General features: G+C 35.3%; 4 protein-coding genes across 4 annotated transcripts in view; 3 read left to right on the top strand and 1 right to left on the bottom strand.

Annotated features, from left to right (window-relative positions):
• The first annotated feature begins 26772 nt into the window (after positions 1-26772).
• LOC110456789 (alpha-(1,3)-fucosyltransferase C-like) lies at positions 26773-33353 on the top strand. The gene is made up of 3 exons (XM_021507752.1): positions 26773-26802; positions 26998-27125; positions 30912-33353. The coding sequence occupies exons 2-3, from the start codon at positions 27070-27072 to the stop codon at positions 31996-31998; spliced, it is 1143 nt and encodes a 380-aa protein (XP_021363427.1). The 5' UTR covers positions 26773-26802; positions 26998-27069; the 3' UTR covers positions 31999-33353.
• A 3631-nt stretch (positions 33354-36984) lies between these two features.
• Positions 36985-40745, top strand: LOC110456787 (ankyrin repeat domain-containing protein 40-like). Its single transcript, XM_021507749.1, has 4 exons — positions 36985-37134; positions 38417-38565; positions 38881-39063; positions 39690-40745. Exons 1-4 carry the CDS (start codon positions 37007-37009, stop codon positions 40010-40012), a joined length of 783 nt encoding a protein of 260 aa, XP_021363424.1. The 5' UTR covers positions 36985-37006; the 3' UTR covers positions 40013-40745.
• Positions 40746-44849: 4104 nt separating this feature from the next.
• Positions 44850-55002, bottom strand: LOC110456779 (histone acetyltransferase KAT8-like). The gene is made up of 10 exons (XM_021507736.1): positions 54771-55002; positions 53434-53511; positions 52251-52435; positions 51243-51296; positions 50807-50971; positions 50223-50312; positions 47922-48062; positions 47027-47120; positions 46399-46549; positions 44850-45632 (listed from the first exon to the last, which is right to left on the bottom strand). The coding sequence occupies exons 1-10, from the start codon at positions 54970-54972 to the stop codon at positions 45416-45418; spliced, it is 1377 nt and encodes a 458-aa protein (XP_021363411.1). The 5' UTR covers positions 54973-55002; the 3' UTR covers positions 44850-45415.
• A 14303-nt stretch (positions 55003-69305) lies between these two features.
• The window catches only part of LOC110456780 (bile salt sulfotransferase-like), an 8844-nt gene continuing 6060 nt past the window's right edge, over positions 69306-72089 (top strand). Inside the window, exon 1 of the mRNA XM_021507737.1 lies at positions 69306-69322. The gene's annotated coding sequence lies outside the window, so the exon portion shown is untranslated. The remainder of the gene's footprint in view (positions 69323-72089) is intronic.

Below are 72089 nucleotides of genomic sequence, written 5' to 3'. Positions count from 1 at the left end.
TTCTCTGTTAATTTCAATGCAATACTAGTATCTTTTTAGAAGTGTATATGCGAAGTTTTGTGCTGTTAATGACGCAAAACGTGTTTATTTTCATTAACTACATGTGTCTGTATATACAAATGAAATACAAAGACAAGATACTGGTTCTTATTTAATTAGACGAATGAGACAGCTGCCTCGACACCGTCTATTATTGGTAATAGGATACCGATAACTAACGCTATGCGCGTTGACACGGATAACGCCTTCAGCGTCTTTACAAATAAATGCGAACCGGCAGGGATTTGTGATACGGTCGGTAATCAGTCTAATAACCCTGACAACATTATTTGGTTTCATATCCTTTAATCAAAGTAACATTAATAACCATACAAATACCTTTGGGATCGAATTATCTCTACATAATTACTGGCGGGGTTTTGCGTTAAGTTGTTATTCGTTATTGACTAGGTAACCAATACATAGATGTGTATCCATACGCAAGAAACACATTGAGAATAGCCTTTCCGCATACATAGAACTATATATGGCAGGTAATAACGGTCTTAATTAATAGAAGTGGCATTTAAAGAAATATTAGGAGTGATATATAAGGGAATGTTCAAACGTACATTTGAAGACAGACAGTGATTAAATTGTATATTCAGGTTATTATCTAAGATAGGTAAGATATTTAATAAAATCATTAGATATATATGAACTGAATAAAATAGACCAATTTATTTCTTGATGTCGTTTTATGCCACCAAATTTTCAATTTCAATAATGTTTTTAGATGGTTTTTCGGGATTTAATGAAAATAAGAATAATTCGAGGTTCTTATACACCGCTTTATCACAACCTATGTCCTAGGTCGTCTCAAAGCGGTTCACAAATTATTATCCGTGGTTATAGGGCCTTTGCAACCAGCCTATATCTTTCCAAACTCCCTGAGGAGCATACAGCCCGTGCTGCCATTTCAGCGCTCATAGCTAGCATTCAACAATTCCAGCAATGCCCAAACACGTACTCATTTACAGCTGAGTAGACTGGAACTAGCGGAGTAAAATATCTTGTTCAAGAATACAAACACAGTGCTGTGACGTGACATGAGTATGGATGTTTCACTTCCTTTTTGAATATGTTGTCAGCTCGTCAGTACATCGTACAAAGCATTCCTTAGGAATATAACACAGTAATGTTGATAACAATATCTACTGTTGCCTGTTACCTTTGTCTGACAGATGATTTTTAATATTGTATCGATGCTGTTCTTTTTGGTTTGCGTTTAATCCTCGTCCGCATTATTCTCAAATTACTAATATCTTCAAAAGTTTTAAATTTAACACAAAATGACTGAAATTGTGAACGTATAAAGCAAAACGTTTGTGCTATTCAATAGTAGTGGTATTTCACATTTTGGCCATGTCAAATAAATGATTGAATGAATGAATGAATGAGTTTTGTTAGGATTGAACCAGGGATGAAGATAAACTCTCATGCCATAAATATTTAAAATGTGACATGATTATTAAAGTGACTTAAATAAAAAGAAAATAATATGTTTATGGTTGTTGTATATTGTGAATAATAGATGAAGCATGTAAATATATCTACCGATATGAATTTTCATGATGCCATTCACACTTTTCCCCACGATAAGTGCTCCTGCGTTAGAGGGGGAAAATGACACTGAATACTTCAAACATGTGTAAGTCAGGATCAATTGTACATTTCTTACGCCTTATATAAAATATATTCCACCATTAAGTGCTTTCCCTAGCAGCAAAGGTAAAATCGTTATCCAATGGGAACGGATACCTCGGGGGTCCTGAAGTTTACAATTTAAATAAAGCCCCTGATGATCTTTCCATCCATGCAGAGAAAATGACTGTAATACCTCTGAGTCTGGAGAAGAAGATTTTTGAAATATTGATTAATTTTCCCTTTTGGGCCCCGCCCTGGCCCCTAAGGTTGGGGTAGGAATTCCAATTTTACAATTTAAAACCATCTTCCTTCAAGGATAATTCTCACAAAGTAAGAATAATTTCCAACAGAAAATTGTCAAAATATACCCAAAATTGTTGTTTCCCTATATAAACTATAGTAAACTTTACCCCCTCCCCAAGGGAGAACGGATAGCTCGGGGGTCCTGAAATTTACAATTTAAAGAAAGCCCCTGATGATCTTTCCATCCATGCAGAGAAAATGACTGTAATACCTCTGAGTCTGGAGAAGAAGATTTTTGAAATATTGGTTAATTTTCCCTTTTGGGCCCCGCTCTGGCCCCTAGGGTTAAGGTAGGAATCCCAATTTTACAATTTGGTAGCCTCATCTTCCAAGGATGCTTCTGACCAAGTTTGAAAAAAATCCATCCACCGGTTCTTGAGAAGAAGTTGATAATGTAAAAAGTTAACGCACGACGGACGACGGACGACGACGGACGGAAAGTGATTGGAATAGGTCACTTGAGCAAAGCTCAGAAGACCTAACAAATAATACGTATCGAAAATGCTCTCGGATTTTGCATGGATTTATTAATTTTATATGATCAATAAAGATTTTGATAAAAAGATTTGAAGGATTTTTTTACACTTAAACTGATATGATTATTATACTGAAAATACAACGTCTTTTAAGTTAAAAATAACACACAAACGCCAATTTAAATGCACTTGCATCTCTTCATGTAGAAGTACTGCATTTCCCGCAAAATGATTCCTCCATAGGTGGTTGATGGTGTCGCCAAGTTTTACCTTAACGGACCGACCGCACTATTATACTTCTGTTGTGAAATTTGTATGGTGATTGTAACAGGTTTCTATATCCTTAATCCGTTTTCCCATGTCCAATTGTATACTTTTTACCGATAACAGCCAATAGGTAAGTTAAAAAATTATGCAAAGCTGGTTTTGTTGAAATAATATATACCATCGCTTCACTTTTGAGTCGGACAAACATCGACTCTAAATGTGATATTCTCTCGCTTAACCCTTTCACCACTGTAGACCATCATGGACTCGTCCATATCAATGCATGGTAGAGTCTACTAAAGTTACATAGGGGTGAAAAGGTTAACAGCCGAGTGACCCCACTGCACTACGAAACGTTATCTGCTTATGATCAGATTAATCGTTAATGATGTCCTGCGTATTAGCGCATTAAGTTCAGTATTTATTAGCAGTCATAGTGATTAATGTAACGCTACTACAGAGGCGAAAGACATTTACGCCATGGCCGTAGATTTTAGGATACTTTTAGTATGATGCTAATGAGTCATTAGCCACCAATTGGCATAATAATAATTATGGATGTTAATTAAATATGAAATGTTGACTGCATTAAGACAACTCTGTTTTCCCTGATATTTATCAAGGTAAGCTTAGCACAGTCAACAAAGTGAAATTCAGAGGGTTTTTTTTATCATTTCGTGTGATATAAAGACTCAAGTACATTTTAATTAATTAATAAAACAAAGCATAATGGGAGATCACTATTTTCCATTTCGTTGATTACGTGGGTATTCTTCATTGACGAAATCATATGTCCACGAAATAATTACAGGTTTCACAGAAATGCATTTTCCGTATGCGTGATATGCTGCCAGCATTATGTTTAAACAATACAACAAAAAATTGCTTTATTATTAAGTAAAAAAAAACTAATATTAAATCACATTAACCCCCCCCCCACACACACACACACNCACACACACACACACACACCTTTTAGGGAGATATATATATATATTCCAATCACATCATTTTTATTTGTATAAAAATGAATCGATACCATGTACCAACTTAAAATGCATCTAGCCAAAAACATGTGATCAGAAAGAAAACAGTTTCAGGTAATTGCTCATGTATGATAAATGTCTTTATAGATATATTGTAGCATTGGTTCAGCTTCAGCTTGCTCCTTTGAATAAAGTTCACATCAGAAACCAGACACACATACATAGTGTCATATCAGACCCTGTTGATCATGACCGTCTCCTTTGGGCTTCCTAAATGTGCAATACATTCTTAGGTCTTGTGTTAGGCTACCCACTGGCCTAGGGGATGAGTCATTGCATGTTGTCATTCTTGTTTTTATCGCCTTATAAAATTTCATATTGACTTTCATGTATTCATGGAATTTTGATTTGTCCAGTTTCACTTGATCTTTCAGGCTTTTGACTGTGAATGATGTGAAATTTAGGAAAAGCCATAGACAGACAGTTGAAAATGGAGAAAGCAGTGTTTCTGTAGGTGTTACATGCCAAAGCTGTAACAAATCACCACCCTGCAGCAAAATGTCATTTACCGGATCGTACAGGAAAATAGAGGCATGTTCAGCAGTACAACCAATTGTAGGAATAAACAGATCATTAAATGAATTGTTCATATTAACCTGTGCAAACGCATTTGATACTGCTTCTGACACTATCTGGTCCAAGGTGTGTAAACTCGAAGAACACCTGTATCACTCCGTACCTCCTTTCACCTCCACACATATTTCAGATTTTGCATCCAACACTATTTTTCTTTTTTGACTGATGGTTCCATATCAGTTGTATCAGAAGTATTTTCAACATCTGTATCATTTGATGACTCTTCAATTTCCGCACTTTTACATTCTTCAAAAACTGCAAGTGCAATGGATTGGTTTAGGAGGATATCTGCTCTGCCATGCCAGGTGGATGATGATCCTGAAATAAGAAGAAAACTCAAGGTCAGGGACATATCCCTGAAGCATGATGGCCATTTTCTGATACAAGATGCCCAGATGGCCTTTAATGCTCACATGGATATAAAACACTCTACATTTCTACAGAAGAAGGATTTCAAAGAATTTCACTTATGCGCCCCCTCCCCCTCCCCAGGGGGGTCAGACTCACCATTTATTGATAGACATACCATGAAGACATAAATATACAAGATAAAGAATCTATATTAACAAGCATACTGTATTGCTTAAGAAATACATGTCCCCTACCAGCCGCCACTAGCTATTTACACGGTTATGATTTATAAAGATGGTGCCCAGTGGTGTTAATATGGGAAAATATCAAATAACTAGAACAGTGATAGGTAAGCAAGCTAAAGGGCCCCGCCCTACCCATAATCATTAAGAAGCCATTTGCCCATACCGTTGAGGCTGTCGTTTGACATTTGGACTAAACAAGAGGCCCAATGGGCCTGTATCGCTCACCTGGCATTAATCTGTAACCAGCATGGAACTGGCCAAAAATCACCCTAGGCCTCTTGATAATTCATCAGAATTAATAGTTATTAAAAGATTTTAACACATTTGAGCCTTGTGACTTTTACAGTAGGTCAAGGTCATTTATTTGAACAAACATGGTAGCCCTTCATTCCAACATGCTACAGGCCGTATATAAGGTTTCTGGGACTCTTGGTTATTGAGAAGAAGTTATTTATAGATTTTAGCAAATTTGACCCATGTGACCTTGGGTGTAGGTCAAGGTCATTCATTTGCACAAACTTGGTAGCCCTTCATCATAGCATGCTACAGGCCCAATATCAGGTATCTTGGCCTCTTGGTCATTTAATGCTACAGGCCCAATATCAGGTCTCTGGGCCTCTTGGTCATTTAAAGTTTTTAAACAATATTGTTTTAGACCAAATTTGGTTGTAATCCATTAAGGCATTAAGAAGGGGTATGGAACGTTTTAAAGCTAAATTTCAGCTAAGTTCCCCTTTTCGGGCCCCTGCCCCTCTGTCCCCAGAGGTCGAACCAGCCTCATTTATAAAAATTATGACTGCCCTCCCTCAATGATGTTTCAGACCAAATTTGGTTGTAATCCATTAAGGCATTAAGGAGGAGTAGTGTTTGTACTCATCGTCAGTATGCATATGACATTAGATCCTTTCTTATTCATCTGTTCTGTCTCCAACTGCTAGATCAAGTCGTATCCTCGACATGAAATCTGCTGCTGAGAAATTAAACATATAAAAAAAAAAGTTCCGTTTCCGTATGATATATATATCAATGTACGTGTGTATTATATGAAGGATATATGTGCGTTTGACATTACAATGTTTAAGCATCATAAACGCCTTTTCACAATCTTGTAAAAAAAAAAAGTTGTGTCCTCGATAGGCCGTTCAGAGGTAACAACAACTTAACCTGACACTAATTAGTTGATTGGTCTTTGCACGAATTCTCTCTGGTCCACATTCCAGTCTAGCCAGCTTTTCAAATTTCATATCTTGGTCAGACTTGGTCATACCTGAGTGACCACCAGGTAAATTCCAGATAAAAGTGATAACTATCAGTCAACATTTACTGCATTTAAGTTGAGCAATATTTAGAAGCCTTCCAAAAACTTATCTCTATATAAAGGAAACCTCTCTACAAAGGACAAATTTGCTCAGTCCCATGACTGTCCTTTGTAGACAGGTTTGACTGTATTAAGTTCCACATCGCTATTTGATAATAGTAAAAAATACTTCCGTGTGACATAAGAGTTTTCATTTGTATGATATTTGGAATAGTTTATATATCATCCTTGCCCTATACTATGTACCCAATGAGATCGACAAAAATCGTTGCGGATTTGAGACCCATCTGAAAATCAATATTACATTTATTTTTACATAATAGTTTCTTTTATGAACAAAAAATATGTATGTTACATCTTCCATATACATTGAATAATTAATCAATCAAAAATATCACATTCTCAAATTATTTTTAAATCAGCAGCGTTCAAACTTTGCATTCAAATTCTACGCTGTAGGGTGGAACATGTCATTCTGCATTTACAAGCGACTTATTATGGCGGTTCTAAGTCAGCTGGTTGGCACGAAAATCTCGACCAGTCTATAAAGGCAGCCTGTCTATAGTGACAGTTGTTCTGCCTTCCCCTGAGCGGTCTTTATAAACAGGTTTGACTGTATATATACATGTCCATTTGTATACACATGTATGTAATGTTCTAAACAGCATACGAGCAATTATATCTGGATCCAATAGGACTTCTCCAAGTGTTTCCAGACTCCAGTAGCTTTTAACACCGATGTAATTATTGATACAAATGGACATTATAACCTGATGTGTCCTTACTTATTGATGTATTTCCAGCATGAATCTTAACTTTGCAATCTGGACACTTTTCAGGAAGCTGCTTTGCTGTAGAATCAGCTGTGAGAACAGGTGCTGAGCAAGAGCTATCATAACAGGTGTTCGACCAGAAGCTCCTTTTATTATTTCCCTAATTGCGCTTCCATGGATTGATTCTGCGATCTGAAATGAAATACTTATTGTTTTAATATAATGCTTTTTTAGTATAAAAGTAACAGACCTGAAATTCCCTTACGTACTACATTTGTGTACAATGACCCGGAAGCATAATTGTGGTCCGAGGCCTGTAAAATAAAAATCTCAATAAGCATGTAGTATTGTTAAAGATAAAGTTGAAAACGAAGTTTGGTGTTATTCTGCTCAACAAAAACTTAAGGCCAAGCGGCTAGGGCCTCCATAGCTCACCTGGATATTTCAGTGATTATGGCAAAATAATTCTATATTTCTACAGAAGAAGGATTTCAAAGAATTTGATATATTTCTTCTATTGGGCCCCACCCCTTAGGCCCCTTGGGGTCCAGACTCGCCATTTATACAAATTTGGTTCCTCTTTTGGACCAAATCCTACAGAAGAAGAAGGATTTTAAAGAATTTGCTATATTTCCCCTATTGGGCCCAGCCCCTGGGGGCCAGACCCAACGTTTATACAGAATCGGTTCCCCTTCACCCAAGGGTCAATATGTGCATACCATCAAACTTCCATCCCAAACTTATTAGTCTGACCAAGTTTGATTTATTTCCAATGGAAACTAAGGAAATCATTCTGGAAAATATAATTTTCCTATATGAACTATGGTAAACTTTACCCTCTCTCCAGGAACTATGGTAAACTTTACCCCTCCCCAGGAACTATGGTAAACTTTACCCCCTCCCCAGGAACTATGGTAATTAAACTTTACCCCCTTCCCATGAACTATGGTAAACTTTACCCCCTCCCCAGGAACTATGGTAAACTTTACCCCCTCCCCAGGAGGAAATGTGAAATTCACAATTTTGGTAAAGTACCCTTCCATCCATGAAGAGTATTTGATTATACCATATCTGGGACTTCTAGCCCCTCCCATCAGCCCCTGGGCGTCGGCCAGGTCAATATGTGCATACGATCATATCGTCACTAATAATTACAACCTAGTTTGAATGATTTCCAACGAAAATTAAACAAATTATGCTCATAAATATCAATTTCCTATATAAACTATATATAGTAAACTTACCCCCTTCCCCAAGGGGAAATGTCAGACCCTGGGGTCATGAAATTCACAACTCTGGTGAAGTACCTTGAGAACTTCTTCCATATCTGGTGTCGAGAAGAAGATTTTTGAAATTTGAATCAATTTGACACCTTTTGGCCCTGCCCATCAGCCCCTGGGGGTCAGCCAGGGTCAATATGTGCATACCATCAAATTGTCATACAGTACTAATAATTATAACCATGTTTGAATGATGCTCAAAAATGCAATTTTCCTATATAAACTTTAGAAAACTTTACTCCCTCCCAAGCCGGAAATGTGAGACCCTGGGGTCATGAAATTCACAATTTTGGTAAAATACCTTAAGATCCTTCCATCCAAGAAGATTATCTGATTCAACCATAGCTGGGTGTAGAGGAGAAGATTTTTGAAATTTGAATCAATTTGACACCTTTTGGCCCCGCCCATCAGCCCCTGGGGGTCAGTCAGTGTCAATATATGCATACCATCAAACTGTCATACAGTACTTATAATTACAAGAGACCCAATGGGCCTGCATCGCTCACCTGGTATTAATCTCACACTTGTAATCTTAAAAGTGGACTAAAATACAGCTACAGGCAGAATATCAGTGTTTGATTCATAAGAACCTATTAAAAGATTTAAATATATGACGCATGTGACCATGAATGTCAAACAAGGACATTAGGTTGAAAGTGGATCAAGGTCATTCACAAACTTGGTAGCCCTTCATCCCAGCATGCTACAGGTCCAATATATTTCAAACATAAAAGCTTATACTCGATAAAAAAATATATAACAATATAAATATAGGTCTCATAATTGATAACGACATAAATGTATATATACATAATTTAGTCCGATTCTGCACCGATCATGTAATTGCAATCCTGTTATCAAATATATCTTATACCCGATAATGATAATTTAATATATCTAATATGTATTTAATAATAAATATATAATTATTAATATATTTCTGCCCGTTTCTGCCCGTTCCTGTAAATCGTCTGACCGCATCCCGACGGCAATCGGATCGCAACTTATTAAAATTTAAATTCTTCTCGGTCAAATTACCGTAACCCCTAACACATGATAAGTTGGGCATTGAAGAATACATATTTGGATCCGTTCTCTTTAAATTATGCCAATTTAAGTCCCATTTTCAGCATTTTGGTAAAATACCCCAACCAAGATTTTGCACCAAAACACAGATTTACCGAAAAAAAATATCATTCACAAAGGCAAAATATTGATTTATTCTGTTATTAATTACGGTAGTTGAAATTGTAGTATTGAGTGAAAAATTAGTAGTATTGGGTTACTATTGGGTAGTATATTTAAGCATTGAAATGATTTCAGTTGGCATTCATAGGCAATATGAATGCCAACTGGACAAAGGCAAATTCAATGAAGAGCGCTAGCGCTTCAAGTTGGATTTGCTTTTGTCCAGTTGGAATTCATTTTTCCAATGAATGCCAACTGAAAGCAGTTCAATACTTATATAAATTTACCATTTTTGGAATCTGTTCATTTCATAGGAAATTCAATTACATTTACTATTATTCAACATTTAGTTCAAATAATGTATGTATCGTGTATGGTTGTTCAATGAATAGAACAGCCATCGCCAAGGGAGGGTCAGTGACGTGGTATCCAACGTAACAATTATGACGTCATAATAATGATGACGTCAACAATCGGTCCAGGGCATTCATAGCATAAATGAATGTCAACTAAATTTGGTAGGATTATATATTGTCAATGCCATACGATGGTAAATATTGGGTATTTAGACGTTCCGGTGATTTTGTTTTACCTCGAAGAAATTCCAGTAAAGTCAAGAAAACAATCGCTCTATCTTTGTCGTTCACTACAGAATCGATTCCATTATCTACGAACTTTTCAAAAATGTCCAATTTGAAAAGCAATCTCATACAGATCAAGCCAATTTCCCCTGTGCTGACATCTTCAATGTATGGTGCAAGCTCCACGCATGCTTCCGAGAATGCACATGCTCGTTTTCCATTACATGAATCCATAACCAAATTTATGAAAGGCAGGTCACTTTCGCTAACATGTTTTAATATTGTCTTGAGTATTTTTTCTTCCTCGGAATTTTTAAATCCCCGCATTTTGTCAAAAACATCGTTGTTACAAATATAAGCCGCCATTGCTGCAAGCGGCAAGACGATTTACCCCCAAAAGACCCAAAAAACACACCCATAAACACCTCACCGATAGCTTTTAGCTGAAGAAATAGTTAATTATTTTACAAACTGTAACGATTGTATGCAAAAAAATAAATATTTTCTGTGTTATGCTGCCAGGAATACGGAAGTAATCAGTGACTTGCAAAATATATCGCTGCAAGTAAAGGGAGGTAAATCGTTCAAGAACGACAAGACAATGCACAACGATGCATACACAATAATTTACTAGATTTTACAAAATATTCAATCAACTTTGAAGGCAATACCATCACACTCGTCCAGTCAGATTTAAATTCAAAATATATTTAAATATTTTATTGATAATACCACGGACTTAGATAGCAAATCTAATCTAATTCCGTGTTAATACAAACAAACATAATTACAAGAAATATAACAGTACATTTATTAATACAACAGGCTAAGCCTATTTAAGTCTTTTCCTGAATAACCGGTATCCAATTATTTTAATTTCATTCAGATTTTGAATATGTATACCAAATAACATTATACCGGTATCACCTACATTCTTTGATTTATATAAAGTTATACAGTAAACTACATTAACAATCAATAATACAGAAATCTACAATATAATTAATTAATAAAGTTAGATACAATGACATGTAAACAGGACATTAATTCTAAAAAGTATAATAGATTCTATTGCATACATGATTAATTGTGTATAAGAAGACAGTTTACAATTAACATACAAAGGTAAATAGTCAAATGTCTGGATTAACTCTGGAAAAAAACCTCTCCTAACCACAAAAAAAGTACTTCCTAATTCCAGCTTCTGAAAAGTGGACAAGCCTATCATCGTAATCGGCTGGGTACTGAAGCAGGATCCTGATGACGCGTGTTCCATATTTCGTCCTTAAGAATCTGTTGATTCCGCAGTAAGTCCAGGTGCTTTGCTGAAATTTCCGCGTCTACAAATCTCAGCGATGTACACTGCTGCACCCTTCTCTGCCAGTGTTTCCTCGAGCACAGTAAGCCGGTTGAAAATCTCTCTCGGGTTCGAGTTCTGCCGAATATCGTCTCCACCTAATTGACAGCGTCCGCATCAAATGCCCTCAAGTCTGTCATCATCCAGTTTGGAATTGTGTCGGTCATCAATCCTCCTTTGCCAAAGAATAAACAACAGATTAAAACAGGTAACAATCTGTTTTATACGATGTATCAGTGGCCCCGCCCGCCACCTCCACAAAAGTGAGATGGACAGATAATTTATCCATACATGAAAAGGGCGGAGCTTACCTCAAATGAAATTGACCTTGGTCAGCATGAAAGAAAGCGAGAAAAATCTCATGTTATAACAATTAAACAATTTTACATTACCGAGACACCTAACATGAAATAATGAGAAAAATTCGTCTGTTTGTGCAATTTTTTAGGATTTGAAAAGTAATATACCAAGTATATATTTTTTTGCCGTATTTTAATAATTATGAGAATGGTGCATCAAATATTATTTTGGAACCAATAATGGGGCATTGCAAATGCTAATTGTTTACGTTTTTTAGCTCACCTGCCCGAAGGGCAAGTGAACTTATGCCATGGCACAGCGTTCGTCCGTCCGGGCCATCCGTCAACTTTCCCTTTAAAACGCTACTAGTGCTGAACAGCTTAATGGATTTTAAAATCCTTCTTCTACCACAGGATTAAGGAATTTCATCCCAGTTTGGGTTTGAGCATCCTTTATAAACATTGGATTTGGACCGAAGGCGGACACCTGTATACCAAACCCCCAGGAAGGCGCGTCCGGCCAAAGGACGGTGCTGCTTAGTCTTACCTCTACCTTTCAACCTGTCTGGCTTGGGTGACCCCATCCTCGATATCCAGGGGTTGCGCTCACTTTCGCTCTCTACACCCCTGGAATATGTCATAGCAAAATTGAAGGCTCAATAAAATTGAAGGCTAAGTGCGCAACACCTTGTGGATAGGACGATAAGACTAGTTTGATCCTTTGATGAACATCCAAAGAATCTCGCGGTCACGTAACAGTAAAATATGACAGGCTTTGAAACCGGGCGTCGCTCCTTTGTAATCTTCAAAGGATAAGTAACAGACTAGTGATTGGTCAGGTTTTTTTTTACCTGACACCAATCAAATAGCTAGCCGCGTGCCTTCATTTTTGCTATGACATATTCCAGGGGTGTTAGATAGCAAAAGTGAGCGTAACCCCTGGATATCGAGGATTGGGTGACCCTACCAGGAACACAAAGCCCCAACCAGCATAGCTAGCTAGGTCATTGAGGTACTCAATTCCCCCACCACGGAAAGGTGTGGCGACTAGGGGGTGGTCTGGAACATCCTTGGACAAAGGGGACTTTATTTTGTTTAATTGGAGGGTGTGGCCCCTCTTGGTGCAGAGTTGCGGGGCCCAATATGGGAATTTGAGGTATAATTCTTTAACATTCTTCTTTTTCTTCATTGGAGGGAATTTTTGAAATAAGTATAATTTCCCACTGTTACTTTATTATCCCTCTGGGCTTCTTGTCTTTATACACGATTGCTTATGAGATCATATCAAAATTCCTTCACTTACACGTCCCTAGAACAAATACTTTCATAACTAAGCAACTTCAACAAAACTGTAGTCTACTTACCATCGCAAAGATGTTCTTAGGTAAATGATGCAAATGGAGCATCCTCAGGCACTTCGATTTCAGAACAATAATATATAATTATTTTAACTCTAGAATTAGAGTTTATGTTTTCTGCTCGTTTTCGAAATTATTTTCGTATGTTGTCTAAGAATTCTTTCGAAATTAATTAAAACAATTACAAAGCTATTTACAATCAGATATGTCCCTTAGAAAGTCCTATAATCAAAGTTCCTTGACACACAGAATTCAAATAGAACTTTTTTGCATTCCTCATCAGATGTCACGAGAGAGCAGTATCCGAAAAGCATCGCTTACCTGTAACGAACACCTCTGCTAAGGCAATACAAACGTGCTCGATTATAATCAGCATAGTGTTCGTGTCCCGCCAATGTTCTTCCATCCTCGATACTCCAGGGGTTACACTCACTTTCGCTCTCTACACCCCTGGAATATGTCGTAGCAAAATTGAAGAATCTCGCGGTCACGTAACGGTAAAAATTGACAGGCTTTGAATTCGGCCGTCTCTCCTTTGTAATCTTCAAAGGACAGGTATCAGCCTAGCGATTGGTCAGGTTTTTTTTACCTGAGACCAATCAAACAGCTATCTTCGTGCCTTCAATTTTCCTTTGACATATCCAAGGGGTGTGGAGAGCGAAAGTAAGCGTAACCCCTGGATATCGAGGATGATGTTCTTCTGATAAAGAAAATCTTTTTTTCTCTTTTTTTTTAGCAGGACATTTGTAATGCGAAAAGAATTAACACTTACACAATTGCTTTCTATTTCATTTATCTAAATTTCACAACATTATAACTTCGATGAAAGTTATCTATCTCAAAAACATAAAAACATCATTTGTGTAGAGTGATAAAGTTGTCATAAAAGTACGATATATACACATAAAGCATGTATTAAAATATAATAATTGTAAAATATATCAACATTATCCATTGTTCTTTTATGAAATGTAATTTATCTAAATCACGAACAAAGGCAGGGGCCTCCCTAAATATAGTTTACTGTCAGGCGAACAGCTACATCTATAAGATGCATTTTAATTCCATTTATGACGTTTTACGTCAACCATTTCCTCCACGATCGCATAAGTCGTCCCTCAAATCACAATTGTTATTAAACACTACTGGTAATTATCGATTTTTACTGTTGGGAATTGGATACAAAAGAGTCCATTTTACCAGTCACTTCCAGCATGGACAGTTATAAACTTGACAAGTTTCTACACGAGAAGTTAAAATTCAACAATTTGGAAGAAAATGAACTTTTGAAATGAGATATAAATGAGCGGTGACCGCAGTGCACAGAAGACTAGGCAAATGGGCACCATACAACTCCCCGCTTGCTTATAATATTGTAACGATTTCCGCCTACGGTTATCGAGGTCCGCTTCGCCAGTATAGCGAATTAGTAGTCACAGACTAATTGAAATCTGCCACATACAAAATGTCACTCCGGGCAAGCTCAGGAATCCTTCTAGAGGGATCTTCTCAGTGTCAGTAATAGTCGGAGTAAACGCAGTCAAATTAATTAGTAGAAATAAATGACAAAGACCAGTTTTACAAGTATAAATAGTATTATTTTGTAAGGAACAGAATAATTATTTACAAAACAAATTATTCAAATATAGCAATCTCAAGCTTTCTCTTGCACGCAATTCCACTCTAATTATCTTTCCCAAATTAACCAATAAATTACGAAATAATATAAGTCTCAGTCTACCCTCAATAATAAGAGTAATGCAATTGTAACAAGTTAACAGATTAACTATATAGTATTGGAAATTAACACTAAATAATCTAGCACTCTATTAAATCAAAGTATAGGGGTCTGCTTTTACAATAATTAAACTTAGCAAACTGCTACAGTGAATTGGTTCCAAGTAATCTTGTCTATAAAGACTATTTGAGCTATTATGTCCGTGATAACATAGAACAGCAACAATCCTAGTCAGGAAGATAAACTATTACGTTATCATAAGCCACCGAATAAGTAATATTGGACTATTAAAGGAATATGTGCTTAACACTGGCTATCAAACGTTGACCACAGAAAATGTCAATACAGTCACTTCTTGCCTAAAAGACACTGGTGATAACACCAGGAAATGTTCACTTACATGTACAGTACTGCTCACAGTACTGGAGAAGACCAAAGTAGTTGATGTACCTGAAGGATCGTTAATAATAACGTTAAACACTAGAAACGTTTGAAGTTGTGTCGAACAGGGAGAACCCGATGCCGGTCGAAAGGCTACTGAAGCTAATGCACAAGAAACGCGCTATTTATACCAAACGGCTGCTGGCTGTCATTTGGCAACCCGAGGCAACCGGAAGTTGCCAACGTAACCAAGTTACATACATGTTCTTCCGAACTCAACAATCATTTTCAAAAAGTTCCTAAGAAAAATACACATTAGCTAACATACAAGTTATTAACAATTACAATTATGATATTTGAACATTAAATGCGATCTGAAATCTACTTAGAATCCGGTTAAGCCGGATTTGACTCTAAAATTACTATACGACTCACACACCGAACGACCTTCACCGCCATAGTTGACGATAGCAACTGTTCAAGTTAGGTGACAGAAAACATTTATTATAGCTAAAATAAATCGTACGTACATAAATTTACACTGTGTTTGTGCTTACTGGGTGACAATAATCCAGGGGAAATGCAGTCTTTACACCTTCGGCTGTTATAAATATGTATAAAAACTCTCTGAAGTTACGTCTACAACACAGGGCTAGTCCAACTGTAAATCATGCGGAAGGAACGTACTGCATTCCCACACGAATTATTATACATCCATGGGACCATAATCAACCCTGCATGTCCTTAAACAATAACTGATATATACAAGACTTGTTAAATTACATAACAATCATATTAGTACTGATCAGCTGATCAACATATAAACATTAGCAAGCTGTCTCCCATAGGTAGTAACAGTGTATTACATGTAACAAACTTCACCAACAATGGTGAGAATTACCCACTTCGTTACAATATATAGACTTGTTAATACATGCTACATGTCAGGTATATGTACAATGTATCCAGAGGATGATTTATCTTATAGTAACACATCTGCCCGCATACTTTTCAGTATTTTTCTTCGGGCCATTACACACACATTTCATATTAACGTCTCAATATCCGGTTGTTTACATATCATGGTCACGCAGATGTGCTTGTGTGCACTCGATATAAACAGTAATTAACAATGGCGACTCCTTAAATGAATGCGTTTTGTTTCTACCATTTTCCCGCACAGGTCGTCCTAAGTTTGGGTATCACTCGAAACATAAGGTAAGTTCCTGCTTCACAAAATGTCGTCAATCCGTGCATGTTACTATCATCATCATCATAATCATCATCATCAAACTTTATTTCCTCCAAAAAGGAGATATTTGTGTACAAGAAAAAAAAGCAAAAAATACAAAAAGGACAGAAAATGCCGCGGTAGGGCGCAGCTAAAGAACTGTGTCCTCGCGAATGTGAGTAAAAGTCTTAGTCATGGTTTCTTAAATCATTCCATTCACTTGAGTTCGCGAAGCGCGCACGACAAAGTATGCTGCATGCATCAGAAACAGTTTTTGAGTTGTATCATCTTGAAATTGGGGACCTGTTTTTGCACCTTATAAATTGTGAACAAAGGTAGCAGTGTCATGTTGATCAATGTAATTGAACACATTCAATCCAAACTTATGCAAGGTCATGTGAAGAAAATGAGCCCGGAGTTCGCTGGTGTACTAGCAGGTACATCAATAGTGAGATATGACGTCACAGAAATGTTGGGAACACTTGGAGCAAACGTTCCCGGTCAGGTGGCGAAGGCTTTGCCAATAATCTGCACAATGAGTAAATTTCTTCTATGTCTCTGTTAGATTTTGCCGCGCGCAACATAATGTACGGGTTGTAGAAGGAGTGACTGTTCCTAAATATATCAAAATCACGGTTGTTTCATAGTCGATCTTTTAGGGTCAGGTTTTCTGTAGCCATTATGGAATTTCTCACTATTCCCTTCCACTGAAGCTTAGAGGGGAACGTGTAGTTACGAAGGTGTGCAACCAAGTAAGACGACAGGTTATATTTGTAGATTATCTGCACAATACCCGGAACAAACCCTCTTTCACGAACACTTCCAACATTTTCCGTTTGCAAATGAAGGAATGAATAGAGTCTTCTTGTGAAGATCTGCTTAGTTAAGAGAGACTGCTCCATCAGAACAAGCTTTCCCAGAAATATTAGCTTCCTCTTATCAATAGCTGCAGAAATTCTAATCAAACCAAGTATAGGCTCAACAATATCTGACCTGGCACGACGATCAGCTCAAAGAATGACCTTAGCAGCGTAATGTTGAAAGCGACTAAGTTCCCCGAGGTCGGTATTACCGAGATGAACCCAGTGCTCACATCCATATAGAATTGAAGGTAGTATCACTTTCTTATAAAGACTGATTTTTACTAAAGGATTGACATCACATGCTGAGGGACACAGCCCTATGGTAGAATGTAGCGTCTTTCTCCCTTTGTCACACGCATGGAGCCGCTGGCTGAGATATCACCCTCAAACGGATGCTTTAAACTGACAGTTTGGGACTGTAAAGTTACATGAGAAGGCGATTTGTGTGAAGAAATTGTGCGATCACTCGTCATACAGCTATTCGGAAGAGCAACGATATGGTCTGGAGGTTGCTCAAGATGTTCATCGCGCTCATGGGCTGCCGTAGGAGAGGACTCTATTGAACATATTTGACCTCGATATACACCTTCGCTCGTGTCGGCTTGGCTATTGTTGGGTACGCGTGACCCACTCGTAGGGATGTTTACCTGTTCGTCAGGTATGTCAGAGGCACCAACAGGGGAACTGTTAAACGGTTTCGTGAATGTTCTAAGGTTTTTCTTGAGATCGCCGACTGCTGAGGATAGCGAATGAAGTTTATTAGTCATTTTATCGAAATCCTTTTTGTATTCTTTATGATTAAAATTGTCAACTGGAGTGAGCGCTTCAGACAAGGCCTTATAGCTAGAGTCCAACTTAGTCATTTTTGAACGTGATTCATCAACATGACCCTCTAATTTCATTCGAAGTTCAGTATTTTCTGCTTCGAGGTTTAGAATCTTCTGTGTTGAATCTTTTTCGCGCCTAAGACATAGCTTCACACTTTTTTCAAGAGAGGATACCCTTTCAACCAAACCATGGACAGTACTGGATATCTCTATCATGCTGTGGTTAAATGGGATAGAGTCTTTTGTCACTGAGTCCAACTTCTGTCGCTGACGTGTGAATATCGTGCCGATATCAGATCGGTCTCCTTGGAGGAACTAATACAGTACGAAACAATCTTTAGCGTATTTTTGGGCGCTTGTCCCCCCTCTCTGGGTAGTTTTCCTAGTAACTAGATCTCCCTCGGGGCACCCCTCATAAGCTCTTGCTCTGTTCAATAATATTGTTCGATACCATGTAATGGAGTCTACCGAGTTATATGTGAGGCTTAAAAGTTTCCAAATATAAGTCTCTTTAGCTAGGTTTTCCAGTTCTTCATCCAAACTATGAATAAATGCCTGATCAGGGATACATGACAGTTGAAGGGAACTGTTAAATGTCTGGGACATTGAACAACTAAGCATTGTATTGTCAAGTTCATCTTCACACACAGGTATACTACTCATCTGCTCGTGTTGATTCGAACAGTTGACCAATTCATCAATGTTATGCTATATATTGTCACAATTTGCATTCAATGACTCACCGAAGTCTTCTAATGGAACTGGCTGTAGCTCAAAGAACTCCTTAGGACTTGTATCCTCACTTATGACAGATTTGTCTGGAGACGATGTGTCGTCGCCATTCTCTATCGTCACACTTTATCTTTAACACATATTCGAGATTAAGGCTGCTGGCTCATGTAATAGCACGACAAAATCATTTCAAACAACGTTATTACGATGCATATGATTAAAGTTATTTTATCTATGGATTTACTAACTATGGCCCATGTAAGCGCTGGTCGCTGCTTTCCCTCAACACAATCCTTTGTGTGGCTTCTGTTTGAAATAATATTCATTTCACATTCATCTGTATCTAACTTTTTGACAACGCCTTCGGTAACTGCGTTTGAATTTGTATATTTTGTCCGGTTTACTATCATTGACACCAAATGCAGAATCCGGGGGATTTTTTGCAAGTCACTTTGATGGTGAAAATGCACAGAAAATATCGCCGCTATGCACATGCCCATGTTGTTAGCAAGGTTAATGCAAAGAAAAAGGCTGACTAATGGAAAGCTCTTTGAGATCGGTGGTAACTGATCCATTATTATTGTCATATATATAGCCAATGACAGAACAATGGCCGTGCCGAATGAAACCTTCTCACCGCACTCCGCCGGAAGAACGAACACAAAAAAACTAATGAATTGTAAAAAGAATATCGGAACAAAAATGTTTAAGACCAGAAAAGATGGCAGTCGGTTCAAGGTTATAGCAATTTCAAGGGAAATCGTCTTATATTGTAAATCTACAGCAGATATATCCCACTGACTATTTGGTGTCATTTCAGAAGTATCCATGCCACCTGAGACAAGATAAACATGTATTGTTCTATATCCCATCGGGGTGAAAATAATGAGACAGTTTTGAATGTCGAAAGGGAAATATATTACATAAGCTTGACATCTTGACTTAATAAAAGTAAGAAACTTGATTGAAGCCCGACCCTTATGACCGAAGTGTACAATAAGTACATTACTGTGTTTCTCCATCAGGTCATACTCCTCTATGGCATTACTGATTGTAATGGTCGGTGTCCAAACATCGCCAAATGGCAAACTAATTTCTGTGATCTCTTCGTGATGTTTTGGATCCCATGTGATTAGTTCGTCTTCCCATCCTATTAATATGGTATGTTCGGTGGTCAAAACGCCTTCCACAATGTCGAAGTCCATGACACTTCCGAAAACAACCTCGACCGTGACTTCAATACTGCTGGCCTGGTTAATGACCGGACGCGTTGTGGTCGAGTAATTTTGCAATAGTTCATGTTTAAGCTTGTGCACACTGGCATATGTTTGTCCATCAGTTTGGGTATACAAAACACTAACGATAAGGAGAAGACGAACATACTGCATGATGACGTATTGTAGCTTCCGTCTCCTTCAAAAGTATCGGTTAGTGGCTTGTGATCAAATAAAACAAAAACATGGCATTATAAAACAATTTACTTTCACGGGGAACGGTTGATCATAAAGCGTTACTCACATATTGGTAACAGCGTAATAAAACCAACTTATTGTTCGAGCTTTGCCTGTGGTTTCATCAGCTATCCTCTTGTAAATTCCACTGAAACTATGTGTCAATGAACTTCAACGCCACTTATTGACTTGCAATACGTGTCGGTATTGATATTTAAACTTATCATTGGGACATGAATTATAAATACGAAACTTCCCTGAAACAAGTTACGCTAAGTGTATTGGCGTATCAGCGTATTTTATTGCATACCTGTTAGGATTTTTCAATCAGATAGTTTGGGTAATTGGTGTATTCAACCATAGGGAGTAACCCCCAAGGAGGAGAGCACTAGTCATTAGAATACTGGTCCTAATGACATATGCCATCGTTGAAGCATTTCGCAAGAATTCATTATTCAGTGCAACCTCATTACACTGATGACTATCAGTTGTATGTATCGCCATAATGCTAGCATTACCATCAATATTACATGATCTTGATTCATTATTGATGCACAGTGGAAGAGTTGATCTGCTTGGGTGGTCGAATAGCGTAGTTGACAGCGTTCTCGCCTTTCACCAAGATGGCCGGGGTTCTATTCCTATCAGGAAATTGGTTATTTCCGGTTAATCCGGATTTCTCCAACACCAACACCCTCCATACGCTTCCGTCCGGGAGACAATGGTGATTAATTTAAGTTATAAAAACAATTGTTGTAAAACAAATTATTATTGGATTTCAGTGTTTTTTTAAGTGTCTAAAACAATTTTAATCAAGGAGCCCGAGGCTCTGAAAAAACGTCAGGTTGCGAGATTAGTTTGTTAATTAGAATACTCTTGTGGATGGCCAGTGACTAATACGAATTAGACATATGCATAACTAGGATAATCTGTAGATGCATACACTGAAAACATTTTAAAATATTCAGATATCTGCTAACAACATTTTTCGTATCTTTTCATCCCTTTTTAACTTCTGATAATGACCTTGGTTAAACGATCAAAATGTATAATATTCAGAAGAAGAATGGATAATGATCAACATTTGCTTATATACGTTTGGTACACGCAACTAAAGCCCTAACACCTCTGTGTTAAATGTTGATCGATTGACAGCTGACTCCAAGCAACTAACTTATAAAACAGTAGTACAGAGGGAAAGATTTAACTATTTTAAAGCAGCCCATTCGTACAGGGATCAGTAATACGTGGTAATTGTGGTTTTCCCACTAACTACGGCGTAGTGTCATGTACTAATTTTGTGCTGATTGTTTACAAAATATCTTATAATAGATTATCATTAAACAATCAAGGGTGAACATACAACAGCTCTCTCTTCTCCCGATTAGGGATTTTTCAGAGAGAAATATGAACAAAATACTTGGTGTCTTGTATCAAACATACTTTACATCACATTTTAGCTTTTAACAAGCAAATATACACCAATGAAAAAATGTATAGCACGAGAAAACTTACCGTGGGCAATGGGCTGTTCTATAACACGGAACAGGATTGCAGACAAAATGAATAACGCGCGTTCGCGCATAATGATTATTTGTCTGCAATCCTGTTCCGTGATATCGGACCATAACACGGAACAGAATACTGTTTTATGCTTATAATTACATTTTATTTATTTTTTAATTTTCATTTCTAAGTTCACAAAAAAGAATATAGTTCGTGGAAATAAACACAAAAATATCGATACTTTTTCCATAATTTAATCAATCAATAGATATTTAATTCACATTTTATAATAGTCTTACATACAACGGTAATTATTATTGAATCAGAATGAGGTTTTTTGCTTATCCGCTTGCTAGTGCGGATGGGAATAGCTATCCGGTAGGTAGTCGGTCCCGTGGAGATATCACTACGCCTGTAGTATGGTCTCATAACACGGAACTTGCCTTGGTATTGTTTTATAGTGGCAATGCTGAGCAAATGTGATATAGATAAATTATTCAAAAACGAACAAAATGTTTTATAGTAAAAATGTAAGTATATGGATTGAACGGCGTTTTTCAGCGGAGCTTCCTGTTTAATATGGATGTAACCGATTTGCGTTCATACCGACATGAAAAAAAAAACGCCGTTCAATTCCTATATGTTTCTATGTTTAGAAGTGACTTTTCTTTCAACGAGAAACCAACAGAAACAGCTTATATGATATAATCTTTTCTCTTCTTTAGGGTCGAAATTCGATGTCGAGATCGATTTGGTTTGTTTGTGTTTTACGTCACATTAACAGCTATGGTCATTTAAGGACGTGTCAGGTTTTGGTGGTGGAGGAAAGCCGGAGTTCCTGGAGAAAAACCACCGACCTATGGTCAGACTGCCTCACGTAAGTCTCGAACCCGCGACCAAGTGGTGGAGGGCTAGTGGTAGCAGAATGCCAGATGCCTTAACCACTAGTAAGGGGCCTCTTGCATCTTAAGCAAGGCGGTAGTCACAGAGATTTGAGAGCAGGAAAAGAGCAATTATTCTTTTCCTTAACGAGTTGTTATTATTTTGTTATTATATCTCTAGTAGCTGTTTGTGGAATAATGATGTCTATTATTTTGTTATCATATCTCTAGTAGCTGTTTGTGGAATAATGATGTCTATTATTTTGTTAGCATATCTCTAGTAGCTGTTTGTGGACTAATGATGTCTATTATGTTGTTAGCATATCTGTAGTGGTTGTTTGTGGACTAATGATGTCTATTATGTTGTTAGCATATCTCTAGTGGTTGTTTGTGGACTAATGATGTCTATTATTTTGTTATCATATCTCTAGTGGTTGTTTGTGGACTAATGAAGTCTATTATGTTGTTATCATATCTCTAGTGGTTGTTTGTGGACTAATGATGTCTATTATTTTGTAAGCATATCTCTAGTAGTTGTTTGTGGAATAATGATATCCATTACTTCCTTTTCGTATCTCCTTTTGTTTGTGTTGAATAAGAATGTCTATTATTTTGTTGTCGTATTGTAACCGGGTTGGGTCCTTGAATAACCGGGTCGGGTTCGAGCATGTATTGTCTCCGATATGGTGATGACAGTATTTAGTATAGATATTGCACACAAACAGATACCAGCTTGTATGAATGCTGTTAAAAGATATAGATGGTGTTTACCCTGCAACACAAATTTACACACCCATAAATAACATAGTTACATACATATCACTTTACTAGTATCACAATGTGTACCCTATATAATATGTATACATACATTAGCTATAATAGGTCACAACTATATAAATCATATAAAATCCACATAAACAGTATACCTATCCTATTTATCTAATTTAATCAAATCTATTCATCTCTCTCTATACATACATCTACAATCATGATGACTTTGAAAAAAAGTTTACTATTTGACTTTTCCTATTGTTCACACAATACATAGAATGCAACAAGGGGAGATAATCCTCTTGCTTACTTATAATAACAATATTCATCTATACTAGATAATGGATAAACAGAAAACAGAATAATGTCAAGACAAATAATCTGACTAGGATACATCTATAACAATTTTACATTTGTTAAAACAATAGATAAAATACTGCTTACCCCAACTATGGGTAGAGGGTCAAGTGCTGATCCTTTTATATTGAATCAGTCCAATCTATGTACGCATGAAAATATGCGGTCTGATCCTTTACTGTAATATCAAATGAAGAAACTATGTCAGATAACTATATTAGCATCTATGGATTTTGTCTTAACAAAAACTGAGAGTTTAGGTTTCATCCATATTTTAACCATATTTCAGAACAATAAATTTTAACCATGGAAAGTATTTAATCTAAACAAAAAAGTAAAATAATATAGTATTCTTAAAAAGATGCATTACAAAGAAATCACTCATCCTAATTCTGAGTTACTCTGGGTATTTCAATTATATCATTTACCAAAAATCCTAGATTAGTAATAAATTAAACCTTTACATTTTATAACTAATATATCGATATCAGAGAGTTTATGAAATATATAAAAATATAACATTTACCATTCTAAATGATATTCTTTTCCAATAGTATCCAGACCTAGAATAGGACAACTAGTCCTCTCAAAAGGCCCCTTCTTGTAGTTGGGTGGAAAGTTCTTACATAGGAAATTCCCTCCAAAAAGTACCGACCAATAAAATGTCGGGTCGTCCAGTCAAAGGTCATGTCAGTGTTGCACATTACCTACAGATACATGTGGACAAGACATGGACAGTACATGTACAGGAACAACACAAAGACAACTCAGTCACATGACCTTGCACACACACACACACAGAACCAATGTAGGTAATTCTATATATATATACTATAGTGGAGTTACATGTGCTACATGTGAAGTGTACCTGTGGCCACTATACACATTATGAATCGGTGGTCCATAGTGATTGCTGCTATACAATAAATAGAAATAAAATAGAAATAAAACAATACAAATCATTATACTTAAAACTTACTTAAGGTGATATTTAATTCACCTGGGTAAAGTATTTCTTTTGGTTGTCTCTGGATTAATGACCACTGTTAAGTTGTTTTCGTATGGCTTATGGTTGTTTGTATGGATTCGTGAGGTCTTCTATTGTTATTATTATTGTGTGTGTGTCTCCTCTTATTGCTGATCTGAGTTTTTTTGGGGTATTTTTATCTGTCATTGTTTTCAATGTCATAGATGTTTTGCCTGCATTACAGCAAAATCTACATCACGTAACCAGCAATGAAGGTAAACTATCTTGATGTTTTACAACGCCGTAATTTAAACAAAACAACACAAAGCTTTGTCAACTTGATATCTAACTCCCCTTCTCCTTTAATACCGCGGGCGTGGAAAAGTTCATACTCGACGTTAAGTATTTTTAGGCTCCCTCATTATTGACATAACAGCTGAAAGGAGATAAATCATTTAACCTTCCTTCATGTGTGACTGCAAATGTCTCACAAAGTGACGATGTTTATTTGTTTTAAACTGTATGTTGTTTGCATTGACAGCTTAAATGGATCGTATTGAGACCAATCCACATATATATCAAATGTATGTTTACTGACCCTTTTTTCATATTTAGCTGAGCACTCCTTTGATCTATTTCCGTCTCAATATGAACCAAATTTGATGAGTCATGTTTAAACTGACCAAAATACATCTGGATAGTTTAAACATAAGTGGTTTTGTTGAAGTTTAAAACAGTTTTCTTGTTGTTGTTGGGGTTTTTTGTTGTTGTTTTTGGCATCCAAATTCAGTTTACATCCGGGATCATTCTCCCAAATCTCTTGTTTGGACACCTGAGACCATATTTCATTAATATAAACGACGATATAATTGGTTGAACGAGTAAATAACAACGTTAAAATAGTTACAAAATAAGGAAAATGAAATGTAACGAAAAAGACTACAATGCAAAATACATTTTATTAATTTGGCGCAGTTACATAGCTATGTGAAAGTGTAAAGCAATAGGTTATTTTTTAAGTGCGACTCGCTGAAGTTCTTCAATCCCAAACCCTGCTATATTGACAACCAATGTGTTAATGAAATTAATTCCATCATTGTAATACACAGAGTATTTTATATAAAATCGTCAAATTGATAACAATTTTATTTAGTGTCTTATTAATAAGTTAAAACACATTAAAAAAAGCTAGAACCGCAGCACATAGAAATCGAAAAAGAAGTAAAAGTGACATTACGTGCAAAAATAATTATCCAATTTACGAGGCAAACCGCCTCTTCATCAACACAAAGGCATGAAAAATTACAGTTAATAAACACTAAAATACTGTATATCCATTTCGAAGAGCCGAGGGATATTTAGAGTAAAACATAACAACACGTTAAGAGCTTGCATTGCGAAATTGCAAAGTGACTTAAAAGTAACCGAAATGAATAAAACAGTGCTTAAACGTAAAGATAAAGTTGTGCTATCTACGATAAAACGGAAGTGTAAAAAACAAATTTGTATTGCAATTTTCTTTGATCTTAGAAAACATTAATTTAAACTACGACCATTTGTTTGTTCGGATCTCGTGCCAATTCTGGACTGAAACTGTCGTTATAACTCATCATACCTTTATACACCTTTATATCTGTATATGTGTGTAAGTGTGTAAATATTATTCCTTATAATATGCATTGTATAAACTATGAATATATAATACGTTAAAAACAATAACAGCACCTATAGTGCGGTTCCCCTGTTAACGAATGAGAAAACTTTACTAACCCAACATTTCAAACAACGAACAACTCATAATTGCTAACACTCTCTCAGCAGAGCACTCTCGCACAAAATGGTTTCGTTTCGTATGATTACCGTTGAAAAGTGATATATGAAATGTTTTGTTTGTTTAATATCAAGCTGAATATGCTTAAGTTGTAATCTCCAGTAGTGATGATATATGCATAACACAGTTAAATGAAATGGCCCTAGGCTGTCGACATCAACGGTGAGTTGTGTAAAACCGTTGTTTGATTGTAAGTGTCGCTTCTAATCTATCTATAGCAATAAAATTAATTGTAACGAGGATGACATCTTATATACTGAGCAGTATCAGCTATTCTGGCATGCCTGCCGAACAGATAGAAAATGTTTTCGTAACGACCTGCTAACGATGTAAAAGCCGGTATAATTTTCTATTAAGGTTGTATTTGAATCATTCACTGTGCAAAACAGGAATGTTAACGTTTGGCCGTGGACAGGTGTATAAAACAGGATGAAAAGCGTATTGCCAGACCCCCGAGGCCGGGATAAAACATCATCGTTCTTGAGGTAAATAGCTCTAAAGTAAGAAGAGATTGTTTACAGATTATTATCTAATCCATGCTCTCTTGTGATATTTTTATCAATATAATATTTTGAACCCATTAAAATCCATTTTCGGTTCTGTTCATTTTATAAAATGTACAATTTATGCTGTTAACATCTATTTATCTGTACTTTAAGTCTTGGAAATAAGTATGATTTGTGTAAGTGTTTACTCCTTTCAGATTCAAAATGACCTTTTATATTGTTCATATTAAAGATCCCTGTCTCGCTACCGGCCAAACACGATATCAATCAACTAATTTTCATACATGGAGTTACCTCCCTTTAATTTGTTTTATTCTTGGTTCCATCATTGAAAAATGAGGATGCGTGTTCTGTTCCTATCTCTTTTCCCACTTATTTCTGCCATCCAGTATTTAAGGAGGCTCCACCCTTTCGCAATTAGCCAGCAGAATTCAATGAAAGTTTCACATAATGGTTATGTCACTATGTAGAGATGATTTTATGAAATTCTAAGCATTCCGATAAACTGGGGATTTTTTTGTCAAATTCAACACTTTCACATTTTTTGAGCGTGTGGCATTGTTCAAAACTATTACAACAATAAAATAATGAAAAGAAACATTGCTAATCAACCCTACAGATATTTTATTTGTCATAAAATATCTACAACATGTTACAAAAAGCGTTTTTTATTGAAATCTTATGGATAAAAGTTACTAAATACAAGCTAAAAGCAAACAGGACACATAGTTTCATACAAAAAGAGTGAAAAATTGAACCAAATACACACAAAGTCTTTATAATTGATTCATTTTACATTTTACAATAATTTTGATCCCGATGAGAGTTGTCTATCTTGAAAAAAACCCGAAACTTTTTGTAGAGGGATACAACTTTTTACAATGACAGTTGTTTTCTTTACTATACAAAAAACGACGGAAATAAATTAAATTATGATATCAAAATTTGTCAATTTACTGTTCTAAAAATAATGGAACAAAATTACTCTCAATCATAAACACTTTGGACATCATTCCATAGCCCGCTTACGCATGATATATGTAACCATAGGCTATCGCATGGCATGCCGTTATCACTTGCACGCACATAATACACTTGCATTTTATAGAGATCTTGACATTTTACAAAACTGCTTTTGAGAAAAGATTTACCTGACAGAGCGTAACTCGCTCGACAACAAAACTCGTAGCGACCCGAGCTTGTGAACTAGTGTCAGCACGTGCTTGGTACAGGTGAGGTCGGTAAACAAAACTCATCCGTCTGCATTCATGCCACAGGGGCATGGATCGCGTTACTTGTTATATAAAAAATAGGGGTCTCCTGTATTTATTAGAATAGGTGACCCCTATCTTTTAATATTACAAGTAAATCGATCCATGCCCCTGTGTTCCATGCGCCTCATATACGACCTCCTTGAAGTCATCTGATCTTATGTCAGTGTCTTCCCGTACGTTAATTTATGTCTTTGTATCATAAGCTTCATTTCGAAGTACGTGTGATTACGTATTTCCCAACAAAAATCTCGATACTGGGTGTTAACACATCATCGTCACGCACGTGTACTAATGTTTACCCGGTGTTACTATAATTTACACTACGGTATTGCAATGCCCGATACGCAATACGGAAATGACGACACGAACATACGACAAGAAAAACATGTGTGGAAAGTCCTTAACACAGTTTCAGGGACAAAAACAGCAGTGTCTTCAAAAGTATTCCCAACATGTGTAATACATATATTAGAAAAACATTCTTACCATAAAAGGTTTTTTGTCGACATCTAGGTGAGCATTAAACGTATTCATAGTTAATTAATTCATCAATTCATCCTATACACCCCATTAATTATATATCCCTTACAATATGACATTATTAGTCGCCGCCTACATTCATAGGCTAGAATAAGTAACTTGTCTGGAATCACCTACATTCTTGCTAGGGCATATATGTGATCCATATCCTCAATAAGGTGTTTGTTTCTTTCCCTGAGGCCAGATACACTATATCGCTGATCTGTTACGTGCCTTTGTTAGTACATATGAATGATGTTTATATGTATTACCATTTATGTTCCATTATCCAAAAAAAAGTAACTTATATACGATTGAAAACCAGAACCTATATTTTTACGATACTGTGTGGTGTTTTTTTTAAATATTTTTCATACTTGTTATTAGTTTCATATTTCAACAATTCAATTAATGAAAATATGTATATATATAAATGTATCTGGTTCTGAAGAACGGAAAATGTATGACATGCAATCGTCGTGTTTTAGCGAATATATCTCTACTACGAAAACGGAAATTAGCAATCGCATGGTTTAAGTTGTTACGTTTCAGGTAGTGTGTATATAGATATGTGACAAATTGGACGTTTTCACGATTACTCCTGACCATACTCGGAAAAGAGATTATGGGTATGTCAGAAACAAGGACAGAGGACCTTTGATTCTTGGCCTAGTGAATAACGCTGCGTATTTGCAATATCCACATCGTACAGTTTCGTTCGAATCCACAGGAACGTATAAATTTTTATTTTTATTTTTTATTTGAAACATGCAACATAGCTCATAGGAACCATTTCTAATTCAAGAAATAAAATTGTCTATCTTCACGTAACTAGCGATTGAAAAAAAACGAACTTTTGTTTTTGTATTGATGAATGGTGTTAGTTGAGAGAAAATGGAATAAAAATTAATCCGTTTATAGTGGCAAATAGAAATGCATATTTGTTTTACCTTTTTGTGGTAAGTGTAATTCAAATCTAAAACATGTTTTATTTTGTGCTGTATAGTTTTATAGATTAAAAAAGGACAAAACTGTATTACACGCTTTTTAGTCTACTTACTTATTTTCTCCCTAACGAGGTTTGATACAGCCGATGGACGGAAGGCTATTCTTATAATTGTATTTATTTAGCGACAAAAAAAAAGATACTAAAATAAAAAAAAACTTGATTTATAATTAAACAATTTGGCAGAAAATCTCGTTGCAGTAATTGTTGAAATATTATTTTACAACGTTCAACAAAAGATATTACTCACAGTATCATCCAAGATGAACGGTTTGATTAGGTCTGATGTCTATTTACAATGAGATAGCTGTGTCTGCGAGTTCGGGATTTCAATAATAGAATATTCAAAAAGAAAGTAATACCAGTTAAAAAAAACGTCACAATACTATTCCTCCACCGAAACAACAACAAAATGTGTCAATAGGTATAAATAGACACAGTTTCACATACAGCATACTTTTAGTGACAGATATGATTGGTATGCAATTGATTTTTTTAAATCACAGGTTCAGATAGAACCTATTGCATACCAATACTATCTATTACAAAAATATTTTTCATATATATGGGGTAAGGAAGTAAAGCCAACAGTGTAAAACAATGTAAGGTTGTCAGATTTTCGAAGCAACTCCCTCCTTAGTCGAGACACACAAAAACAGGGAACATTGACATTATATGAAAACAAAGTATAAAATATAAAAGGATATCATATAATTAATAATTAAAAATAATACTTACCCAAGGTTTGTGTAAGCTGAAGGCAGAATGATGCTGTGTGTTTGCGGTCAACATTAAAAAATAGAATGTACCGTTAAAACTGAGTGTAAATAAAGATGCTGAAGCTGGGGAAAAACTGTTAGAACTATTGATAAGGACGGTTTGTCAAGTTAGGATAGATTGGAATCTTAATTAGAACATATCGAAATAGAATTTATAATATATTTGCACTATTTATGTTTGTTCCAGGTGTTGCAGATCCTCGACTTTCGCTCTTTTTTCACTTCTATTTGGTACTACATCAATATTTCTGTATCTGTTTTGGATACATTCTCGCTCCAGCTACGGCTATTTTGAATATCTAATACCTATGGAAACAACCATACGAGTCCACTACTTTAACCGTCCGATATGGCTTCCGATGGACATATTCGCAGGATGTGATCGCAAATGCTACCTGACAGACGGGGAAGGAAATTCATACGCTGGAAGTGACGTTGTTGTATTTCATGCCCCGTATGTCAAGGTAAAACACCCCCCAAAGAAGATGGGACAAATCTGGGTGTTTCATGCACTGGAACCTCCAGGGGCTCACTGGAATAAATTAGACAAATGGAAAAATGTATTTAATTGGACAATGAGTTACAGAAGGGATGCCGATATAACGAATACATATGGTGTATTTAGGAAACGAACTGATAATCAAAACATACTGGAAAAAGAAAGAAAAGATACATATGCAAATTGGCAAAAGAAGTCCAAAGGTATCGCTTGGATGGTATCTAATTGTGAAACAAGTGGAAAACGAGATACATTCGTAAAGAAATTGAAAAAAGTGACGTCGGTGGATATTTACGGGAAATGTGGTGTGAAAAATTGTTCAAGGAAAAATACTGTGGAGTGTTTAAAACCGTATAAATTTTATTTGTCTTTTGAAAGTGAATTATGTAAAGATTACATTACTGAAAAGAGTTTCAAAATGTATGCTTCTTCAGAAATGGCGTTACCCATTGTACGGAGTGACGCGAATCTGTCCATGTTTCTTCCTCCTGGTTCTTATATAGATACCTCAAAATTCAAACATATATCGGATCTAGGAAAATACGTCAAAGCTTTCTCCAAAAACAAAACAAGAATAAAAAAGTATATGAAATGGCGAGCACATTATAAGATAAACCATGGAACGATTCATTCTGCTCCATTCTGTGAACTCTGTCGACGACTTCATCAAAAAGATGTACATAAATACGAACGATTATATCGTGATATAGGGGAATGGCTTCTAGGGGGCAAATCAAAACGAAAGTCCTGTAGACTTGCAAACGACTTACACTAAACAATGACAAAATATTATTTTCTAATCTTCTTGTTGTTATGAGTTGAAAATTATTAAATCAAATTTTGTTTTCATAAGCTGAAAATTCTAATATCAATACTTCCCGAAGTGTAAAAGTAAAGCATGTTTACAGATTTGTTTTGATTTTTTTGGTGTGTTTTACGTCATTAGGACGTGCCAGGTATTGGTGGTGGAGGAAAGCCGGAGTACCCGGAGAAAACCACCGACCTGCGTATAAAAGTTTTGAACATGACAGTTATCAAAAGTGTCTTTCTGCTATCAGCCGTCGTAAAATTATTGATGAAATGAATGGACTTTTTGGCTTTGGTGAATTGTTTTTTCGCTACTTGTTTGTATTTTTAAAAAACAATACACCAGGCAACACATAATATATAGTTTACACAACAAATAACAAACAAAGCAAGATAAATTCACAGAATTTATTTACAAGTCTGTAGATAAGAGTTGCCGATAAGCTATTGACCCCATAGTGTTGGAGAGCAGAGTGCTGAAAGGCTGTAAACAACAATCCGTAGTAAACAAGACTTGAACGACTGTGACTTACCTAAAGCTAATTGAAAACCATAGCCTGGTTGCTTAAATTTGCAATACTTGGAAGTCACATTGCTTAGGCTTTGAGTTTAATTTACTGGCTTACCCTAGGGTATGTTGAGTTGATGTATACATCCTAGCTAAACCTAGATTCTATAGAGTTGTATTGGCCGATTTGGGGTGTACAGCAGCAGACTGGCAACATTAATAATCCTTATTCCATATTATTATCTGGAAGCAGTTTACTGCCATAGGTCACTAGTCATGTGGCCAAACTAGGTCCTCATACTCTTCTTCCTTTATCAGTAAGGAGCCAATAACAAATATGGCATATGTGAATAAGGTAAAGAAGGGAGAGCCTCTGTTAATTTACTAAGTAAGGAGAATAGGGTAACAGGGTCCGAATGTCAGGCTGACAGAGCTGAGAGATCCCTGAATTATTAATTGGTTGGATGCATGTTCTCCCTTTTACCCATGACCAGCAATCAGGTGAGAGGTCTTTAGATATCACTGTCTAGTCTCCCAGGTGGCTATGTGCACTAATGTTCATGTTGATATTAATCAAGGGACCATAGTCTGCTTTAATGAGTGATTATACTGAGATGAAGTCAGTCCAAAGCTGCCCCATATTTCATATTAACCTTTAATTTCAAGTAGCTCACATAAATCACTTGGAAGGAAATGTCAGGAGAAAGACGATTAAGTACAACTTACTAATGAGATTATGGGGGCTCAAAGACTCTTGTACATCTATGACCAAGTATTAAACAAAGCGTAGCTGAATCGAGTCATTTCGGTACAAATATAACGACTATTGTACATACGCTTACAGCGTAGCCGAATCGACATCCCTTTTGTGGACAACTCGTACACACCTTACACCTTTGTGTGCATACGCTTCACTGGTCATTTGTCTGATGAAGGTGACAGTATACATACCGTACTAGTCATCGAAACGTCACATGGAAACTCTTCTTGGATGTGTAAAAAGAACTTTTCATAATACAGCTTACTAATGTTAACCAATATGCAGTAATATCAATATTTATTAGTAAAGCATTACATATCTTAAAATCGTTACCCAATATCTTCAATATTTCATCTACATATTTTAACGAATAACATATATCTGAAAATTGTGAATATCATGAGATACAATATAAAATGAGATGCATTTAAATATCAAAGTTTTACTTACACATTGAAACAATGTACGTATTAAACCTGTCGCTACGTCATAGCTTGAAAAAGGGACCAGCCGGCCACGAGACGTTGCAGCACGTTTAATATGTACATTGTTTTTATATATAGTAACATGTTGATGGTATTTTTTCCAATTGATGAATCGTATTGATGATATTAAAGATGCGCTAAAGATGGTATTTCTTGCCTTTTATTGCTATCCTTTTTATGCATTTTAAATATGAATTACTATTCTGAAATCTTCAACAATTTGGCTTCAAGAAACGTTCTTATCACGTGCACAACATTTTGTCTCATGCCTTATATATACTTCAGAATGGGCGTTATTTGATCATAAGTCCTGCATTAAAAGGAAAAGAGGAGAACACCGAAATGAACGAATTACGTGAATACCTTTGAAATTAACAAAGATGATAAGACCAGGAGATTCAGAAGGATAAGCGTGTTTTGCTACATCGACGACAACCGCTATACATACCTATGTCGAAACCATTCAATACCAGGATATCGAAGGATAAAGAGGTAGCGACAACGACGTCGTCAGGAACACTTAGGAGCATAATCATAAACGACCAAATTCTAGGAAATAGATTTGTTTAGAATAATTGTGACCCTCTCTTGGTCAAATTGATTGTATTCTATTTATTTCAAAGATGTTACAGACTCTGCTATATCAGCCACTTACTTCGATTTTTTCTTATAACATGTATATGAGCTGTATGATAAAGGTGACGATTTCAATCACCTTCCCGTAAACTTTCCATTTATTCATAATAATATGCCGGTGTCCCCATCTGCCAGCGTTTTTCAAATGTCTCATTTAGTCTAATTCGATATTGTCGAGTTTGCTCTGAATATTACGATTAAAACGATAAATATCGAATGTTGAAGGACAAATTCACGGCACAGAGTTTTGAAAGATACAATTTAGTGATGACTATGAGTTATAATCACCAACATGATCCAAGTCCCAATGGCGATACCAACAAAAAATAAATTGAAATAAAGTAGATCATTTCTAAACATTTTCTTATGTTGGTAAGTATGGATTATGAAGAGTTCTTTTTATACAACCAATACAATTTTCTATGTGACATTTCGATGACTAGTACGATATGTATACTATCACCTTCATCAGACAAATGACAAAAGACTCTCGCAAATCTATGACCAAGTATTAAGCAAAGCGTTGCTGAATCGAGTCATTTCGGTACAAATATAACAACTATTGTACATACGCTTACAGAGTAGCCGAAATCGAGATCGATTTTGAGGACAACTCGAACACATTTTACACATTTGTGTGCATATGCTTCATTGGTCATTTGTCTGATGAGGGTGACAGTGTACGTATCAGACTAGTCATAGACACGTCACATAGATAATGTTATTGGTTGTGTAAAAAGAACTTTTCATAAAGCAGATCATTATATCTCCCGGGTTCCTTTATGTAAAGGAGGTCATTATTTTTTCTGAGCCCAAAATATCTGGTTTACTAGTCTTACGCTCTACCGAATGAGCTAAAGGGAAGTTTCTCACTAGCCTGGTCTAGTACTTTACCAGGGTGGCATATGCTCTATTTCTGATGTTTGTGATCAAACACAGTGAATTTCGTTTAGTCTCGGTTCAGTTTCAACATATGACATTCATCCAGACTACCAGTAAACTGTATGATGTCAAGCAATCATGCTCCCAATCAAACTGAGAAAGCATCCCAATCGTCCTGGGGTGTGACGTCCATGTAAAAATAGGAATCACTTCCATAGCATTTGAGGTTAGACTTATGGTTGCATTTTGTTGAATAATTTTCGATTATGTAAAGCTTTCATTTTCAAAAATAAAAGACAAAGCTTGGGAATTTTTAATAAGAAAAAAACAACCAGAAAGACAAAATCACACATTTCACAAATCCATCGGTGACACAGTTGCCTACTGCCACAAACTGCATTCTTTTCCTCTTTGCAAATAGGCCTGCATAAAGGAAGGTGTGTCAACAGACTTGTCAGATGCATATTCCAACTTAAATTCGTCGAGAATTGTATTTAGTATCTTGTTCATGCCAAGAATCACACTGTCAAACTTGTCCATTGAAACAGATCAGAATTATATAGGAGGGATGTTGCTCCTGAACCCTATATATAGCTACTGTTGTATTGGCCAGTGACCGAAACCTGCCACTGTCACATCATAAGTATACCACGTGATCGGTTAGCTCATTAAAATTCACGCCAGTAAGGAGCGGTCACCTGTGGTTGTCTATATCTAGGTAACGGGACACTTCTGAACGCTCGTTGATTGATGATTCGGTATTTATCTAATTATATTACAAGGTTTGTTCATTTTCACAAAATGTATAAAATCTTAGCCAAAATCCAAATCCACGGCAATTCCATGGCGTACTCACAGAAACATTTATGTTGAGTGGAATGGATGGGAAGCAGATTCTACAAAACGTAGGCTGCCGCGGAAACAATTTCTTAAGTCGTAACACGGACTTAGATAATCTAATTCTGTGGTAGTAAGTACCTTGCAAGAGTCAACAAGGGTTGCAAAGTGTGTATGCATCTGCAGTACTATATATTTAGAGAATTCATATATTTGATAGAATCGGTCGTTAAATTAGATTCTGACTAGTTGTTTTTAAATATTAATATTCTTGCAGACACTTTTAATTAGTGTATTGAAGAGGAAGAGGAAGTGTAAGTTTTGTGTCATATTTTCTTTTACCTTTTTATGATATTTTTAACGGTTTTTACAATTAGGCCTATAGTCTCTTTACTTTTAACTATTTTCTAGGTCACAGGGGTCAAACTGTGTTCAACTAATTAAACATCTTCTACTCAAAAACCAAATGTTATGGAGATATGACATGTGACCAGCAGCATGCTAGAATGAAGGGCAACCAAGTTTGATCAAATGTATTACAGTTGTGTCTTCACAACAGGCCCAATTTCAATATTCAAATGTGTGCAATCCTATAAATGAACTCTTCTCAATAACCAACATGCCCAAAGTGATATGAATTGAGACTCACTGATTATTGAACAATATCAGAAGGATTTTATTTGAAATTTCATGTATAGTATTAGAACATTCAGTATTCCTTTCATACTTTGAAAAATATACATACGCTTTCTATATATATCTTATAAAGTTAAATATTAGAAATCCGGATTTTATTGATTCCATTGCACTCCGGAGTTTAGTCTCACCCAAGTGCAGACACACATTTCCGGTGTAAAAAAAGTCAGGCATGGACGCGTCAATCGAGTTTGAAGAAAAATTAAGGGAGTCTGCATGCACTGGTGATATCGAATCTATCAGAAAACTATTAGAGATACAAAATGTCAACGTCAATGCCCAAAATCGGATGAATGGATGGTATGATTAATAATGATATGTATCGGCGACAACGATCAGCTGATAGGGTTGTAAAATATGTTTATAATGTATAATATTATGTTAGGTGTACTGTACAGTAACTGCGACCAATATCAATGTGGCATACCTGATGTGTGTTTTACACAATTGTAACGAACCTCTGTGATCAGCTGTTGAACATCTGGCTTCATTTTATTATATTTTCTCTTACTTTGTGGATTAATACATGTCTATCAGATTTGTGGGGTTTTTCTTTCGTGTTTTTGCAACAGTTAAATAGATACTTATAATTGAGGTCACTTTAGCAAGAAATTCCCTCCAGCTTACTTGATAAAGAACTAGTGGAACTGGAATGGGTCGATTGTCTGCGACCAGATATAGCTCAATTTGTAGAGTGTCCATCTAGAAATCAAGGGGTCCCAGGTTCGAACCCCGGTCTGGCCGTACATTTTTCTTCTCTTGTTACAGTGAAGTACTGCCCTTGTTTAAGCATTTGTTGTATGCTTCTCCAGGGATAACCCGAACCTGGGTTGTAATTAGTTGTGTCTTCTTGGGCGAAGACTTAGAAAAAGGAGAGAAGAACATAGCGTAACTGGACTGGGTCGATTGTCGTGGAAGAGCCTCCGTCTAGTCTAAGTTGGGAGGGTCCCGGGTCCGACCGAACCCCAGTCTGGTCGTCATTTTCCTTTCCTGTTACATAACTAACACAATGACATAATATTGGTACCTCCTTGTTAGAAACAATTTTCTTTTCAGTTTCTAAAGTACAAGAATACATATATATGAGATGAAGATCAGGGCCGGTATTCATGACACCATTCTCATGCTCAAGCATGGATTATCATTATGTGCTAAAACCAACTTTCTTGTAACTTACTCAAATCATGTCAAATGATCAAGAACTCAAATGAAAACATTGACAACAGTGGAAGGCTCTTCAAAGTTTTTCCAAATCATTGACATTTTTTTTTATTATGCATTAAGTTATAATCTGAACAAAAAATAAGACAAATTCCATGCTTGAACGTGAGAACAGTTTCATGAATATGGGCCCAGTGATACAGAGGAATCAAAATCCAATATGTTAGCATCAAAGTTGTCGGGTAACTAATTTTTTTTTAGTGTTTCCGCTAAGAGTAAAATTAGGGACTACAGTCCAGTTGAGCTACAAAGAAATTTCCATTAGCCAAGTCTGTAGCAAGCAATAAGATTGTGTTTCACTGTGAAAGACTCCTATTATACAAGGTCGTTTTTGCAATGTATTACCATTGCTGTTTTACAGGACTGCACTACATTGGGCAGCTAAGCGTAATCAACGGACAATAGTCTCCTATCTCCTCACCAAGGGAGCTAACCCCAACTTACCCAACAAAGAAGGGGAATATCCAGCTAACCTTTCCACTGACGCTGATGTTAGAGAAATGCTTGGAGGTAATTTTAAATTTAGGATCTGTTGATTTTCAGACTCCTCATTCTTAATTAACAGTATTTTGGTTGTGTGATCTTTAAACTTAGCATGTGGTTACATCTGGTAAAGGTATTGAGTGTAGAAACAAACAAAAGCACTTTCAGTAGTTATACTTTCACCTCTGATATCAGTTCGAGATAAATCTTTTTCAGGCTATTTAGTTTGTTCATTATACATATATATTATGTGTATTTTACAAAAGATCGGCAAACTTTGTAACCAAGTGTACGTAGAGAAGACTAAGTGTTGTTTGACACTAGTTTTGTTCCTTCATTTAGCAAGTGATACGACAGATGTAAAGCAGTCCAAATTGCCAATCACCCCAGGATACTTGGCTAACCCACCATTCCCTTACACACAGCCTGGTTATGGAGGTGGTGGTACATCTGCCAGTCCTGCATCTACCACTACATCCGAGTCTGCTTCAAGAAAACTTCAACCTTATATTTTGGATGAAAATGGTACAGTTTTATATGCAGAGGTTACATGTTACCCAATAACAATTTACCAACATTTTAAATCATTTATTAAATCACGAGACAGCAGAAAATTTATATAAGCCTTACAAATAGGTTTATTTACTATAGCTAGTTAAAACTCCTAACAATTTTCCAGGCATACATTCTATAAAAAAATCAATTTTAAAATACTTATTATGGCTATTCCAGAAAAAAAATATATAAACCGCTACCCTATGACTCCACATAAAGCTCTTCTATACATGGTCGGGTTTTCAGTGCCTATTAGTTTTTGGTTACGTATAAATATGCGTAAGTCATATCGTTTCATGCCCATTTTATATGGAAATTTATGCTACTCTTTTTTACTACGAAAAAACGATTTGGGCTGATCAAGAAGTTTTTAAAGTCTGTGTGCAGAATGGTACTCCACAAATAACATTGTACACCCCTGGCACTCAATACAGTGTACCTATATATATATAGGTAGTTATATCTTGAACAAATGATGACACAAAGCTTAAGGGTTTACACAACATTGCAAAATATTTACAACAATTCATTGACATGCTAGATACAGTATATGTTGATTTAATCATTGCTCTGATCCAATTTTGTTTCTGTCACAGAAATTGTGCTGAAGATAAGGCTGGCAAATTCAGATGAGCGAGACTTTCTTGAAGTGGAACTTGATAGGTCAAGTCTGTGTTTTGAATCTCTACTGAATCTCATGTGCCGAGAACTTGCTGTTGATCGTCGTTCAGTAAATAAAGTCAGGAAACTTCCTGACACAATTGTAAGAAAGGACAAAGATGTTCGCCGCTTGAGGGATTTCCAGGAGCTTGAGTTGGTTTTAACAAACAGAGCAATAAGCAGTTCATCTCGTAACTACAGTGGCCTTCAGGGTACAGGATTGAACAATGGAGTACGCAACGAACAAATATTGTATTGATTAAATTATTTAATGATCAATGATAAGCATTTGCTCGGTATTAAGTTGAAAGTGTTTCTAAACAGTTTCACAAATGAGGTGATCAAGAAACAATCCAGCATCAAATTCTGAAAGCAGTTTCATCACAGTATGTTTTTTACCCAGATTGGGTAAGATGTCCTGTACTTATCATAAGATTAATAAAATATCTTTTTTTCCTGCTCATGTTCAGTCATTTAAGAGTTTATATCAAAATATCTAAATAGCTGGAATGGATGAGATTTTAGATATGTCAAACTGATTCATTGTACATGTGTGCATTGTAACCCGACAGAGGCCAGACAAAAAATGTATGTGTTTCCTGTAACATGTTGGAAAAATTTAGGGTAGGTAAGGACGCATTTGATTTTTAAAATAATTTTGTGGTTTACAAAGGAGTGAGGTCTGGACTTTAACAGTGCTTCTTGGAAAATTACCTAAAAAAGTTCAGGGTGGGCAAAATAAATTAGGGAAGGTATGGTTACCGTAAACACCAAATATTTTTTGTTTGGCCTGAGCGGATGTGATATAATTCTACAAGTATCTCATGCTATCATTGTATTTATTTTCATAGATTGGGGCAAAAGACCGGTGTAGATAGAAAAAATAATGTAGAGGTATATAATTATGCACAATTAATTATTTTTTGTGAGTCAAGATATGTACCTGCTAGATTGGGAAGTATGTTGTTTTTATTGAATAAAGAGTAGTTACAATAGCTGTTCAGTGATATGTGCCATTATGTGTGGAAATGGTGCTGATAAAATATATGTACGTTTTACTACTTATTTAACAAATAAAATGTGTTCATTTTGAACGAAATGCTGTTTATTCGGGGCAAGTGACAATTATTTCACTTTCTTTGAATACTGCGTAATGATTACAGTTCGTAAGGGTTTGGCTTTTGCTATATTCACAGTCTGAAAAAAATCTGTGAATCGTAAAAATCCTGCAAACTATTGGTCAAGGTGAAAATCATACCAAAGTTATGAAATTAAACCACTGAATTAAAATCCTTAAGGTTAAATTTGATTGAAGAGATGTTGGTCCCTAACTCCTACAGACTTATTTATGTAATACTAGCCATTGTGTGCTTGCATATTTGTTATAGCTGAATGTGTTTTCATATTGCCTATTGTCTGAATGGTGATACATGTAATGTATTTTATCTTAAATATCTTTTTCATTATATTTTCTTTACTGCATCAGTTTCTTTACATGCATTTTTTTCTACATATTTCTTAAAGTATTCTACAGTGTATATATCTTTTTATTGACATAATCGGCATCCATTTACATTGACTTTAATTGTTTGCCTTTTACACCTTGCAAGGTATTGTTCAGAAGTTGATGTTTTTAAAATTGATGTTTTTTGTGTTTCTGTATAAAATTGGTTGTGAAATTGGATGTACCTAATCCACATCAACATATTATCAACTTATGTTAGTCCTACAGATACAGATAGCATGCCTGATAGCACAAGCAATATAAACAATATTGAATATTGGATTAAAGAAAACTAAAAATGTAATTGTAGTTTAATACTAGATATCAAAGTTTTAACACCCATGTAAAGATAAAATATTTGTGTCTACAGGCAAAGTATTCGTAGAGACTGCCAAATTGTGTAGCAAAAGTTTGCTGTTTAGTGTTGTAAGAAAAGGTTCTTTCAGAAACAGTGTGCAAGAAGAGACGAGTATTTATTCAGTAGAACACCATAAAAAAGACTTCACAAATTTAAAGAGGAAAACTGTCTTTGCATCTGACCTATAATAGTTTTGAGTTGATTAGCAAGATGTCTTCTTAAATCCAAGAAATAACTGGGGAAAACGAATTGGACACAAGGGTATTTTGAAGAATTAGGTAGATTTGTGAAATCAATTATCATTGATTTTATTCCAGGGTTTTAGCAAATCATAAATTATTCTAAGGATTTTTATCGTTCCCTACAAGATAAACTTGGGACAATGTCTGACCATCCATTGGTCTGTGCTATTTTAGTCAGGACTGCTTATTGACTACAGATATTTTGTCTACATATCATGCAATGGATAGTCACAAGACTGTCCCCGAGTTGGATATCACTTTCAGCTGAAGGTGAAAAGAAATCACAGTACCAGTAACTCATTACAATTTATCAAACAAAAAAACATTTATGTTGTGTACCAAAAATAAATTGTTCTGATGTTTTTTCTGAACAAAAAACTTTGAACTAAACATGTTTTGTTGAGTTTCTAAATGGATGCATACCCATTTTGTTTTATTTGTACAGTAGACAGATACATCTTCACTAGACTATTTGTGTTTTGTTGCACTGCTGCAGAGAGTAATATCGTGTCATATATGGGTTTAACTGGCATAATCAGATTGTTTATAAAGCATTTGTACATGTTTGTAAAATGATTTAACTTGTTTGCATTTTGTATGAAATACAAACCTGTACATAATTATGAAACTCGTTCAAAAGGACTTATTTACACCACTAAAAGCTTCTGGACATGTTCCATTGAAACAAAACAATTGATTTGATATAACTTGGTGTATGTATGTGTATATTTACTTGTACCTGTGTTAATGCCTTGCTCCACATGTATCTTGTTTGTTTAACACATACAATACTCCACCTCCCATAGATTATCCATTATAAGAGTCTCTCTGCATCCCCATATGCTAATATGTATCTGTTATAGGCTTGAATTTACTTGTTAGGGAAACAACACTTTACATAAAGTTTACAGAATAATGTCCCAATTAAGAAGAACTCCAAATCTTCAATATATATTCACCTTCCGTGGTCATTGTCATCTTCCTGTGATATGTCACTTGGGATTGAACCAGTGACCCCTGCCTCGATTCCGGTTGGCCATTCTACCAGTTGACCTTAAGATCATGTCCATTTTTGTGTATCGCATCCAAGTAGTAGGACCAGAGTTGTTTGTTAATGAAATAAGGACAGACCTAGGGATTTGGTGTTGCTTTCTGATGAGCCTTGGCAAAGACTTTCAAGGCCTGTATTGAATTGGAGATCTGTCAGGCTTTATCCCTGAAACATTACAATGAAAAATAGACAAACCAGTTTGTCTGCCACATATGTATGTAGTAGAACTGGACTGGGTCAATTACCAGGAACCAGGTAGCTCATTGGTAAGGGCGCCCTCTCCCTAGAGTTTGGAAGTCCCTGCTTCAAATCACTATCTGGCAGTGCTTGTTTCCTCTCCTGTTACAGTGGTAGTACATGTGACCAACCCTGTTTTAATTACTGGGTGTACGCTTGGCAAGAGGTATCCAATGCTGGGTTGTAGATAATGCTGGCTTTGAGGGTGAAGACTTACAAAAAGGAGGAAGGAATGTAGCGGAACCTTGATTGCCATCTCAGTTGGTTAGAGCATCTGTCTAGATTTCAAAGGTTCCGGATTCGCATCCTGGTCTTGCTGTGCAAATTTCCTCTCGTATTACATATACAATTGAAAGCTGCCTCATATACACCTCTTTTCAAATGAGTTCAACAAGAACACAGTTCAGTAACACCTTGATGTCATGTCCCTCCATATATTTGACACCCCAATTTATTTCATTTGCCATCTTGCTAACCATTACCACCATCATATTTCAAGAACCCCTTTTCCTTTTCTTCTAAAAAATTCCTTCATAAGTCTGCCTCATTGTATTGCTACATACCTTAATGATGCCAACATTTCACCAGACAAATGAGGGCAATTTCAGTGATTTTGCTCATGCTGAATTAAAACATTAGGACACAATGTACACATCACAGGTATGTGCAAGTAGTAGCATGTCCTCAATCAGTGAAGAGGTTCAGCATGCAATTTGAATAAGTTGGCAATACATGCATTGCATATATTAGAAATTGATCATGTTCCACCCAAAGGCAAAGCCTGTTATACACTAGCATCATAGTACATTGTATATTACACATTGTAATTATATATATCTTTGTTTTGTTATGTCGCTGTTGCTGCATTATCGATTCAATAAAGTATTCTTTAAAATAGTGTTGTGTGAAATGTCAAAATTATATAACCATTATTTGACCAATCAAAGACATTTCGCCCCAGATGAAACAGACCATACATGTAACCATGAAATAGACTTAGTCGGCCATCTTGATTTTCCTGTAAGTCTCAAAATTCAATATCGTACGTAGGGACCATAAGGAATCTTCATATGAAATTTGAAAAAATATCCATCCAGTATTCGCAGAGAAAAAGAGCTAACAATCTAATTCTCAAAATTCAAGATGGCTGCCTATATATATATAGCTATCAGATACATATGTATCTTTGTTCCCCCCCCCCCCCCCATCAGTCCCAAAATTTGACGTGTGTAACCAGGGACCATGGGAAACCTTTGTGTGAAATTTGAAAAAGATTCATCCAGCCTTTTCTTAGAAAAAGTGCTAACAATCTATAACTCTCAAAATTCAGATGGTCGTCTGTCAGCCATTTTGGTTTTCCGATCGATCCCAAAATTTGATATGCTTAAGTAAAATTTGGCAAAGAGTCTTCCTTTACACTCTCAAAATACAAGATAAAAGATGGGCACCTGTTGGCCATCTTGGTTTTCTAAAATTTGATATTTATAACTAGGACTTTACTTTCTTGAGAAATAATACTAAAAGAAATGTTCAATGACAGACAGATGGACAATGTATGTAGGGTGATTTGAATAGTCCATCATCTGATGATTGTGAGCTAAAATATTTAGTGAGGACCACCTTTCACAAAAGTTCGGAACCTTTATGAAATATGCATAATTATTTTCTAAATTCAAAATTTGAAGAAGAAAAAAAAACCAATTATTTAAAATCTTCAATTTTATTTAACAATATCTACAACAGTACATATAAATAATAAGTTTTTGCATACGAATGGTCAGACATACAGTCATACAGTACACAGGTGGTGTAACATACAGACATTCATGGAAAAGGGGCTGTGTTTATTTATATTCGAAATTCAGGAGTTCCGCTCGTGGTATGGTATCTACTCTGCAACCTTGAATTTTGTCGTTTTGTAAGGACAGAATCAAAGTACTTGTTCATACCACTTTGCAGACGCCTAGTTCTTCATCGCTTTGATCTTGGGACTTCAGCTTTTATTAACGTTAGAAGTCTATACAGACAAATGTGAAACTACACAAAAAAGAAATTGTACTTAATATACGCCCAATTAGTAACCACTTTTGTTTCATGAAAAAACCCATTCTGATACACCAACAAAGTTATTTAAATCTCAGTCTTTCAAATTTTCTAAATGTCAAAAACAGATAATAACACTTTTCACTAACAAACATAAGATTGTCACTGAAGTAATTCCAATCAGTAAAACATGTTTTCAACATATGAACTTATGAACTTTCATCTCATCATTTTTTCAGAAGTTTTTGAATCTTTCTGGGTGGTTCCCACCGCAGACACGAGGAGTCGACCGTGAGGACTGGACGTTTGTACTGAGCACTCTTTAAATGTTCCTCGACAAGCTTTGGTGTGACACAGATTACATGCTGTCCCTTCCAGTATTTCACCATGTTCAAGGACTGTAGTGTGCCGATAATATCATGTTGTGTGATGCTGGTCATTTGACTGTAAAGTAGCAATATACGAAATCTTTATCAAAACCATTCGAACATCAATCCACATTCTAACAAGTAATCAAACAACAGTACCAAACGGTACATATAAGCAACTATTCAAGCATCCAAATTTGACAAAAATAATACAATAAGGGAAAAAATTAAAAAATTCTAAACATATAAATCAGATACCAACTAACCCAGATAATGACGACCAACCTTTTTTTTTTATTTAAATCAATGAAAGCAAGAAATATCTTAAAGCAGGAAAAGGAATGTAGTCGCTATTCTTGTGGTCGTTGGAAACTAAATACGCATTATGAGAGATGCAATGCATAAGATACAGGTCTAACATTAGATTTCTAAATTGACGGTTACATAGGAGTGTAAACATTATAATTTTGAAGCATTTCTGCCCATCACCATATGGAGATTTATTTCACTTCAGGGGCTACCATCTTGTGCTCATATCTAAAACCAAATTCATGTTTTGTATAACCTGTATTAGGATCCCCTCCAAACACAGCACAGCTTTCAGTGAGTGTGCACTGTACGAGTCAAATGATGGGATACGATAAATTCCCAAAACGATCTGAAACACTTAATTCCCAAAACGACCTGAAACATCTCTATCAAAAAATCACTTTTCATAGAAGAAATGTGATCTTTCAACAACCTAATCCCAGTTTAAAGCTCAACATAGGAGTCACCAGGACTCAACTAGTGGTGGATTTGTTTTCTTTATTATCATCACACATAATGTTCGTGTGTTTTACCTGAGATCACGTATGGACAAAGTTCCTCGAAAGTCTCGCAGAATCTCCAGCAGGACCCATGACCAGTAGCTCCTGTAGCTCAACTTGCCAAGATCTGACAGAGGTTTCTCGGGGGATCCAACAGTACCTTCCAGTTTTGAAAGCTCATAACCTATTAGAATATTGAAGGAATTGCTTACGTAAAAAAAAGAACCAGTCCCATGATAACAGCTCAAAATAGCTACAGGTCAGTGTGTACTTATATTTTTATATTTAAAAGTCAAAGCTTATCAACTATCTTCATATGACCTTAATAGCTGTTGTGTGGATGTTAAACCCTGAACAAACAACACACAAAACACAGAAAGGACTGAATAATAGTAATTTGTAAACATTAACATACACATTTTATGTGTATTCACAGAAATTCAAAAGAATGAATGAAACAGAAAGTCTCCATCCAACTGATTAGTGAAACTAATTTAGATTCATTCAGAAAATTGGACATAATGTTTATTATGAATTTAATATGCAGGGAACCTTCAGTTTTTTATTGATATGACAGTAACAAACAATACCAATATATGCATTCCTGATTTGTGTGGTAATTAGTTGGACACTGACCATTGTCAATCTATAAAATACTCACTAAACGCAATGAGAAATTTGCCGTATCCCTTTCTCTGGAATGGTGGTAGTGTGAGAATGCAGGCAATGTTGTTTCCATCTGGAGATTCTTTTTCCTGTTATGAAGCAAAAGAAATTAAGATTGTTCAAATGGCAAATAATTAAATATTAACATGAAGTGGAAAAGATTTGTGATATTTTTGGCTTCATCAGAGTGATGTCCGTGACAAATATTCTCCCTTACCTTTCAAATACTGGATGTCATCCAATAATTCATTAAGTGCAAAATATCATGCAGAAACGTATTACAGATTACTTATAGAAGACTGGACAACTTTGAAAGGAGATGCATATACCACAGGAAATTACCCTACCATGCATCCGTAAAAAGACATTGTTGCCTAAATTTCAGTATATTTACAAGAAATGTTTTCAGAATACTGAAAGCATGATTAATATTTCAACAATGCAACCTGTTTCCTTCAAACATATCCATGAGTTAAAACATTAAATTACTGTAGGAAATATCAAATGGCGGAGAATTCTTCAAAATAGAACAGAGTCAGAATTCTTCGAAAGTGAACAGACTTATTTTGATGTTGGCTTTATATTAATTACTATTCTTCATTGTGTAACAATAGTACCACAGAGAAGCTGGCGATTTTGACATGGGATCTTAGTGAAAATCTGTTAATATATACACATGTATTGGTAAAATTTGGAAAGCAGCATGACATGCATTGAATATTTGTAGCATTGTCTAATTAGATAAAGTTAATCTTCAAGCGTTAAACATGTTTCTCTCTAATAGTCCAACATTTTAAAGCAATGTTCAAATCAGAATTATTTTCTTATGTCTGGGAATGGGTCCTTTCACCAGACCCTGTGAAACCTTAGTGAAAATCCCTGGAAGTTACCTTCGAGAAGTAGCCAACAAGATGGCAGCCGTGTCGGTCCACTTCTGTGAGGATGTAGAACATGAAGGGTTCCACATCAAAGTACAGTGTCTTATGGTCCAGGAATAATTTAGCAAGGAGGCACAGATTCTGGCAATATATCTATAATTGGAGAAATCACAAACAGTAAGAAATATCGTAATGAAGGTCTTTTTTTATTATTTCAGACAATTATCAGCCCTGGAAATTTGATTCATCTATCATAGAGTAATTAAAAGTAACTGTATATAACACTTATGTCTAAACTCCACAATCTTAACTTTTAAGTGTCTTAATAAAAATGGGCCATGCTAATGTAAAGTATGTAAAAGCATTATACAACAAGAGCTGTCGGAGAACAGCATAGCTCGCCTATGTATGTTATTATAATACTGCAACTATCAATAGAAACACATGTATAGTAAAATGTTGATATATATAGTGCCTGTCATTTTATTTGCCACCTCACTTACCACCAGGATATTTCAAGGACTGTTAAATGTGTAGAAACATCTGTGTGAAGTGATTGTTAGGACCATATAAATACTTCAGCTTTATAACAGACAACAGCCTATTGATGGTGGTTGTCCAANAACACTCCATATAAATACTTCAGCTTTATAACAGACAACAGCCTATTGATGGTGGTTGTCCAACACTTCACCAAAAAAAATTGCCCAAAAACTTAAACCTCAAATTAAACTAAGTCAAATTAAGCTGTTTTTGGGCCATAAAATATGAAAATATGGTCCAGCATATTGCTTACACTTGATATAAATGACTTAAACTCATAATAGACAACTGTGTATTGAGTGTGATGATCCAACAATTTCTGGAAAAAACTTGCACCAAAACTTTAACCTCGGAAGGTGGGACGTCGACGCCGGCGTGACTACATTAGCCCCCCTATTCTTCGAATAGTCGAGCTAAAAACCATAACAAAAGAGCCATTCCAATTAAAAATGTCTCCCACTCGTGAAAGGTCAATAAGACTGAGTTATGAATCAAATCAACTTTTCTTTAATAGTGATGCCATTTTTAAATTGAATGTCGCTAATAAGATGAACTTCAAAGTCACTTTCTATTGTGAAAAACTGCTTAATACTAGAACACTGACAGGTCAGTAAGGGCCCCGTCTTGTGGCAATATATCCCACATAATCATCAAGAAGAAATCTGCCCATATAGCTGAGTTTGACGTTTGACATTTGGAAATTTAAAAAAATCACAAGGAAGCAAAATATACATTTTACATGTACTATGATGTGAGTCTTGTTTCCTTCCCCCTCCATATTTGCTGGGCTAACAGAAATGTAAATACCGGTGCAATACTCATTTGTTAGTTTTGATTCATTTTATTTCACCTTAAAAACCTCCCCCATCAAGAGCCAGGGTCAAAGTCAGAGATCCACTTTGTCTTTGACCTTTGGACCCAAATGACCTTGACCTTTCACCCAGTGATCCCGATCTTTGGTCAGTTCACTTATTTTTCAATTCCGACCAACTTTGCTTCATAATAACATATCAAAATGTTCATCAGTGAAAAGATATTAAATTTGACCTTGACCTTTGACCCAGTAACCTTGACCTTAAGTCAGTTGACTCTTTGTTAAATTCTGACCAACTTTGGTCACAATGTCATAAATAACAAAATGTTCATCAGGGAAAAGATACAAAATTTGACCTTGACCTTTGACCCAGTGATCTTTGATCAATTGACTCCTTGTATGATTGTGACCAACTTTGATTCATAATGTCAAAACAAAATGTTAAGCAGTTAAAAGATACAAAATCTGACCTGGACCTTTGATCCGATGACCTTGACCTTCGATCAGTTGACTTCTTGTTGTTGTTTTTTTGTGTTAAAATCCAAGATGGCTGATTAGCAGCCATTTTGAATCCGAATTGCCCGAAAAATTACCAAGCAGAACTAGGATAAATGGGAAATCATCATGTAAAATTTTAAAAACATACTCCATTTACTTCCATCAATATTGTGCAAAAGAACAAAAACAGGCAGACAGACCGACGGACAACCCGATTACTATAGGGCACCCACATCGAAAGCGGGGCCCTAATTAGTGGGTACCCATTTTTAATTAAAACAAAATAATTAATATTTAATGGATAAAGAATGTTTGGCTTTAACAGTTACACAATTTTGGGAGGGGGTAATCATGATTTTCTAATTTTATAGTTATCGTTTCAGTGGATGGAGGGTGGTGGAAGTTCCAGTCCAGTTTAGGTACAGGAACACAGTATAGATCATACTACAGTTGTTTACCTTGCTGTCTTTCCCATCCACTTCGAACACAGATATGGTTCCTTTTCTGTAGATCTCTTTTCCTGATGGATGTCGATGAATACATTGACTCTAAAAAGACAGGAATCAATTTAATGTAAAGTTGTTAACAAAACAATAAAAAAAAAAAAATTGTTTACCTCTACTCTTTTTTTCATCTCTTGTAATTAGCTTCTTGAATCTTAAATTTCTTAATCATTCAGAGGCTATTGCTTAATTCAGCAGACTGTGTGCAATACATTGTAGTATTGATTGAAATGTTAAAATGTCTTTTATTAAAATCAGTAACATGATCAAATTTATATCCTATGTACAAGAAATTTACATGTGGTGATATCTAGTACTGTATTTCACAAAATTTCATGAATCAGCCTTTTGATGATAAAAAAAAATTTATCCAATATCTAAGGAGTATTGTTTTCATCATGTCCTAATTTTAAAAAGGTTTGAGAAATTTCCAGGCTTATAAACTAACTTGAAAGAGAAAATTTCCAAAAGATTGAAATAAAGAAGATGATTCCAATACTTGAAATTTTCCTTTAATGTCTCTGAGTTATGTATCTTACCTGATGGTATCTGTAGGATTTTTCTAGTCTCATATACTTTAAACAATATTCGCACAGCCACAGCTTTGACTGTTTGCCGTATTCTTCAGGGTAGGGTGAGAAATACCAGGCGTCTATTTCATACCGGCCAATCTGAATCTTGTCTATGTATTTCACTTTTGTGATCTAAAATCAACAAAACAGAAAGAAAAGGCACTCAATAGCATAAAGTCACAGATTCCGTAACATTATATATTTGTGCCATGCTAAATATTTTGTTATGGTAGTAGAATGTAGTACAATTCTTTTTCATCCTTTTCTATCTCAAAGCTATTTCATCACAGAAACCACATTGTACCAACAAACTTACTTCCTACATTTTATCAGAAGAAATCAGGTATATATAAGACACTTTATAATTCATGACCTAGTTAATTGTTTTTGTCTGATTACTTACAGCTTCGTGTTCCTTTTCTAGGGCGGCAGTTGTTGGATCCATTTCAGCATAGGTCTAGTCAAGACAAATACAACATCAAATTAGTTTGAATCATAATAAAATATATTTAACCAGTATCATGTACTTGTTTTCAAACGTCATTATATAAAAATATCCACTGCAGTATTGCTCAAAGTCGCTGATAAGATTTTTCTCTACATATTAAAATAACATACATACTTATCTTTCAAAATGGGCTCTTAAATTGACTGAATATTCCTTATGTCTCTTTTATCTGCGCAAGTCAATAGACTAAGCAACAGGCTCAAATGACCTATATAACCCACCTGTTATTATATGGTATTACATAGGCTAATATATTTGATATTTCTAAGTATTCGCCCCCCGAAGACACAACAATTTACAACCCAAGTTCAGGTATCCCCTTGCCAAGCATACACCCAATGCTTGAAACAAGGGTTGGTCACAGGCACCACTGTAACAGGAGCGGAAAAATGCACGACCGTGCCGAGACCCCTGGTGTGATTGGCTTGAATCGCAGCCATATTTTTGCTAAACCAATCAACACTGCATGTTTCAGCATGCGATGACCTCAACCTCAAAGCAAGAGGCTCAAATGACCTATATAACCCACCTGTTATTATATAGTATTACACAGGCTAATATATTTGATAATGAAATTATTAGAAAAAAAAAGGGGATGAGACCTTACAACTAATCAAAAATTCATTGACAATTATTTTGGATTTCATATTTGATTTAAACAATCTTGTTAATTTTTGATTTCCGTCTTTACATATACAGGTAAAATACAGAACTAGACATATTGGTTGTAGGGATCATTATACAATGTAAATGTGGGGTCAAGGTCATTTATTTGACAATATTAATATACATTCATCCATTCATTACAGGTCTTATATCATTACCTTATATATTAAGGTTCTAAGAAGAACTTACAAGTTCTAAAAAGTTACACACTAAAAGGATGTATAATATTTCCCATACCTTTTGAACGTGATTAATCTCGTCATGTTTTCGTTTCTGGTTGCGTGTAATTTTCCTGTCGGTGCCATCACTAAGGTCAGTCATAATGATGGAGACGTCTTTCATTTTGTTGTTATGTGGATCCTCAATCTTTGTTATCAAGTCAAACTTGTCAATCTCTACCCATTCATCCAAACGCCTGTTAACTGTTGGAAATTGAAAAGAAACATTTGTGAAACTGGCAAACTTTTTTTTCCAGTTCCACACACTTTTAAGAAAGAAAAGTGTTTATACTTGAAACATATTGATATTTGATTTGAAAAGAGTATTTCTCTTGTCAAGTTTGAAATTAAAAACTAACAGCAATATTAGAATGCATTTTGATGCAATGACTGAAGATGAAAGAAACTCTTACTGGTTTTTTGTTTTCTGATAAAAGCATGTGTAGTAGATGCTGTGCTCAGCACTAGCTAGATTTCCTTCCACTGTGTCAGTTTTTTATTTTGTTATTTTGTTATTGTAGATCTTGTGTAAGTAGGCTTACTAATGAATCAATATTACATATGAAGTCCTTTTTGTGTTGAGGTTTATGGGGCATAAAGCTCATTGGTCTTGAGATAAATTTGATTTAAATTTGTCTCACGACCAATTGAGTTTTATACCAGTACCCCATAAACCTCAACAGAACAGGACTCAACCCTTAAACATACATTACATGTACCAGGTATTTTTTCGATAATTTTGTAATCGTCTTTTTGTTTCATTTAGGAAAGAAAATACATGTATACCAATTGGAAAGGTATTTCTCAGAAATAAACTGCACATTTTGAGAATTTGGCATAAATGTTAAATTAGTTTACAGTGAGAATGGGGCACATTAATATTATCAGCCACAAAAAATCCATTAGAAAAAGCCCTGTGTTCCCTCTGTGTTAACTGACAAAAAGTGCTTAATTCAACATAATATACTAGGTATACATGTATATATGCATGCAGATCTTTAACTTTTCATATGTCTTCTGTAGGATGACTTTCAAGGAGAGAAAGTTCCTTCTACTGGAAATTCACACTTAAAAGTAGTAGCCTGTTGGTAGATTTTTTTTTTTTTTACTAGAATGACCTATAGTTTCATTGTAAATATTCAATTTTTTCACTAGCCCCTACATATTATGCATTAATGTTATGATTTTTTTTGTATCCTTACATCCTTCATAGTGGACATAAAATTCATGCCTCCCACCAGTCTGTTCATTGGCACGTGTCTGAATAATTTCTGCAGCATCTGAAACAGAATGAATAATATATTGAGAATAGTTTAACATTGATCTCTTTTCTGAAATAGCATAAGCATTTGTTCAAGGAGAAAATTAAAATGTGATAAAATATATATAACTTCACATATTTCTACCATAGGTTTCTTCTCTCATGAAGCTCGTGTTAAACAGACAAGGTGTATTGTATTGGTAGTTAAACATTAAAAAGATACTCATATGTGCATTATCATAATGCTTTAAAGTGTTTTGCAAATGATTAATACATGTATACATGTTACAAGTTTCTTCAAAAAATTTAATGTACATATTATTTTTATGCATGATAATGTTGCTTGATGTGGTCTTCTTCATATTTTTACTCCATTATTTTCAGCAATTTCCCTATGCGGACAACTTAAGTCCTTTCTGACTTAATTTGCATATACACCTGTTGTAAATAATATAAATACATGTATATTATGGGATGGGGCAAACTGATTTTAACATACATGTACTTTCTACATTATCATTTCATTTAGACTTAGATGTAGCAAAGTTTGTACCAAACAATACACTGTACTTCATTTGGCAATCATGAGCTAGTATTATGGCGTGATAACAATGATTAACGACGATACTCAAGATTGGTTAACCGGTGTGGTACAATTTGAAAGCGAGTTCTGTTTCTGGAAACGCCGGTTTCCTGTAGATATGCTATCCACTCAAGGCTTATTTATAAGTTAGGTAAGTTAGGGTTAGTACAAAATAGCAGGGAGAACTTCAAACAGAACGAAACGATATGGAGCTTGTTTGTATTCCGCTTGTTAAACATCACATTATTCCATTTTTGTGTTAACCGGAAAATCATTGCAAATGTTGTCTGCTTCACTTTGAAAGAGGACAAACTTATTTAAACATTTAAACATTTAAACGTTTGTGAAGACATTATACTTTTTTTCTAAATCCGAACTTTGAAAATTTGATCGTCAGCATCGGGAAAATCAGCCATGGGCAGTTAGAGGTTACATGGCGCCTGTTAAAGTTTCTCGCCGTGTAAAACCTCTAACATTGTTGGAGTAGTCGCGGTGGCAGACCAGTACGGCCATAGCAATCTATTTACAACCTGAAAATTGAATAGTTAGTGTCTTCCAATAAACATGTAGTTTGTTTATGCTAAAATAAAACCAACGAGACATCCGACCACCATACATGTACATGATGAACACGTTAAAACATCCTCTGTTCCATACACGCATTTTGTGAACAACAAAGTACACCACAAACATACGCCATGTTCCATCGGATCGCTGAACAAGGTAGTGTTCGCCGATATCAGGCAGTATATCGGAGCCAATATTCCTGTCTTTTGATTCTTCATCTTTATGTGAATCTTGGTACGGCATCTGTATGGAAACTCGAGGGTTCTGATGTAAGATAGAGCCGTTCAAATCTGCGTCAGATACTCCTTTCTTCTCATCTAAATCCGCCATTTTAAATAGTAATTCATGGTTAATACAACGCTTGAGGCAATTACCTGTCTATGCAAACGTTTAAAAGACTGTAATTATGATCGCATCACGACCTATATAATATAAAAATGCGCTACCGGGTTAATGTCATGGGGAGATTTTTGTACCTTTCTGGGTTTTTTTTCAAGTTTATTATCCATCCTCGTCATCATCAACGCTACATATCAAATTTAGATGAATGACTTCAAGAACAAATGGATACGTTTATAATCTTTTTAGAGCAGCCTGTGATGTTTCATAAATTTAATTGTTGGAATTAAGTTGATCTTTCTCTTAATTTATTAGTGGTTGCATTTCTGCATTTATAAGCCTTTCAGAAAGACAACTGGGGTAAGATTACCCAATTGGACGTGATAAGGTATGGGCAGGGTCACCTGTTCGACCACGTGGATTTTCTCTCACATTAAGAATCCCTGCACGCATAACATATTTATTGCCAATAAAATTGAACAAGGGATTGGGCACAAGTTATTACAACTTATCGCAGCCTACTCCCGTCATACATTTATAATTACATTTCAACAATGTTAATAGGCATAAACATGAAGTAGATATATATAATATTCACACAGGTACAAATACAACAACTTTAAAAAAACAGCGTTCAAAATCTTTTGCTGGATTATTGATGTAATGCACAATGGACTTTGCCAAAGCTTTTGACAGAGTCCCACAAAAACGATTACAATACAAACTCAAATATATTACGGGACAACAGGGAACATCGAACACACACGCATACAATACAGTACACCGAGACTCTTTGCAGACGATAAACAACAAAGAAGACACACTAAAACTGCAACATGACCTTGACGCAGCAGGACAATGGGAGAAAGACTGGCAAATGAAATTTCACCCTGACAAATTATGCAACATACTCAATATTACACCGAAACGCAACAAAATACACCATGACTACAAACTCCACAACCACACATTACACCAAGTAGAATCCAGCAATTACCTGGGCTTAACATTACAAATAACTTACGATGGGACAAACATATAAACAACATCACAGCCAATGCCATTAGGTCCCTAGGTTTTCTCAAACGCAAACTAAAAAGAAACTCACCAGATATAAAAGCACTAGTCAGACCAAAACTTGAATACTGCTCTTCTATTTGGGACACACACAACACAAACCAAATACAACAAATAGAAAAAAAACACAACGAAAAGCAGCACGCTACGTAAACAACAAATACCACTACACCATCTCAGTAACAGATATGACCCACAAACTACAATGGCCAACACTACAAACACGAAGCCTTCACACAAAAATAATACTTTTTTATAAAATAGTTCACCAACTCGTAGCAATAAACCCAACATATGTACTCACACCCGTAGACCCTCGAATCAGACATGCACACCCTTACGCATACAAACACACATTCATTCTTCCCACATACAATAACACAATGGAATCTCCTTCCCATAGCAGCAGTACAATCCACAACACTCGAGGACTTCAAGGCATACAAACCCTATGCAGCCCTTGAAGCCCTCATCATACGCTAGTACATACGCCAGCTTTTAACTTTTATCTTATACCCTGCACACACAAAAACAAAAAAAAACAAAAAACTAATCACTGTAAATAATCCCCTTTTTCACGCCTCTGCACAGGGTCCCAAGAGCATAAACATCACCATCTATGGATCCCTTGTACAGCTAAGAAGCAGAGAAGAAGACATGTCTAAAAACGTAAGAGCTAAGGTCCACCGAAAGATCTGAACTGCCTTACAAAAGAAGCTCTAAATTTAAATCTATACCTAAGGCATTCAAAATTTGAAACAAAATACGCCTTACATTGCTAAATAGTTAACACTCAAAGAAAAAGTGAAAGGCATTCTCACATGGATGTCCACAGATGCAAAATAGACTTTCGACAAGATTAACCCTGTAAAGGTCATACTTAAGAGAACTGCAATTGTGCCTCAGTTGAGTTGAGTATGTATAGTATTCAATTTACGTTCTCCAAAACTGAAGTAGATAGGAGGGGATGGTTGTACATTGAGTTTTTAAATAAATGTATAGAAGGCAACGATGGTACTGATAGAGCTATCGAGTTCCAGCTCCGAAGAGTGGAAGGTATAAAGAAAAGATTTGTAAGAGATCGGTTTAATAATCTGGAGTTAGGTCGTTGTGCATTTTATATAAAAGGTTGAAGTTTTCTACGTTTTCGAAGATTAGAAAGAGTTTCTCAACCTGTTTCAAAATGTAAATTTTCAATACTGGCATACGAAGGAAGGCCGGATATAATTCAAGCAATTGATCAAATGAATGATTTATACATTTTTAAAAGACTATTCCTATTTAGCAAGTATTTCAATCTTCGTAAGACGTTAATTTTCTTCATAACTGAGCTATGAAAGGCATTAATATGATCCCCCACTTTGTGCTTGAATTAAAAACTACTCCTATATGCCTATGATGGTCCGTAAATTATTTTTTTCATCAATTTTCAAATCTAAATCTTCATCTATGTCAATAGAATTAGAAATAAATATTACCTCAGTTTTGTAAGGATTAAATGTTACCAAGAGTTTAGGTTTAAGTTTAAAGACTCAAGATCCCCATTCAATACTGTTTAGAATTCATGACAAGATGAAGAAGACTGTAATAAAGAGGTATCATCTGCAAAAAGGCGAGTAGCTGATTCAATATCGGCAATATCATTAATGTATATTAAAAACAAAAGCGGTCCAAGAATTGAACCTTGAGTAACCACTGCTTCGTTCAAACCTAATTGAGAATAAGAAATATGTAAGAAAACTTTCTGTTGCCTATGAAATAAACGATTTTCTAACCAGGTATATTACTCACCAACAATGCCGTTAGATTTTAACTTAACCATCAAACCCTTATGCCAAACCCGATCAAAAGTCTTGGAAATGTCACTAAATACCATACATACATGTTTTTTCTTCTTCAAGAGCAATACAAATGTTGTGATAAATTTCAATGAGCTGATATACAGTAGAATGAGCATGAATAAAATCAGACTGGTACTTATAAAACAATGAGTTTTCTAAAAAGATAATTATGTAGGTGTTTGAAGATTACTCAAAAACGTTTCCAACAGTAGATAAAAGTGAAATTGGCCTAAAGTTAGATGGAGAATGCCTGTCATCTTTTTTAAACAATGGCATGACTGGCTATTTTCCAAGCGGTTAAAAAAATACCTGCCGATCAAGACATATTAAAAATAATTTCAAGTGGAAAACAAACAGACTGTGAGGCATTTCTTAACATATGATGGCTGATTCCATCCTCACCCGAGGCCTTGCCCGGAGCTTCAATATCTGTAGAACGTCTCGAATTTCATTACTATTTACTCTAATAGAATTAAACGTTTTGTCAGTTTTTGGCTCAACGCTAAGACCCACAGTGTTATTAGTATCATCTACTCGTGTACTATTACAAAAATAGTCGTTTGATAAGTCAGCTTTATCTTCGTCATTAGTAACAGTATTGTTAGTATGAGGATCTACAAGTGTAGGTATAGATTGTTAAGTACCAGTTGATTTCATTAACCGTTTAAGATTTTGGATCAGAGGATGAATACTCTTCAATCATACCTTGAACATTTTCATATAATATAAAACGGGCATGTTTTTTTTTTCATGTTGTTAACCTTATTACGTTGAGACTTAAATTTATAAAATCCGAAAAAAGCTTGGTTAACCTCGCGATTTTGTGCAACCTATCTCGAATTCTTAATTTTTTCTTAGTTCGGAGGTCATCTAAGGTTTGTCATTTGGTCCTAAAGTGACCACTTTAGATGCAATACATACATTAGCAAAATTTAGAAAAACATCAGTAAAACGCTCACAGGCAATATCAACGGAGTAGCAAGTTGGGAAAAGATGGATCCACTTATAATTAGAAATAAGATTGTTAAACAATTGAAAGTCTGCCCTCTTATACAGCCAAAGTTTATGCTTATAAATGGATTTAAAAGCACAAGCAATTATGATATAAGCAGTACAACCATCATGGTCACTAAAAGATTTATCAACTGATACCACAGAAGAATCAATACAGGAAAGTGATTGAGTTAAAAGAATAGGGTCGAGTAGGCTGGATCTAGTCGGTCCGATACGAGTAGATTCATTTATAACATTGGTTTTACTAAAATAATTCATAATATACAAAAAATACACATGGTTAGAAGATGCAGTTAATAAGTCGTCATTTAAATCACCAGTTACCAGTAGACCAGAACATCTCCACCAGCAAAGTTCAATCCAGCTATAAGTAAGCCATCTGTAGATATTCACCGGCTATATCTTCGATATATTCCAATTCATTCCTAACAAAAATTAACAAATTTAATAAGGTCAAATATCGAAAGCTCGTCAATCCTCGGGCCAGGATTGGATTCAATATCCATATGTTGTAATAAAAGTAGAAACAAAATTGCTGAAAACTCAACATTTCAAAAACATTAAAAACAAAACAAATTAATCGATTAATTAACCATGAAAAAAAAAAATCCGACCACGGTCGAGCATCCATAAAAACATTTTGGAACTAAACGATGAAAATATTAATGATTTCATCGCACATTTTCCCTTGCACGCTACCACAGACCAACACGAGTGATTAAGCTCTGGTTCTGGTCTATAATCAGCAAGTTGATAGAACTTATGTCATAATTGTTTTAGTATAAATGATAAATTAAACTAGATTCATCAGACTGGATGTTTTATAATTAGAATAAGAAAGAAAGGATGTTTCCCAGGATTTTTAAGAGAATTTATATTTCTAGGTTATTGGATATTGGATGTTTCATTAGATTTATCAGAAAAACGGTGTTCACTTAGATTTATTACATACTTAATTGTCAACAAGATTTTTTATTTTTTATGTTTTTTTTATTTTGTTTTTGCAGTAGCTTTTCATAAGGACAGATGAAAAAAAAATGAACTTTTTTAACCTGGGTGTGGACAATGAACAAAATTCATATTTCTGAGATGATTCAAAATCATGCATTGTATTACATAACCCGACACAATCACATATAAATAACTGGAGTCATTTGTATGTTTCTTAGTGTTAACAACTCAATGGTACTTTTACACAGAAGAACATACAAGTTTTACTGCAAGATACCGGTTTTGTTAAAATCTTAATTGGGATTATGTGCACGTTGATGGGCGTATCTTGCACACCAATTTAAAAAGGCACACAAACACTTTCATACACACAACAATTACGTTTTCACGTATGTACATATGCATTTAATAAATACATTTGTTGGTATTTTGATTATCTATATATGCCGCTTGATGTAATTCTGCGCAGATTTGAAGATGTGGATATTTTGGTTGCTTTCTTAAAGTGCGTATCAACATATTATCCATGTCGTAAATTCTTGGTACACGCAAATTAATAACGAGTGTTTTCCGCTTCTATGTTATCCTCCCACACATGCAGTACTGGTTTCTTTTATACCTTACGTACCGTGTTGTCGGTAATTAATCGATATGCTAATTAGTGAAATGAAACTAGTTAGGGAGATTGGGTCTGACAATAAAAAGTTGGGTAATCAGTAAAGAAAAGTAGAAGGGGAGGGACGAACCTTGACGAAATAGTATGAAACAACCATTTTGAAATATTAAATACAAAATCAGTTAAATATTGAAATATTTCAGAGCGGGGAATAACGACAATACAGCGGTAAAAGTTCAGTTGATTCCTATTTCTAAAATGAAAGACTCATTAAAACAAACTATACACCTGTGAGCTTACTTCCTACACTATATAAAAGGCGCTCGATAAATTATTACACGACCAGTTAAGTGTGCTTTATTAACGATATGTTTTTCTCTAGTGGGGTTGCTCCTGGAGGTCTGGCGTCAGGCGTTGGATAGCAATAAGCATGCGTGACCTATCCTGATGAACTTATCCAATGCATTTGATAACATCTCTCATTCACTTTTACCGGGGAAGCTACATCAACGAGTATATGGACTGGCCGAGTCAGCAGCAGTTCAACTTGTCAGTAGCTATCTCAGTAATGCGAGTATACGGGCTGGACGAGTAAGCAGTTGAGCTTGTCAGTAACTATCGCATATGCGAGTATATGGGTTGGACGAGTCAGCAGTTGAACTTGATAGTAGGTACCCCAGTAACGCGAGCACATGGGGTGGATGAGTAAGCAGCTGAACTTGTCAGTAGCTACCTCAGTAACGCGAGTATAATTATTATAATGTAACTACCTCAGAAACAAACAGCAGCGGGTCAGACTATGCCCTATTGTTAGCGACTGGAAGTAGCTCAGGAAGGGAGGCCCACGGTTCTAAAGTAGAACCTCATGTTTTTTAAAACTTTCTTGCATTACATTTTTACTGTTTTAAAATCGGGTTCTCCATATAATTACGCAGACCCGATCTGTCTTATATTAGTGACAGTAGTTCTAACCAAAGAGAAGTTTCAGACAATGAAAGTAAAGTTTTAGTTCAATGAACTCGGTGAAATTTCAGGCCACTTATATAGAGAAGAAGTCTCAAGAGCAAATAAGTTCATTTACTATTGGGGAATATCAAGTTGCAGTAGAGAACTAGGGGGGGGGGGGGCTGTTGTCAAGGGAGAGCTTGGTGTTTTATGGGAAATGTTTTATTTATAAAAACAACATTTTATATAATTTCAAAAAGGTAGACATTGTAAAATTGTTTTTAGACTCTTCTGTACCTTGGATGATGAACTCTGCAAATGATCTATATGTCACTGATTCCATTTGAGTTTTTTCTGTTGTCCTTATAATCGACTAGTGTTTTTTTTTTTATTATCTAAGCGGTCATCTAATCATGTTAAGCTCAGGAAATTGGGTTTAAAATTCTGTTTTGCTTGCTGTGACTGTTGTTTACAACTCTGTGATAACTTCCTTTGACTTAATAGTGTTTACTTAATTGTCATATTGTTGTTGTATCAGTGTCATAGGGCTAGATAGATAGGGACCGCCCTAACCACCTGTCCTGTGTCACACCATTGTGTATTGCTATGTTAATAAGTGGATGCTACTTATTTATTTATTTGTACTCTTAGTTACGTCTATTTAGCTCAATTGATGAATAGATGATACTGTGGGGCGGGGTTGCTAAGGAAATCCGCNACCACAGTATCATCTATTCATCACTCAATCACCCCTGAAGACACATTTAAACTCCTCCAATTCAAAGGTTGGAATAGTTCATAATGGAGTTTCAGGGATGAATGAGTTAAAAGGCCATTTTTTTTTTAAATACATTTCCATAATTTAATCCTTTATGTTGCGACGATAGTTTAGAAATCTGTAAGAATGTGTTGTCCTCTTACATAAGTACTAGCTTCTAACCTTGCAGCGTAACGATCAACGGGCATCAGCCACATGTAGTGTCATATAACGTTATGTCTGAGTAATATCAGATACATTAGGTAACATGTTGACGTCAGTTTATAGGATAGCACGGTTCACATGACATACTTTTAACTTATATATAGCTACATTTTTTAAAGGTCAGTTTCAGGTGCCAGTTTAACGACGGAATGTTACATTTAATCGTGTAACGAATAAAGAACACGGCTGGTACAGTAGCATTTCTGTATACAAAAATAATGAAAGAAAATTCTTGGCGTATTTTTAACTGGTAATTTCGTTAAGCACATGTATTTAACTTTAAAATAAAGAAGTAAAAGGAAGATGCGAGTTACATGTATATTTTATTGTGGTATCTGTCAATCAAGATTTAATTAGATTATATTAATATAATCATTGATTCGAATTGTAAACTCTGTATTCGTGCATCAATAGTAACAAGCATATATATATGCAGTTCGCCATTATCCGACATTTATCAGTTAAAAGAAAAAGAAACTATACCACAGCGCCAACATACAAAGACAACTGAATCTCAAAAATGGAAAGCCTAAACGGGAGTCAAAAAAGAAAAGAAACATCAAGTAACAACAAACAATTGGCCCATTGGAAAAGTATCACTCAGCTATCATGGAATGGTATTCGAAAACACATCCTACGTCGGTGACATTCAAAATGTTCCGACGTCATTTATATAGACAAACTTGATGGTAGGCAACCTAACATCGCAGTCAAAATATCATTACTTATATTTTTTATGCTCATTAGTTGTCCTTGCTTTTTGTTCTATCACTGCACGTGCTGACGCTGTGATGTCGTAATATGACAAAGTTTCCATCACATGTGACTTTGTTCAAGCAGAAGACGCTTAACCTTCCGAAACTCCTGGTTAATTATACATAATTTTACATTTCCGTGTATATGTCATTACGACACTTATCAAACTGTATAGAGGTTATATTTAGCAGAGGTTATATTTGACTAATATCCGCGAATTCTAAACACCAGCGAAGTTATCGAAAATGTAAACCACTTTTACGGACCTTATCACAGCATATTGAAAATACTTATAACCCGACGCTGTTATGCAAGCTTAAATGAACTCAAATCAGATTATCACCTGACAACTGGACAGTCCATGTAAAAACAACACTTACATACAGTATAAGTGGCCACATTACATTTATGTGTGCACAGTAAGTGGTTTAATTGCGTACAGTTTACTCCTACAAAGGTACATACTCATTTGATTTTCTTTCGGGTGAAGGACCAAGGGGAACCTTCATACATGTATGAGATTTGAGAAAGGTGCGTCCAGCACTTTTTAGGAAATAGCAATAACAAACCTTAACTGTCCAAATCCAACATAGCTGCACGTTGACCATTTTGTTTATCCGATCAATTTCAAAGTTAACATGCACTACTATGGACCAAGGGGATCTTACGTGTAAAATTTGAGAAAGATCCCTTGAGTTCTTTCTGAGATATAGGGATAACAAAAATTGTTTAAGGACGGACGACGGACGGGCCGACGACGGACCACAGATAATTTGAAAAGCCCACCATCTGGTGATGATGGGCTAAAACTATTTAAATGTGAACATCCATAATGCAACAGACACTCTCTCATTACGTACTACATTTATTCTCAAGGATAACTTAACTTTTTTTCCCCACTTGGCGTAATATTACAACTCTTTTGCGAAGCTTTACTTTTTTTTTACCAAACCGCTATATATACTCTGAAATAGGACAGTTCATATTCTCAACAAAAGCTACGTATAAACTAGAAGGCGTCTGCTTTATTCACCTTTGTTTATGACAGGGTCTTATCACGAATGGAATGTTAATCGGTATAAGGTATAAGATGTGTACTTGTACAATTTTAAAAAACCTGTACATGTACAAGTCATATACATATTAGATATAAGATGTGTACGTGTACACATTTAAAAAACTGTACATGTACAAGTCATATATTTCAGAAAAGGAAAGGGCTTCTGGAAGTTTAACAATGCACTTCTTTTTGACAAGATATATGTAGATGAAGTTAAAAAATGCATAAGAGGGATTAAACTTGAATACGCATTACCTATATATAATATGGAGGAAATAGAAAACATAGAACCTGCATGCTATCAGTCAATTATTAATGACCAACTTTTTTGGGAAATTATTTTGTTGAAAATTCGTGCTGTTACTATAACCTACAGTGGCCATAAAAAGAAAAGAAATAAGGAAAAATTTGACAGGATTGATAGACAAATAAAAATATTGAGGAAATGTTGAGTGACAAGCCTAACACTATTTTGGAAGAAATTTTAACCGAATTGAAAAATGATCAAGAAAATATGAGAAACGAGTATATGAAAGGACTAATTACTAGAGCGAGAGCTCAATTGGCTGAAGAAGGGGAAAAGACCACAAAATACTTTTGCAATATGGAAAACTATGTAAATAAGAATGCAACAAGACTTATAGATTTTGTTGGTGGGGAGATATTAGAACAAGAAAATATACTTAATAAAATAAAGGAATTTTACAATAAACTCTACGCAAGTAGAGAGGACAAAATTGAAAATGTTAATTTAAATTAAACGAAGAAATTAAAAATAGGCTAGACTAGGAAATTACATTAGAAGAGGTAGGTAGGTCAATAAAAAATCTCAAAAATGGAAAAAGCCTAGGACCGGACGGTTTCACAGCCGAATTTTACAAATTTTTCGGGTCTGATATTTTTTTATTTTTTTTTAAATCTATTAATATGGGAACTGAAAGGGGAAGCTTTCAGTAACACAAAAACAAGGGGTGATTATTATACTACCAAAAGGAAATAAACCAAGGGAATACATCAAGAACTGGCGTCCTATATCTTTATTAAATTTATCATATAACTTCAAATTGTTTAGCTTACCGCCTAAAAGAAATCATAAATGAGTTGATACATGAAAACCAGAAAGGTTTTTATTAAAGGAAGATTTATTGGTGAAAGTATTAGGCAGCTATACGACATTTTACAATACACATCAGAAACAGACAAACCAGGCTTGTTGGTATTAGTAGATTTTGAGAAGGCTTTCGACTCCATAGCATGGAGCTTTATAAACAAAGTAAAAAAATAAATCAATTTTGGTGAATATTTAATAAAAATGATACAAACTTTAACTAGAAATGCTAGTCTGTGTGTAATACAATATGGTGTTTTATTCAAAAATCTTCCCTATAGACCGGGGCTGTAAATAGGGTGATCCGATTTCCCCATATTTGTTTATACTGTGCGTCGAGATTTTCGGTATTATGATTAGAAACAATAATGATATAAAGGTTACTAAAAATAAAAATAAATATTGAAACAAAACTTTCACAATATGCTGATGATACAGGTATCACTACAGATGGAACGGCTAAATTTCTCAGAACTGCACTTAATCTACTGGATCAGTATACAAAATACTCAGGTTTAATGCCAAATATTGACAAAACGAAATGTATACGGACTGGCAGTAAAGCTCATAATAATAATACAGAAACAATAATACATTTATTTTATGAATGTAGAGTAGTCGCTAGCTTCTGGGAAGATATCAAGCAATGGCTGTACACAAAAACCAATTAAATCATAGAACTGAATAATAATGATGTCATATTTGGAAAAGCAGCACATAAACAGGATATTAATGCTCCAATAAGTATTTTGCTGATTGCTAAAACCACATTTATAAACAAAAAATAAAAATAAAATAAATCCTTTTTTGCAATAGGTATGTATTGGTACTCCAGTTGTAATAGACATAGCAACATATATAATCGATCACAAGTATATCTTTGCTCTTCAATGTAGAATCTGAGTTCAACAAATATATGGTCAAATTGAAACATTCTTCTCTCGCATAGAGGTACTCCATTGTAAAATTTGTGTTGTCATTGTCATTATATTATGCAAAAAGGAAAATAAAAACGTGTCAAATCAAAAAAAAGTCATATACATATTACTAATGTGACTGCTAGACTTCACTAGTCGAGATGTCCTGATATAGTTTAATGTCATATGCCATTCTTTGCACACTCCACCATCAAACAATTAACGAAATGCAGATAAATAACATCATTACAGGTCACAGGCTTTCCATTAATGTCCTACCTATGAGATACCTATGAGGTTAGAGCAAGCGATTGGCTGAAACGATAACTCGAGATAGTGTGAGCACCCATATGTGACTTTCCGCATAAACAGATACACACAGGTAGGTCACATTTAATACACGGGGTACGTAATAGGACGATGAACTACAGTGTGTGTACAGCTAGTCGCAGGTGAGAGATCTTTTGTACTTATCGCGGAGGTCATTGACCTTAGTGTTTTTGTAAGAAGCTACATGTAGTGCTGACTTGGTAACATGATAGAGAATGTCAATGGGAAAATTGTAATCTTACTCCACGTGCGGTGCTTAATGTAATGTAATAATTAGCTAGTTTGTCACGTTATTAGATGTGTTATTGCATTGAATATATTTGTGTTACGTTGATGTTATCCAGTACATGATCAATAGCATGAAACTTGTTCTGGTGAACTTAAATCTTTGTAAATTTGGTACGTTATCATTATTAGAAATGGCCATACAACAGACACGGTAAGGGATACAAAATAGTTTCACAAACACAAAATCATACATATTACATTACTTTTAGCAAATATTGAAAACAAAACCATACATAGCGCGATATTAGCATATACCACGTGACTGGGTATAGCATTTGTTTCACCGTATGTATATGTCTTGGCGTATATAGTTATGTAAATGATACATAGGTACTGTATGGATTTGGTTCTTATGCAATACCACATTCTATATACTTGTTCAACTTGCGTTTCATTAGACTAACATTTCAAATATAAGGCGGTTTATATGAATTATATTTCATAGGTCCATGATAGCAATATGTCACGAAAGAAAATAGCAATGTTCCTCACAGCAAGAAATCACAGACGACGTTGGTTAAGCATTTAACCAACATACATCCTATGGCGATATATAGTCACCAAAACATGGTGCAGTACAATGAATATGTCACCAATGCGACTCCATACCATATAATCGAATATTTCAATAATATGTTTATATATGTGGTTAAACTTTGATACCGTCTTATATTTATCACACTGATTTTTTGTTTGCGATTTTGAAAGTGAGAACGAAGCGATCACACAACCTTTACAATTCTTACCTTGTTTTTCACAACTCGCCAATGTGTTTCAGGTAAAACAAACAAAAGCCTTTCTTCAGCCGAATGTGAAAAATATCTTGTAACCAACCACAAAATATCTATTCAAACAGAACTTTTCTCGTATGACAAAAGAAATTTTGATCACAGTTATTATTTCACAAACAGATGCATCGTTTCTGACTAATACAAATGCATAGCCAGAGTAGCTCTACCTATGAGCCTTACACGTGCACTGTACATTGAAGAAATTTGACGTTATCTGAGGTCATGGTAATGTATATTTCTAAGCACTTTCTTCATGTTGGTAAATGTGGATTGAGAAAAGAACCATGTAGCACACCCAATAAGTGTTTATGTGTGACGTTTAGATTTGCGTGGACAACTCGTACATATTTTAAACCTTTATTTACATACGCTTCAATAGTCATTTGTCTGATATACCATACTTGTAATTAAAACGTCATATATGAACACCTATTGGTTGTGCTACATGAATCTTTTCACAATGATAATGTATACATTTATTTTCAGAGAACCTTGTTTTGTCTCCGACTTTTTGTTCATGCAGTCCTTCCTTTGGATAATTCCTTTGTTGTCTTTCCATTTTGATTTGTTTAATTTTTCATTCTTCATTTGTTTTATTAGGATCACAAACAACCCATATAATACGAATGGTTCTTTTTCCCTTTTGTGGTAACCCTGAGTTTAATTCATCTTTCGTAATATATTCAAACTACTTGTTATTTTCGTTAAAGTCTCGACGAGTAATTTAAAATCAGGAAGGATAGTGATTCAAATTGTCAGTGTTCGGGCCTCAAATAATATTATACGGATGAGGTTTATATTCTGCTCGCTAAACCCATAACCCAGCGGTCGTATACCTTCCTATTGACAACAATAACGATGTAAACGTTATCTTAATGTTTACCAACTAAGGATCAGATGATGTTATTCTAATGATTGACATTGTATTTTAATTTATTTAATTCCCGCCCAACAGAACTTAATTGGCTTCACTTAATTCAGTGTTAAAACACGGAGTTCTTCAACTAAAACATTTAATGAAATTGCCACTGTGCCATTGACAATTTTGTATATAAATCTTTCAACTGAATCATCGATTATTGAGAGAATTCATTGAAGGAGCAATATACAAATAATGCATCTCATTTACGTGTTCTTTTCTATATAAAAGGTAAAGCTAATAACAGATTTTACCTGGTGTACATTATCGCTACATGATTCATATCACGTGACAACTACCCGCTTCGCCATCGGTGTTCTTAATCTAGGTTTAAACCACCATGTGGTATCTTAAGAGATCGATAAATCTATATGTAATGTTTAAATGTCCCATGACAAAAAGTTCAGCAAAACATTTTAAAACGCATAATTTAAAACGATTGCATGAAAATGTTTCTGCTATTCTTAACAAGTCGGGTCATTCAATTCCCGTTGAAACAAGTGGTTTCGAATTCAGTGACATACAAGAAGGTAATAAATACTGTATTTTTCAGGTTAGGGCTAAGTCTAGATAAAACCGTTTAAACAAGTGAAGGACACTGGATAAAAATAGTTGTTACTATTGCACAGATTGTGATGGTATGACTCGTCATGCTTGTCCAAGGTGAATGTCCTATCTACCAGTGAGTATGGCTAACCTTTCTTCTTTTCTTCTTTTATGAGGCATGTGCTCACAGCGGTGGTAAGGTTAGTGCCTTCTTTCTAATCTTTACAGTTACAAATGATATTTTCATTGCTGTTTTATACATCAAATATTTGATTAATTTAAGTATTCATTTTTCCTCTGCAGTTTCATATAGATTTATTTTATTGTGTTCTACGTTTACAAGATTATTTTCTGTTGGACTTTTTTTAAATGCATTCTTGTGTATCTTCTCTCATTTAACTCTTAAAATATTAACAGTTTCATTCATTGAACACATGTTGGGGATTAAAATATCAATTTCCATGCACTAGTTACAACCTATTACACAGCAAGAAAACCCATCATATAAGTAGTTTTTCCTTTTTATATATAAATGTACACAATTATTTCCCCGTTAATTACATGTGAACACATGTATCACCCGAGTGCTGTACAATACGTTTTTTCTTTATATCAGATACAGCACTGTTTGGTAATGATGTAAACATACTTTTAAAAGCCTACCATTAACTATTTATGGTATACATGTCAAAATTGAATAAGATAATAGAACAAAAAAACAATGGCATCGTTTCTATGCTTTCCACCTCAACCAAGGGTTCCTCATGATACTGTGTGCGGTGATACTTTCATAACAAAGTATCTCAAGATAGCAACTATTTTATAACACAATTTTCACATAAGCTTTCAAATCATAAACAAATTGGTTGTCTATAATGCATGACAATAATCTGAACTTTTGTATAAAAATCAGCCGAAAGGTCGTAACATTTCTTTAGTTTATGAAATGCTTGACTAGAATTGTAATATTTTGGTGTCAAAATATGACGTAACTAAGTACACCATATGGATTCAGACAAGGAGGAGTGTGTTTGTTTGGGGTTAAACGTCTCTGCAATAGATACATATAAAGGTTACTTGAAGCCGGATACCTTGGAGATATCACCGCAAAGACAGAGTAGGGAAATGAGAACAAGGTTCCGAAACGTTGCTATGGGGATAGCAGATCAGATTTGATTTCTTCTGTGTTTTAAATATTGAAACAAAATAATTGTTTCAAGCATTTATTATCTCATGTAATCTAACACTAATACAAAACAATTGCACAAAGCTACACAATTATGAAATCAAATTGATTATGCATGTTCATTCTCTTCGAGAAATAGTTGTAAATGGAATATATAAGACGGACACTTTTTAAAAAAACAAGAGGCCCAATGGGGCTGCATCGCTCACCTGGTATTAATTTCATACTTGTAATCTTAAAAGTGGACTAAAATACAGCAGAAAATCAGTGTTTGATTCATAAGAACCTATTAAAAGATTTAANATAAAAAGTTGACGCCGGACAGACGGACGACGGACGGGCGGACGGGCGGACGACGGACGCCGCACCATGGTATAAGCTCACTTGCCCTTCGGGCTAAACATGGTATGGTTTATGACATTTTTAATTTAACAACATTTATGAAACAAATGTGTTCAACTTCAAATAATAAGTCTTTTTTTCAGACTTGGTAGAAGGTCTTTTGCTTTTAAACATATTGAAAAGTAAGATGAAATATGGAAACAAGAGGCCCGAGGGCTTTAGCGGTCACCTGAGTTATATCATATAGGTACTGGTAGCTTTATTGTATTGTTTAGATGTGATGTGGAATACTTGTCATGTCATCAAAGGATAAGAACTTTAAAATATTGGTAAATGTTCCCTTTGGGGCCCCGCCCTAGCCCCTCGAGATGGGGCAGGAATTCCAAAAGTGTTATTTCCCTATATAAACTATAGTAAACTTTACCCCCTCCCACAGGGAGAAGGGATGACCTGGGGGTCCTGAAATTTACAATTTAAATAAAGCCCCTGATGATCTTTCCATCCATGCAGAGACAATGAATGTAGTGCAATGTTGTAGCGTCATCTACCAAGGATGATTCTGACCAAGTTTGAAAAATTCCATCCACTGGTTCTTGAGAAGTTGAAAATGTAAAACGTTTACGCACGGCGGACGACGCACGACGACGGACGGAAAGTGATCGGAATAGGTCACTTGAACAGATGAATTGACAATGCGTAGCCGTTAACTCTATTGAGTCAACACATTCTTTGTAAATAATAATAAGCTAAAACAGCAAGTAAACATTGCGTGATAGAAACACAACAGCCTTGATATGATATCTCAGTGTGAAGTATGATTTTGTTGTACAAGTTAATCATTTCCAAGGACGTCGCTTTCGGGTATGATCACACGTGTGAAATTATAGCTTTGTTTTCAACTGCACTGACGTCCTGTGTATTTAGAAATACGTAATATATTACCACAAAAATATTTTTAAACATATATTGTAAACAACTCACATTTACGATTGTATAACAACACATATATACATATATATTGACGTCACAAAAATACCCGCCAGCAAATCTGATACATATTTTCCGTAAGACAGCGGTCATCTAGACCTGTTGCTCTGGTAGTAACTTATCACTGCTACTACAGACCACCATCCAACATACTGAATATAAACCTAATGCATACGATCTTATGATTGCCAGCTTGTTTGAAAACTTAAACGTGATGTAATTGAGGTATTTTCTCACAACATAATAAGGAAATGAGTATGAAAAACAAATTAAGGATTCTACTTATCGACAAGTTAATATAAAAAGGCCATTGTGTTATTATAATATTACAATATCCTTCTTGCATCTTTTGTAGTTATTTGCATGTTTTTTACTCAACGTGTGCGTCTTAGGTTATGATTATAAAATTATTCGCATGATACTTCGCGATCAATGGATAACGCGAATTTACG

The sequence above is a fragment of the Mizuhopecten yessoensis genome, unplaced genomic scaffold (genome assembly GCF_002113885.1).
Source record: "Mizuhopecten yessoensis strain PY_sf001 unplaced genomic scaffold, ASM211388v2 scaffold8841, whole genome shotgun sequence".
In the NCBI taxonomy this organism is placed as follows: Eukaryota; Metazoa; Mollusca; class Bivalvia; order Pectinida; family Pectinidae; genus Mizuhopecten; species Mizuhopecten yessoensis.
This window is presented reverse-complemented; position numbering and strand designations above follow the sequence as displayed.

Bases quoted from the DNA above. Each gene is read 5' to 3' on its own strand.
- LOC110456789 (XM_021507752.1), top strand. From the start codon at position 27,070: ATGAAAAGCGTATTGCCAGACCCCCGAGGCCGGGATAAAACATCATCG. The intron at 27,126-30,911 runs GTAAATAGCTCT...TGTTTGTTCCAG, and splicing joins AAAACATCATCGTTCTTGAG to GTGTTGCAGATCCTCGACTT.
- LOC110456787 (XM_021507749.1), top strand. From the start codon at position 37,007: ATGGACGCGTCAATCGAGTTTGAAGAAAAATTAAGGGAGTCTGCATGC. The intron at 37,135-38,416 runs GTATGATTAATA...GCTGTTTTACAG, and splicing joins CAAAATCGGATGAATGGATG to GACTGCACTACATTGGGCAG. The intron at 39,064-39,689 runs GTACAGTTTTAT...TTTCTGTCACAG, and splicing joins TTATATTTTGGATGAAAATG to AAATTGTGCTGAAGATAAGG.
- LOC110456779 (XM_021507736.1), bottom strand. From the start codon at position 54,972: ATGGCGGATTTAGATGAGAAGAAAGGAGTATCTGACGCAGATTTGAAC. The intron at 48,063-50,222 runs GTAAACAACTGT...CTCCAATTATAG, and splicing joins TGGATGGGAAAGACAGCAAG to ATATATTGCCAGAATCTGTG. The intron at 47,121-47,921 runs GTAACTTCCAGG...GCTTCATAACAG, and splicing joins TTGTTGGCTACTTCTCGAAG to GAAAAAGAATCTCCAGATGG.